The 66473-nt window shown below is 32.8% G+C and overlaps 3 protein-coding genes across 3 annotated transcripts; all 3 read right to left on the minus strand.

Moving 5' to 3' along the window:
- Positions 1-21435: 21435 nt before the first annotated feature.
- On the minus strand, positions 21436-24486 carry LOC130815991 (uncharacterized). The gene is made up of 2 exons (XM_057682557.1): positions 24132-24486; positions 21436-21989 (listed from the first exon to the last, which is right to left on the minus strand). Exons 1-2 carry the CDS (start codon positions 24414-24416, stop codon positions 21864-21866), a joined length of 411 nt encoding a protein of 136 aa, XP_057538540.1. The 5' UTR covers positions 24417-24486; the 3' UTR covers positions 21436-21863.
- A 1098-nt stretch (positions 24487-25584) lies between these two features.
- On the minus strand, positions 25585-29226 carry LOC130815986 (arogenate dehydrogenase 2, chloroplastic-like). Its single transcript, XM_057682551.1, has 2 exons — positions 28682-29226; positions 25585-26747 (listed from the first exon to the last, which is right to left on the minus strand). Exons 1-2 carry the CDS (start codon positions 29105-29107, stop codon positions 25977-25979), a joined length of 1197 nt encoding a protein of 398 aa, XP_057538534.1. The 5' UTR covers positions 29108-29226; the 3' UTR covers positions 25585-25976.
- A 13925-nt stretch (positions 29227-43151) lies between these two features.
- Positions 43152-50229, minus strand: LOC130815985 (pyrophosphate-energized vacuolar membrane proton pump). Its single transcript, XM_057682550.1, has 8 exons — positions 49767-50229; positions 46333-46907; positions 45736-46115; positions 45086-45172; positions 44673-45003; positions 44155-44565; positions 43827-43886; positions 43152-43742 (listed from the first exon to the last, which is right to left on the minus strand). The coding sequence occupies exons 1-8, from the start codon at positions 50008-50010 to the stop codon at positions 43536-43538; spliced, it is 2295 nt and encodes a 764-aa protein (XP_057538533.1). The 5' UTR covers positions 50011-50229; the 3' UTR covers positions 43152-43535.
- Positions 50230-66473: the final 16244 nt, after the last annotated feature.

Below are 66473 nucleotides of genomic sequence, written 5' to 3' on the forward strand. Positions count from 1 at the left end.
CTTGCTTTGTTTCTTACAATTATTCCATGCTCATCTAGTTTGTTCCGAAATACCCATTTCAAACCAATTACCTTCTTGTGTTTCGGTTTGGGTTCTAAATGCCATACTTTGTTCCTTTCAAATTCGTTCAATTCATCTTGCATGGCTACAACCCATTCCGAATCCCTTAGAGCTTCTTCGTGATTTTTGGGTTCAAGTGATGATAGGAACGCAAAATGTGCACAAAAATTTCTCATTTGAGATCGAGTTTGTGTTCCTTTATTCAAGTCACTTACAATCAAATCAACAGGATGGTATTTTTGATATCTCCAAGGTTTTGGCATAAAATCTCTTGTGGGAACAGTAGCATGTTCTGGTTCATCAGCTTGATTAACATTCTGTTCAGCTACTGGATTGTTCTGCTCATCTGTGGGAACAGCTGGATTGGGAACAGTCTGCTGTTCCTGATGTTCTGGCAGTTCCTGAACTTGATCAGTACTTTCTGCTTCTGCTGGAACCGGCTGTTCACCAGCTGTTTCTTGATCATGCACTTTCAATTCTTCATCATCTTCCTCTAGATTTGCAAGACCTATCTTAAAATTATTTGTATCCTGTTCACTTGACAAAAAGTTAGTTTCATCGAAAATTATGTGAACGGATTCTTCCACACCCATTGTTCTTTTGTTATAGACTCTATATGCCTTACTTTGAGATGAGTAGCCAAGAAATACTGCTTCATCACTTCTTTCATCAAATTTACCTATATTCCGTTTTCCATTAACATGTACAAAACATTTGCATCCAAACACACGAAAATAGGCAATATTTGGTTTAACACCTTTAAACAGTTCATAGGGTGTCTTAGAAGTGATTGGTCTTATCAATACTCTATTTAAAATATAACATGCAGTATTAACAGCCTCGGCCCAAAAATTTCTAGGTAAACCACTAGCAATTAACATAGTTCTAGCCATTTCTTCTAAAGTTCTATTTTTCCTTTCTACAACACCATTTTGTTGTGGTGTTCTAGGGGCGGAAAAATTGTGACTTATTCCATGTTCATTGCAATAACTCATAAAGCTTGAATTTTCAAATTCTTTACCATGATCTGACCTTATGTGAACAATTTGATTATTGGTAGATTTTTGTATTTTGTTAGCGAAAGAGACAAACTCATTAAAGGCTTCATCTTTACTAACTAGAAATAAAGTCCATGTAAATCTACTATAATCATCAATAATAACAAACACATATCTCTTGCCACTACGGCTTTGTATTCTCATAGGTCCACACAAATCCATGTGTAATAATTCAAGCGTTTTTGAGGTGGTCACAACATTCTTTGGTTTAAAAGATGACCTTACTTGTTTTCCTTTGGCACAAGGATCACATATTTCCTCTTTAAGGAATTTTATAGATGGTAGTCCTCTAACTAGGTCTTTAGATCTTAATGTATTAATCAATGAATAACTAGCATGACCTAGACGCTTATGCCAAAGAAGTGGGTCGTCTTCTATAACACTTAGACACGTTAGACTGTTTCTGGGAACAGTGTCCAGGTCCACTATATAAGTGTTCCCTTTTCTGATTCCCTCAAGAATGATGTCTCCTGTGTCGTTCCTAGAAATAATGCACTTTTCAGAAGTAAAGTTTACAGAGTTACCCTTATCACAAAATTGAGAAATGCTGAGTAAGTTGTGTTTCAAATTCTCGACTAAAAATACATTATCAATGGCGTGGGAACATGACCTTCCAACCTTTCCTTTGGCGATTATCTCACCCTTCATATTGTCACCGAAGGTTACTGTTCCCCCATCATAGGCTTCAAGTGAGAGAAATTTAGATTTGTCACCCGTCATATGCTTAGAACACCCACTGTCGAGATACCATGAGCTGTTCCCCCTCACTTGGACCTGTAAGATAATTAATTGTTAATTATAGGAACCCAGACTTTCTTGGGTTCCTTGTCGATCTTACATGAATCATATTTATCAATTTGAATGTTATCGACATAGTTTCTGTTAGAGACAGTATACTGTTCCCTTTTGGTGCACTGTTCCTTCAGATGGCCAGCTTTACCACAGAAGGTACAGTACCTGTCTCTAGGAAGATCAACGTAAGCTTTCTTACTTTTGTTATTCTTAAAATAATTTAGGCCTTGTGATCTCTTACTTTTAGCATCTAGAATCCATTTGGGAGTTATTTTGATTTTCCCTTTTTCTCTTGAATTTAATTCAAGATTATTATTGTTGTTACGGTTGGATTCCGGATTCAACTCTAAATGTTGAAAATCATTGCACAAATCCTTAGTAGATGCATTTATCAATTCTTTATTTAAGCCTAATAATTTGTATTGTGATAGCTCAATATTAAGAATAACATTTTCCTTCTTAAGTCTCTCCATATTTTCCTTTAGGATTATATTTTGGTCCAACAAACCGAAAAATCTGTTTTGGACATCATGTCTAAAGGTGTTTATGTATGAGACATGGTCTTTGCTTACTTTAAGTTCCTTTTCTAACCTGAGACACTTATCATTGCAATTTTCAAGTTTAGCTTGTGTCTCTTTTAACAACTCTTTTAATTTATTTTTACTTGGATTGAATGAATGGTCAGAAAATGAATTAGAAATATTTACCTGCTTCTCCTTGCCTTTATGTGTAGCCATGAGACATAGGTTAGCTGTCTCCTCTTCTTCGGGAACAATAGTTTCATTCTCACTTTCAGTTTCTCCCCATGCAGCAATCATGGCCTTACGAAAGTCAGTCTTGTTAAAATTTTCTTTGTTCAACGGTCTTCTTGAATCTCTTGTCTTTCCCTTGCCCTTTTCATTCTTCCATGTTGGGCAATCCTTGATGAAGTGCTCGGTACTTCCACATTTGTGGCATTCAAGATTTTTTGTTCTTCTTTCTTTGTTGTTTCTTTGATTTGCATACCTGCTGTTCCTGAAGAACTTCTTGAATTTTCGTACCAACAAAGCAGCCTCTTCTTCATCACATTCTGATTCGTCCTGTTCCCCCGCTGCCAGAGCCAGTCCCTTGTTCCTGGAACTGTCTGCTGTTCCCAAATGCAATTCATGCGTCATTAGGGAACCAGCCAGCTCCTCTAGATTAAACTTTGTAAAATCTTTGGACTCTTGTATAGCAGTAACCTTGGCCCTCCAGCGCTCATCTTGAGGAAGGCTCCTAAGAATCTTCCTTACTTGTTCATCAGTGGGAATTATTCTTCCAAGAGAGACAAGCTCGTTTGTTATGTTGGTGAACCTAGTGAACATCTCTTGGATACTTTCTCTTGGCTCCATAACAAATCTCTCGTATTTAGACATTAACAAATCAATTTTGGACCGTTTTACTTCACTTGTTCCCTCATGGGTAACAGCAAGCAGGTCCCAAATTTGCTTAGCGGATTTGCACCCCATAATTCTATTATGCTCGTTTGGTCCAAGACCACAATGAAGTAATTTTATAGCAAGAGCATTTAATTCCATTTTCTGAAAATCTTCTTTTTCATATTCGGTTATAGGTTTGGGAACAATTTCATTGTTGGAGTTAGTAGTGGTTACCTCAAAATCTCCGATTTCTATGACTCTCCAAACTTGATAATTTTCCGCTTTGATGAAGATCTCCATCCTATTTTTCCAATATGTATAGAATTTTCCATCGAACATTGGCGGTCTTTGAGTTGAATACCCTTCTTCCATTCGCTCGTTCATAATTGACATTTTTCGGGAACACCAGAATCTGCCCTCAGGGTTTCCTGATCTTCTGGGAACAGGGCTCTGATACCAATTGTTGATTCAATTAGGAACGGGAACAGCAACAAGAGGGGGGGTGAATTGTTGTTGTTGCAAGTTTAAGCGATTGTGCCCTGTTTTTTGCGGAATTATTCAAAATAAATAAAGCTTAAACTAAGAGCAAAATAATAAGAGAGACACACGATTTTACGTGGAAACCTTTTGGGCCTAAACAAAAGGAAAAACCACGACCACTTGGGATTTTCAAAAACTCCACTATGTTTAAGGCAATTAGTTACAATCACAATAAACACCTTGCTTCACTCGAAGCGTAACACCTAGGCCGACTCCTCTTCTCTCTAATTGCTTTACTCCAAGCAACAACCTTAGCTTCTCTACAAGCTAATCCTCTCTAGCTTCACTCAAAGCTATCTAATTTCCCCCTTAGACTCACCCGAGTCTAATTACATAAACACTCAAAAACCCTTACAAAAAGGATAGAAATTCTCTAAAATAAATCAAAGAGTTGCATCAAGAAAATATTATAAATTAATTGGCAACTTTAAGAACAAAATATTTCTTGTAAAATCCAACAAAAACGTATGAAAAATACTTAAGCACAAAACGTTGGATTACTTCTCTTCTCTTTAAAAACCGGAATTATCTTGCAATTTATAGAAAATAATATTCCTAAGAAAGTGGAATAATCCAATCCATCATCCCACTATCAAGAGATCATGGGAGTAATGTGGATTAAGCAAACACACGGTTATTTCCATAAGATTTGATTAAGTCAAATCACACGTGTACATAAACAATAACCGCTGTTCCCTTAATAACCGCTGTTCCCTAAAGTAGCAGTTTTTTCAGTAGTAATTCCTGTTCCCCAAATTAATGGCTGGAACTTCATGCTATATTTAGAAAACGGTTAATCTTAGTGGGAATGATTGCTTGCTTATTTTTAGGAATAAAGACCGGCTGAAAAGATTTGCTAAGACCAATTCAAAGTTAGTTAATTCTATTTTTAACAAATCCAGGATTTATTAAAAATAGATCCTAAAATAAAGGATCTTAAAGAATTAAAACGTGAATCCATTTTATTCAATAAAAACGATTTGCCAATTAACTTAAATAAATTTTTACTGCAACAATTTAATTTAAAATACATTAACTAAAAAAATAATAATTAAAATATGATAACCAGAATTTTTAGTCAACGTAGTCAACCTTCAGCTCAGGAACAGTGTGCTGTCTCCAGACTTCAGTTTAGCTAGAACATCCAACTTGGGAACAGTAGATCTGCTGTCTCCATTTTACATCCCAAGCGATATACTTCTCCTAACATCAATTGAAACCTTTTGACATGTACGTTTCCATAAGCTAAGGCATAGGTACTATCAACGATCATAATCATAATCGGATATCGACCTGCACAATCTCTAAAAACATGTTCGCTTAAATAAAGTGTAGTCATCATCAAAACTCAAGAGGTCCAACACCTTTTAAGTTATATTTACTTTAAAAAGGATTGAAACGAAAGATTTTAGTGGTTTCCTTGAAAAATCGTGTTGAACTTTAATCACTTTTTGTTACGATACATTTTCATACATGCTAGTGATGCCCCAATATAATACAAAGGTTATGTTTGATGATATGATTATGCTAAGCATGTTTTACCCATGTGGGAAATATTATGATTTGATTTTGCTAAGTCGCAAGTAAAGTATGTTTTGCTATGTTGCAAATAAAAGATGTTTATCATATGGACAAAGTTAATATTTTTGACTTTCAAATGCTATTGAAATTACAAGATATATATTATATACAAAAATATTTTAGCCTAAATAGCGGGTACATATGCCACAACAAATGTTGTATGCATGATTAAACAGCTCACCAATGCTGAGCGCGTATTGTTCACAAGACCATTGTGTTACATTTGCCGGACATGTCGCAGACGATAGACCGACTACCAAACGAGTCACAGGATGACTCACAGAGTACCCATGTAAACTTATGATATGAGTTTGAAATTGATTTGGATCCATTGAGATCTTATGATTTATGATGAAAAATGAAAATTAGAAATGACTATAGAGCCATTGAACTGGGTTTATATGATAATATGATTTATCAAATGAAAAATCATATTTCAAAATGAATTTACTCAAATAAAAAAAAGGTTTTAATAACTTGTTTGACGGACACTAGTGTGTTTTTTTGTATGTTTTTCCAATTGTTTTGTTTTTAGATTAAACCCCTATGGCACCTCGACGGAGAATGGATATGCGAGTGGAAGATGAACTCGATTTAGAGTATGACTCCCCTTTTGCTTAGATCTCTTTATTGCATTAGAGAGACTATTAGTTTAGTTGTTTAGGTTTAGACTATTTTAAGGATGTAATTTGAACTTTGGACTTATTTCGATTTGGTTGTAATTTTCCTATATTTTGGACAGTTAAGACTTCCGTTATATTGCTTTGGTTTGTTTCAAGTATTTTACTTGGATATTGGTTTGACCTTTAAGTAACCCCTTAATTGTGTTGGCAAAAGTTAGCTTCCGCTTGATAAATAATAAATTCTAGTTAGTGTTTGCCTTCATAATTCGAGGCGGTTACAGTTGGTATTAGAGCCAAGGCTTTGGAAGCTTGTCTAAAATATCAGGAAAATTAGAGAACAAGTTTAACTTAGAGAAGTTGAAGTTTGGAGTAACTAATGGAAGTAATTAGGAAATGAACTTAAAATTTAGGGATTATTGGTAAAGAAAGGATTTAAGTAGTAAGTCTAACTTAAATCAGATTATTAACTAAGTACCATTAGTAAACTAGAAGTCTTAAAGTTTTCTAGTAAGCAAGTGATGATCCAATTATGTGGCTAAGTAGCCTAAGCATGATGGTAAATTAAGTTGAGGAATCATCATTAAAAGCGTTGAAACTGCTAAACAAGTGATCCATGGGATGGAAATTGATGAAGTTATTAAGTCATTAAATCAATAAAGTTAAGAAAGTGTGTTATGCAAGTGCATATCTATTTGTCTTAAAGGCATAATTATTAATTAGTTATTACCTCTTGGCAGGAACTTAGAGGAAATTGAAGGAATGGATCCCCAAGCCTAATTGAATCTCCTAACCGAGCAACTCAGAGTCATCCAAGAGACGAATACTCAATTAGTCCAGCTCATAGCCAACCAACATGCTAGTGTGGATGACGAGACTAAGTTCTACAAAAGGCTTGCTACACACAGTGGTAAATTGTCCAGAAAATCTTAAGGTCAAGCTTGCGGCATTCTACTAGTTGGAAATGGGAAGATTTCTTGAAGAAACTAAGGGAAAGATTCTACCAGCAGCTCTATAGAGACAAAAAGAATCAGAATTTCTTTACTTGAGGCAGCATTCTCTTAGAGTTATCGAATATGCTAATAAGTTCTTAGAGTTGGCTCGATTTGCTCTAGATTATGTGCTTAATGAAAAGAAAAAGATGGATCGCTTCTACAATGGCGTCAACTTCAACTACCAAAAGTTGATGGGCCAATATGAGTCTTTTCAAGCTATGTATGAACATGCTGTGGAGAAAGAAATGGTCTGCAAGAGAGAGGAAGATGTGATTAAAAAGATATCTGGAGGACACCAGGGAGGTCAGAGCAAGAAGCCCAGAGCTGAGGGAAACTTCAAGGGAAATCAAAACCAAAACCCCAGAAACTTTCAAAACCAAAACCGCTTCAACAGAAACAAAAACCTACAAAACTTCAACCCGCTAAAAAGTCAATTGTGTGATAGATGCAAGAAATCGCACTCTAAGGGAGTTAACTGTGAGGGTAAGGATGTGTGTTTGAATTGTGGAAAACCAGGTCATTTGGCTCGAGATTGTTGGGGCAAGAACCGGGAAAACCTCGGGAATGGTGGAGCACGATACTTAGGGAACCAGCGTAACAACAAATCTTAGCTCCGCCTTGAATATAAAAGAGGCAATAGAGCCTCATCTTCTGGAGGCCAAGGGAACCAGCGCTCGGGACGAGGAAAATTCTTTCCCATTACTGCAGCGGGGGAGCCTAGCACCTTGATTCCTAAAACAGAAGGTAAAGTCATTTCTAGATTACTGTTAGTACTTGGTAAGTCCACTCGAGTCTTATTTGATTCTGGGGCCGATAAGTCTTATGTTTCTACATCATTTGTGAGAACCTTGAGATGTTCTGTTAATGTATGCCCTATAGTGCATAAAGTTGACTTACCCGATGGATCAACGTTATCATGTAATACAAAGTTGATTGATTGCCCATTAGTAATCCAGGGTAAGAAGTTCCATGTAGACCTGATTGTATTTGACATAGGAGGGTTTGATGTCATTCTGGGAATGGACTTGTAACACCCCGTAATTTATCGGATTTAAAAAATAAATAAATAAAATATAATAAAATAAAGTATAACAAAATAAAATAAATAAGTAATATTGAATTATCTTATTTTACATGGTTAATTATAAGAAACGAAGTAAGTTTAAATTTTAACGGTAACGAGTTTTATCACGTACGATGTTATCGCGTGACGTTTCTTTTCTAGTTTTAACAATAATATAATAATTACTTAATTAATTATTAATTAAAAAAAATTATAAAGAGGAATTTATAGGGGTGGCCGGTTGTGCATGGGAGGAGTTTTGTAACTCCTCTCATAAGTGGGATTTATAGCACAATTATGTCTTGTTTTTAATTTGCCCATTATTAATTCTTAAGTCTCATTGGATTTCATAATCACTCCAATTTGCTTCAGCAGCCACAAAAATTTCTAAAAAAAATTTTCTCCTTTGTTCCTTTTGTTTCGGCATTCTCAAGAAAAAAAAAACCTTTGTTGTTCAATCCAATCTTTTGTTCAAGGGGTAAGTTTAGTTGAATTGTTATTTATAAATTTTATTTATAATATTTCTAAGGTGAAATATATTTTATGTATGATGATATCCTATGACTTTTAGGAGGATTGAATATATTTTCTTTTATATATAATTTTCTCTACTAATCCTTTAATAAACTTCAATTTTGTTAAAAGGATTGAGTTACGTTTCCGATTTATATTCTTTAGCAAAGTTTAATTTGTTAAAAGAACTAAGTTAATATTGATATTTAAATAAATTTCTTTTATGATTTACATTTCTCTAACTAAATTACAATTTGTTAGTAGGAATTTAAATGGTATGGATCAAGTAGTGTAGTCATCTATGAAGTTATAAATCCTTTAGCAAAATTGGATTTGCTTGAGGGATTGTGTATTTATATATATATGTCTTGATTCAAGAAGGATGATTTTTGTTTTATGATTCTCTACAAAATTTTAATTTGTTAAGAGAATTAAGTATTTAATTTAATTATCATAATCTGTGGAGTTTTAAGTCTCTTGAAGATCTTATGGATGGGCCTATTCTTTTTATTTTGATGACTCTTATGCTTTGATGATGGGGTTTTTGTGTATGAATATATATAAAATAATAATAGCAACAATAATAATAATGTAATGAGAGTTCCGGACAGCAGCTGCTGTCTCGGTATTGGTGCCGATTCGGAAAACGTTAGTCGTTTTCGTTGTTGGTTTATGTATCCGATGTGTTTTAAAAAAAAAACTCGTTAAACGCTTAAAATAATTAAAATAGTAAATGGGTGTTAGAAATTATGAAAATTGGTACCCGAGGTAATTGATGCGTTCCGAGCGCAATGGCGAAGTCGGATTTTCATTTGAATTTTCTAATATGTCCGAAATGGCCCTTAAAGTTTCTGGTCAGAATTTGTAATTTGGAACTATTGGGATTTGGATGTAAAAAATTAAAATTATCTAGTTTTAGTGATATTTTGGCGTATGGAGTGGATTAAATGTATAAACATGTCCTAATACGTGATCGTTTTGTGTGTGTGTTATTTAGGACCTCGATTCAAAAGAGGGCGAAATTTCTGTCGTGCTTGAACTTTGTTGTTGCAGTGCTTAAAGGTACACGCTTAGACCATACTGTTTATATGGTTATGCAAGTAGTGTTGTTTCATTTCTAATCGAGGCATTGTAAATCACATAAGGATTAGACACCTCAAATAATATGAAATAATTAATTGGAAATTGAGAATTTATGTGTTTGTCACCCAAAGGTGTTGACGTTTGGTTATGTTACCCAAAGGGGTTAACGATTGGTTTGGATTATTATAATTATTGTTCCCATGACAGTTTTGGATCATTATGGTCACCATGGGGGTATGCATACTTTAGCCTTTGGCGACCCGAACAGGACGGGCAACATCTTAGGTCGGTGGTTGCCTTGGGATTAGCTCTCCCAAGTGTATTCCTCCAAAAATATTTGAATTTATACTTGAACGACCCGAACAGGACGGGCAACGTTACAAGTTGGAATTATCTAAAAGTGAATGGTTTATACTTGAACAACCCGAACAGGACGGGCAACGTTACAAGTTGGAATTATTGAATAATGAATAAATATTAGAGCCTATGCATGCTATGATAAACACAATGCTTGTACTCAACCAGTTTGATATATGTATGAAGTCTCGGACGTGTATTGGTTGTTCTTTGGAACCTGCTACATGTTGTCATACGACGTGCAGTAGGTTGACTGCAGGTGGGGGCTGGAGTGAGGACTAGACTTAGAACCCGTAAACATCAAGACTAAGTTATATTTTGTAATAAGTTTATGAGTCGAAATAACTCGGTTTATGTAACGAAAGATTATGACGATTTTCTTTTTATTTCGTACAACTTTTTAGCTAGTCTAGAGGCCGGTAGGCTCTCGAGTTGTATGTAAAGACTTCCGTTGACTTGTTTTCTTTGTTTGGCTTTGTTTTCTGCGTTGACCATATTCCTTTACCGTTGGAACGTTGACGATCCGAGTGAAAAATGAATTTTTAGTGTCCGTTTGTGAACCGGGATCATGTTTTCATATGATTTTCCGGGTCACTTAAACCGGGCCTTTACAGGACTGGTTAGGTAAACACCGGGCAGTGATTGAGTGCTATGAGAGGAATGTAAAGGTTGGGAAGCCCATACCTAATATTGAACCAGAGATGATTGAGAGGCTTACCACCTTTCCAAAGAGAGGTGGGGAAGCCCATGTATACTACATGAGCAAGTCAACATACAAGGAGGTCGACTTAAGCCAAATTTTGATAGTGCGAGAATTTTCTGATGTATTCCCCGATGATCTACCTGGGTTACCACCAAAGAGAGAGATTGATTTTCACATTGACCTAATTCCAGGGTCAAGCCCGATTTCAAAGGCACCATATAGAATGGCACCACTTGAGTTAGCTGAACTAAAAACCCAACTCGAGGAGTTACAAGATAAAGGGTTTATCAGACCAAGTGTATCACCATGGGGAGCTCTAGTGTTGTTTGTGAAGAAGAAAGATGGGTCTTTGAGGCTATGCATTGACTATCGGGAGCTGAACAAAACACCATCAAGAACAAGTACCCACTTCCTAGAATTGATGATTTATTTGACCAGTTGAAAGGAGCCAGAGTTTTCTCTAAAGTTGACCTGAGATCTGGATACCATCAGTTGAGGATAGCGGAGGAAGACATTCCTAAAACTGCTTTCCGCACCAGGTATAGGCACTATGAGTTTAGAGTGATGCTGTTTGGGTTAACCAATGCCCTTGCAGCATTCATGGACTTAATGAATCGAACATCCATGACTATCTTGATAAATTTGTTGTGGTTTTCGTTGATGCTATCTTGGTGTACTCTAAGACAGAGAAAGATCATGAGGAACACTTAAGATTGGTATTGACACGATTGAAGGAACGAAGCTTTTATGGGAAGTTGAGCAAGAGTGAATTCTGATTGGATCGAGTTGTCTTCCTAGGTCTTGTAATCTCAAAAGATGGCAAAACGGTGGACCCCGAGAAGATAAAGACTATCAATTATTGGCCAACACCGACTAGTGTAACTTAGGTAAGAAACTTTACGGGTTTGGCAGGTTATTACTGAAGATATGTTGATGGGTTTTCTAAGATCGCACTACCGATCACCAGTTTGGTTCAAAAGAATACCAAGTTTGTGTGGTACAAAAGTGCGAAGACGCTTCCGTAGAATTGAAGAAGAGGTTGACAACGGCTCCAGTGCTTGTATTGCCCGAGGATAGGAAAGAGTTCACGGTATACAGTGATGCATCTTCAGAGGGCTTGGGTTGTGTACTCATGCAAGAGGGGAAAGTGATTGCCTACGCATCGAGACAACTAAGGCCAAATGAGAAGAACTAGCCGGAGTCATATTTGCCTTAAAAATTTGGAGGCATTATCTCTACGGCACTACTTGCAAGATCTACACCGATCACAAGAGTTTGACTTATCTATTTACACAGAAGGAGCTTAATGAGGCAGAGAAGGTGGCTAGAATTGATGAAAGATTATGACCTCACTTTAGAGTATTTTCATTTTATGAGAAATAAAATAGGTTTTGGGCTAAAGTAGTATAAAAATATTTAATTGGGCTAAAGAGATAGCTATGAGCTTTATTAATGTTAAGACTACATTTAAATTTTTATTGAAACTTAAGATATTTCATACCATAACCCTAATTATTTAGTATAAATAACCGTATCTTATTTTCCATATCTTATGACGGTATCAAGAAAAATAAACCCAATTATAATGTCTTCCTGTTTCAAAAAATAATTAATAATTAAAAAAAGAATCGGATTAGGATTGAAGACCCAAAAGCAATGAAGATTAAATAAGAAAAACTTAATTTTAATAAAAAAAAGATTAAAAAAATAATCGATAAACAATATACTAAACTTGAAGAGTAGAAGAATTAATGATCACAGGTGAAGCTGAACATATTAGAAGAGGATTTAGGAAGAAAGGTTTTGCGTTGCTAGGCAATGCATGAGATTGGAAGAGCAATTAGGTTTAGGTGTGACATTCTCTCTCTTGAATGAATAACTAAGGAAGGAGAAGCGAGAAACGGTGCTGCGTTTTGCCCGGGAAAACCATGCGATCAAATATTGCCTCTTTATGGACCATCGCTTCGTATATGACTCCCCAAGAAGTAAAGGTTTCCTAACTATTTCAAATCATTACTCTCATAAATGTGTCCACAAAGAAAATTCCTAAAATCAAATCCCTTTTCGCCGTCAAATTGAGCTACTAATTGTAGAAGATATAGACAGAAGTTTTAGTTGTATAACAGAAGGTTTAGAAAAGCTGTTTTGTTATTCTTCATTGTATAGCATGCATGCACTACATTTTTATACATAAAGAAAGAGACAAAATTGGAAGGAGAAGATAGTACACAACTATAAACAGAAACAAGAATAAGTCTCCTTAATTGATGGAAGATAATTAAGGAGGTAAATGACTATAATTTAGGGAGATATTATCAAGGAGTGAAATGAAAGCTTTAAAGAGGTTCAATAATGAAAAACATAATGAAAATTAAAGCAAAAGCTGAATACAAGTGCTTATGAGGTATCTTGGATACTTCCCCCTCAAATGTAGTTTTATTAGATTGAAAGTCTACAATTACCATGTAATAAACCTCCTCTTATCTTGAGAACAATCTCTCAAGATAACATAATGCTAAAACAATGATGAACACTCTCAAGTTTCAATCAAAGTAATATCTTTCTCTTAAAGTGTGTTTGTGGTGATTTGTGTTCTATGAATGAGTATCCTATTTATATTGAGGAATATTACATTCTGGAACCCCTCTTAATTCACCATAAACATATATGTAACACCCACAATTAACATTACAATTAATATCCCTACTAACTATGACAATAACCATTATAATAAACAATCACCACATTATTGCTTAATTAAAACAGAAACTGCACAAAAAGAATCTGAGGTGGGCTACTTCACTGTTGCTCGTTCGAGCAGCCATTCTAGAACACACAAACTACTGCCTGTCGTTCTACTCGCTCGAGCCATCATCATGCTCATTCGAGTAGACCCTCCTGCCACCTACTGTTTGCTCTTTTCACATTCCTTGTTCGAGCACCCTACATTCCCATGCCTTGTCTAGTTCAAGGCATGGACCTTACACTCTTAGTGAAGCCATAAACGCCCCACATCGAGCACCTCAAGTAAAGTTCCAAACCTTAGTCCACTCACAATCGACACATCTTCACCATCCTCCTCCAATGTACATGATAAATGATAATATGATCAAAGTTAATGTTATTATCACGAATATTGGTACTTGCATTAACAAGGAGATTTTTCATCCTTATTAGTTCTTTGATTTTGTGATTGGGAATCTTCCATTAACACCCCACCTGCAAACTAATGGACACTAGTGGACATTAAGCTTGTCTTTGAGAAACTGGAAGCGAGCTGTACGAACAACTTTAGTGAAGATATCCCCACGTTGGTAATGTAATTGGATAAATTTGACAGTGAGGTCGCCAGCTTCAACTTGTTCTTTGACAAAATGAAAATCAATCTTTATGTGCTTTGATTTATCATTAAAAACTGAATTAGAAGTAATAAAAGTTGCACTCATATTGTTACAAAATAGATGAAGAGGTTTAGGAATTGCAACAAGAAGTTCACGCATAAGTTCTTGTAACCAGTTAAGTTCAGTAGTAGTAAATGCAATGGCTCTGTTCTCAGCTTCAGTGCTTGAACGAGCAACCACATTTTGTTTGTGGGATGACCAACTGATCAAGTTGTCACCATAAAATATAGCAAAGCCATGTTGTGAGTGAAATTCTAAGGTAGCACCTGCCATCTAACATTAGAAAAGGCAATAAGATGTTGATTTGGAGAGGACTTTAGATGAAGACCCATGTGTTGTATACCTTTAGGATAGCGAAGAACGCGCTTTACAGCATTCTAGTGTAAATCTGTTGGTGAATGCATAAACTAGCATACTCGATTAACTGCATAGGATTTCTGGTCGAGTTATAGTAGTAATGTGCAAATTTTATTTAACCGCAAGTGCACAGTGTACGTGTAGATGCAGGTCAAACACAAGGAAGTTAAGACAAGGAACTTGCTAATTTCTATTAATTATATTGCTCAAAGAGAAAAAGTTTTGGTTGGTTGTTTTCTAACAAACTACAAATGCAATAAGAAATATGGATCAAACTATCTGATGAAGAGATCTAGAGTGTCGGGAATCCCATAAAGTCATGTATGATAAAATTTTCAATAGTGTCTATGAAATGTCGGATTAATTATGTGGTTAAACATGATCTTGTTAATCTCAAACTCTCGCTCTGTTGATTAATTATTAGATTTAGACCCTACTAATTCAATTCTCAAACGCTAGTTTTATTGAACGAATTAATAAGAATTGAACTAAAATTTACCCTAAAGCAAAGTTGATTCCAATCTCACACGCTAGTTCTATTAACTAGTTCAACAAAGCATATTCAATTTAGGGTTATTGGCTCAATTTAACTACTTTAATCCTAATTTCATAGACACTTTTAATAATCAAATCATACTTGAATTGTAGGTTCAAACCCTAACCCTAGAAAATGGATCCACTCACTATTCATGGTGGAAACAATGAACACAAACCCTAGAATGAAACTAAGCATGATAATGGATGATAATAATGAAATTTACAAGGAAAATCAATAATTAAACTAATGAGACACACAATTAAAGATCCAAGAGACAAAATAGCAAGAACAATTTATTAAATGACAATTTCTAAGAAAACAATTAAAGTATGACTAGAAAACATTAAAGTAATACAAATTTGATAAAGAAAGATTAAACTAATAATGAGAAAGTAAAACAAAGACAAGAAATTAAAAGCTTACAAGAATTAAAGCGGTGTTTAAATGGAGAAAAATGAAGGAGGAAGGAGGAAGAAGAAGAGGTTTTCAATCTCCCACCTTTTGCTCCCTAAAGGAGACTTAACTTAATTGTTCCTTATTACCCACTAAATAAACCCTAAGAAGTTAACTAATATAAAGATAAAATAAAATAATAAAAAAGTAGAGTAATTGGAAAAGGTTGCATGGAAATCCAGAAGCTAGAGCCGACTCGGCGGCCACTTCCACGACCAAGAAGCCGAGTCAGCGTTTTACGCTGACAATTTCAGCAAACTTCAAACAATAGTCATTTCTTGCTCGATTATCGGAATTAGGCATATAATATACCGTTAAAAAGCTCTTGAAGTGTAGTTTCCAATGTCACAAACTTTGAATTAATGAGATCTTCCTATCAAAAGTTATGACCAATAGAGTAGACATGTATCAAATTTCACCTTAAAACATTTGTATTATAAACACTCTTTTGCTCATTTTCTTTGTAGAACATCTTCACCCGATCTAAAATCTCCTTAGTGAACTCTGTCATCATTAAAACCATAAGAATTATGCTTAAAACAATCAAAACCACTCATAATCAACATGAATAACCAAAAGGAGTAATGTAGCATAAATCTTCAAAATAAGCACGAAATTACTAACAAAGACCATCATTAAGGAGTATAAAATGATATAAAATAAGTGCAAATAATTGCACTTATCAACTAGCATATTGCAAAGCACCAACGATACTGCGGTATAAGCTAGCATCATCTATAGGATCACCAAGTGGTAGTAGGCGAGGATCGGGTTCAACAGGTGAGGAAATAGGATTAGCATCAGTCATTTTTGCACGATGAAGAACATCACCAATATATTTTTTCCGAGTAAGATAAAGAGAATTGTGGTGTCGGCAGACTTTAATTCCGAGGAAGAAATGTAAGCCACCGAGGTCTTTAAGAGAAAAAGCTTGATTAAGTTTATAAATGAGGGAGGAGATATAATCATTAGAATTTTCTATAATAATTAAGTCATCTACATATACTAAATTGTAAGCAGTGATATTATTGAATGATACACAAAAAGAGAGGAACCTGAATGGTAAGATTGAAAACCATGTTCGAAAAGGAAGAGTTTTAGTTTGGTTAACCAAGCACGTGGCGCTTGTTTAAGGCCACATATAGAGCTTTATGAAGTTTACAAATATGGTTTGACCTAGTTGAATCAACAATTCCCTGGGTTGTTTCATGTAGACGATTTCATTGAGAGAGCCATGAAGAAAAGCATTATTACTTCACGTAGAGACAATTTTTGAGATAAGGCAATAGTAGGGACTTGACGAATCGTGGTTGGTTTAACTATAGGGCTGAATGTATCAAAATAATCAACGCCCTTTTTTGATTAATCCTTTTGCAACAAGGAGCGCTTTGTAACGTTCAATGGAACCATCAACTTTAAGTTTGACCCTGTAAACCCACTTACAACCAACAATATTAGTATTTGGGGGAGGGGAAACAAGAGACCATGTCCCATTATTTATTAAAGCTAAGTATTCAGCTTGTATACCTTTGTTCCAATGATCATGTTTAGTGGCATGAGAATAATGACGAGGTTCATAAAAAGGGGACTTAGAATTGGGACGAGATGCTTTGGTGGTAACAAGAGCCTCTGGTTTTAGAGAGATAGTACGAGCACGAGTGGTCATGGAGTGAGTAGAAGTGGTGCAGGGTCTGAAATATGATGGTTGAGAAGATAAGAGTAGGAGAAGAATTAGTCTATGATAGTATTGGATCAGCAGGAGGAGAGTTACTACTTTTAGGTGGGTAATAAGGAGATTGTGTTGAAAATATGGATGGGGAGGAGGACTCATTATTGCTGGTTTCAAATTGAGAATGAGGAGATTGTTGAGAAGATATGGATGGGGAGATGGTATGACGAGACAAAGAAGTGTCAGAAAGTATAATATTAGTTGGAGCAGGGAATGAAATTTGTGTAGATTTGGAATTTGAGAGAGAAGTTTGTTTGATGTGCGAGTGAAACAGAAATTGATATTCATCAAAGATGACATGCGTAGCAATATCCGAGATGTAGGAGCATGATAATAACAATATCCTTTGTGTTTTGAGCTATACCCAAGAAAAAGACATGGAAGGGAGGGAAATTCTAGTTTGTGAGTGTTCCATGGGCGAAGGTATGGAAAGAAAAGGCAACCAAAAGTTTTTAGAAAGTTGTAGTCTGGTACTTTGTTGTATAAGGTTTGATAAGGAGATTTGTGATCTAGAATTGGAGTTATGGTGCGATTTGAGAGATAGACACTTGTATGGAAGGCTTGTTCCCAAAAAATCATGGGAGGAGAGGCTTGAGCAAGTAGAGTTAGGCCTTTTTCAACTATTATTCGGTTTCTGCGTTCGAAAGCGCCATTTGTTCCTGAGTATGTGAGAAAGAGACATGATGTATATTCCAAGATATTCAATGAGTTTTGAGATATTACAGTATTCACCTCCCCAATCAGTTTGTAGTTGTTTTATTTTGGTATTGAATTGAGTTTCAACTAGATTTTTAAAACATTGAAATATAGAGTACACTTGAGATTTTTGTGAAATAAAATAAATCCATGTAAATTTAGAGTGATCATCCAAGAATAAAACAGAATATCGACCATTTATTGATATAACATGACTAGTCCGAACATCAGAATAAATTAACTCAAAAGGCTTTGAACTAGAAGAATGAAGAGCAGGAATAGGGTGCTATGGCTCTTGCCTAATTGACAAGGCTCGCAGACATTGGGAAAATGTTTGGAAGAAATAGGGAGATTGAATTTTTGAATTAATTGCTTGAGAACAGCTAAGTGGGGATGTGCTAGTCTCTTATGCCATGCTTCCAAAGAGGTACGTTCTCTAAGATAGACTTGGGGTGGTATGAAGTTATTATGTTTTGTTGGATAAGAGACATCAAGGCCATTAATGATAGACTAGTTTAGATCAAGAGCAGATACAACATGACCACATTCTATTAAACTGTCAGCCATATTGTGTTTCCTTTCAATGTACTCGAACATAGATAGAAAGCCTTTTTTGAAGGGTGTGGAGTTGGTTTGTGAGATGGTTATATTCAGCCATGGTTTGAGTTGAAAATATTTTTCAATTGCAACCCATGTGGATTGAGAAGTGGTTGTACGGGCAGTATGTCGAAGCACTCGTTCACCTAAATGAGCTTTAATCCAAATGAGTATAATAAGATCTTTCTTTTTCCAAGATTCATAAACAGGATTAGAAATTGGAGAGGGGTTCGAGTTTTCCGTAGTAGGGGCAGGAAGTATTTGAAGAGGAGGAGGATTATCAGTGGTGACAAAGTAATTATCATTATCTAGATTAATGGAAATATTAGGGAAGGAGGTGGAGGTGTTGTTGAAAATGTTGGACACTGTAGGATCGAATGCGTCCGCAGTGAGCCTAGGAAAATTCATAAAAGTAACTTTGATGAACTGATTGAATTTCAATGATTATCATGACAATGTTTAATTGAAATAAAACCAATGCAAAAGAACACAAAGATTTAAGGAGGTTCACCCAATGATGACTATGTTCTTCATGGTGTGTAGTGTCTTGTTTATATTATAATTGAGAAATACAACTCTTACAATGAAGTATTACAACTGATGTAAGATAATGCAATGGCTATGTGTTTAGGCTTGCGGTTTGTGTTTGATGATGTTTGGATGAACAAATGAGCTCTCTATTTATAGGGGAGATCACACTAATCAACATTTAATACATTAAAGTTATGAATTAATAACATTGAAACAGCTCCAAGGACTTGAAGAGTCAAAAACAGCATCCTAGGAATGTCAGAAGGTCTGCTCGACCAAATAGAGGCTCGCTCAATCGAGAGACCTGGTTGAGCGGGCTACAGGTAGCTACTGGATACATTTTGTTTGTTGGCTCGACACACCCAGGAGCTCGCTCGGTCGAGCAGCCTGGTCGAGCGACCTTTAGTGGGCATTCTGAAATCTTTACTCGACTAAGCATAGTAGAGCATCTTTAATCAAACATTTACACTTTTTATTAAGTCCCATAACTCTCATAATTAAGTCATATTTCATCACCTTCATAACTTTATGAATTAACCAAGTTTTTAAACTCCATCATAAACCTCCACATTAAGTCACACACTTAACAATCACATTAACACACTCATAGGATTCCATCTCAAAAGATCACATATAAATGGACACTTAAATTATGCACTCAAGTCATACTTAAATAAAGAACCCCAGATTGCAAGTCATTTAAATAACCAAGTTAAAGTTAATGAGAAGGGAGTCCGCAATCAAATTAAGAAATGAGGATAGTGGCAACAATGAATGTAGGAAACCATGCACGACTTAATATCAACCAATTCCATCTTATGACGAAAACAACACATGAAACACGACAACTCGGTAATAATTTAAAGGTTAAGGTACAATGATTAGGTGCTAATTTCTTTGATAAATTATGATCTTGTGATTAGCCACATTATCACTAGGGCTAAATAAAATTTAGTCTAAACCGCAAATCAAAACGGACAAAATAATAATTTTAGTATTTTGTCTTGTCAACACTCTAAACAATCTAGTCCAATTCTTTTTTTTTTTAAATTCCAGTTCACAGTTTGATTCTGATTTTTTATTTTTCAAACTGAACCAAGCCGCAAACCGTACTATGATTATAAATGATAACTTTTTTAAAATAAAAGAATAGGTCGCTACTTAGTTATTACGAAATGTTATTTTTTATAGTAATATATAATTGAATGATGTTGATGCGATTAGATTATTACATATTATTATATTTCGTGACTGTAGATGCGAAATATTTGCATAAACATACAAATTAATTTGAAAAATATAAGAATATAAAACCTATACCAGACAAGACTAGAACGTTGTAGAACGATTTGGTCCGGTCCGATCTGATGATTTAAACGGTTTAATCCGGTCTAGAATTTTTTTGATTTGGTCTGGTTTTAGTGTCAGACCGCAACCCTTATCACCATCACCTGGTCCAAAAGGGCTTTAAAAAGGTAATTTTCTACCTTACTATTTATTTTCCTTTTAAAAAATTTTTAGAATATTTTTTCTTTTAATAATTGATTTAAAGTTTCTACTACAGTAATTTTCCTTTCATATCGTATCATACCATATGTTTATAAATAGTTCCCATTTAGTGATAGTGTTTGAGAATAACAATAGCAAATAATCCATACTCGTATCCCTCCTAAGAAAAGGCAGGAGGAATATGGTTAAAGAGACCTCTAAATAACAAAACCCTACAAAAGAAGGTATGAATGATAATGATAATGTGTATTATATGTTACTTGCAGTGTTCAACACAAACTTAATTGAGGCTGAACTACTAAAATAAATAAGTAAATAGATAAATCATAAATAAATACATGAGTAGTGATAAAATGAATATAAAAAGGATAGGGTGAAAGAAAAGTGAGTGTAGAGAAACGAAAAAAGAACATATTAAAAAAGTGAGTGTAGGGAAACGAAAAGGAATATATCAAAAACTCCAAAATACGTATGTGATGTCTCCTAATACTTCTTTCACTTCAAAAATGTCTAATTGGCTTTGTTTCTTTCTAGTCGGGTCTTTGCCACGATTAAATTTAGATTCAAGACCTTATATTTGATAAACTAAAGGTTTTTATACTGAATAAACGTCAATTTTTGATATTAGTTATTATAACTAATTCCTTTTGTACTAATCACTTTAGTAAATTGAACTTTGAAATAAAAGGATAAGGAATTCTTTTTAGTGAAAATCAAGAAGAAATAAAGCAAAGAAAAAAGTACATTATATTAATGAAACAATCTTTGACACCTTGAGAAAAACCTCTAAAGCACAAAGTTACGTTTCATGAATTAATGGAAATACACTCTAATACAAAGAAGAAACTCTATTAACAATCAACCCTAGTTGCTTTCTATGTATTAGGTTCCCACATACATTCCAATCTAATTTAGGGTCCTTTTATAACCATATACAAGTTAGAATAACTGTAACCCAAAGGTTCAAGACTTGTCCACCAAGCAAGCTTAAAAGAAATTCCCCTATTTTAGCATAAACCAGGGCACTCAGACGAGCACCATGTATCTAACAAGCATCATATGTGCTCGAACGAGTACTATATATGCTCGAATCAGCACTATATCCAGATCATTTGATGACTTCTTTGTGTGATGTGCTTTGTTCAATGCACCTTTCTTCCTTCCTCTTGCCTCGTTCAAAACATGAACGAAAACCCTCCTTTTGTAACTTCTTGCCTTGTTCAAGGCACTCTCTATGCATCACATTGATCACATCATGAAGTTATCCAAACCTCAGCTCCTTATACTTCCTTATCGGGATGAGCATAACTGGATATACGATCCAAAACATGCAGTCGGATCGGATATCCAAAAACTGGCATATCTGGTGTCTGACATTCGATTTGATCCGACTTCGGTATCCGAAATATCCGATACCTATGAGCATAAGTTGAAAATTTTCAATCGAGTATATGATATCAAACATCTGAATTAGTCAAAATGATTTTCTTGAAAAATATAATTTTTATTCTCATAAATATTGGATTATCTAAATTTACTTATAATATGCGGAAAACCAATATTCGATAACTGACTATTTGAAATAATTTTGAATATTCAATTATTCAAAAAATGTCGGATTATCGAATATCCAAATCTCAAAATTTTGACATCCGAATTTTCGAATCAGATATCTGATTCGAATTATAATTTCAAATCAAATATCCAATATTCAAATTAAATATCCTAATATTCGAATCGAATATTGAATCGAATCATCGAGTTTTAGATCAGATAGTTTATTTTGCTCAAGCTACTTCACAGATTAATTATGGATAATGAATAATACAATGAATTATTTCGAACAATTTTTCTTATTGTAAAATGCTTTTCTAAAAAAAACAATACTTTTGATCACTAAATTATAAAAATTCTTGAATTCTAAATGATTCCTCTCGTGGTAATAATTATTTCTCATTATTTATCTCATTAAAATGTCTTTTTTCTAAAATATCTATTGAAACAAGTAAATTTGAACACTAACAATTTTCAAGGTCACAACACATCATTAGCTTGTTCTTGGACTAGTGTATGCCGTTAACGCGATTATATTTCTGGATTTGCGATAGTATTAGGACGACATGTTAAATAAGTGGTTTGAGTGGAGTTTAGGTCGGTCATATTTGATTTAATGGGTCATAGATTTTGTCTTATACCTACAACAACATAGCTAAAAAGTACTAGGTAATTTTTTCATTCAAGTTAAATAAAAAACTTCTTAACCAATTTTTAAATCACCCGACTCGAAGTTAACCTAAAATAAAAAAGACCTAATTCGTAGTGTAATTGAACTTAATTTGATTTGCATTATAATTGACTTGGACCTGAACTATATCACCCTATTTTAAACCCAAACTGGAATTGCATGAACCTATTCGAAATCGATTCGTAGTATAATCATTGTGGTGTTTAGTCGATATAGATCAGAACTCGTTTTGACCTGTTATTGAACCGACATAAATCAAGTCATGAGACTATCCAACAAAATACGTAATAAACTAATCTAAAATTCGGCCAAAAAATCGAATTTCCAGCCCTAACTAGTTTATTCAATAAGGCGACTTTAAATAAATAGTAAACTCTAACTCAACATAATAAATTATAATTTAATCTAATTTAATTTAAAATCTATACTTCAAATAAACAACGTGAGCCCAAGAACTAAAAATAATTACAGTCTACATTGATGTAAATTATAATACTAAGTTCCAAATTAGCAGCCATCTTTATAATTATTTTTTTACCAAATCAAGGTGACCTAACAATATTAGGTCCACCATTTTAACACATAATACTAATTATATTATTAAACTTAATCCATCTTTAAACAATTCCACATTCACATTACACCTTCTCAGATGTTGCTTCCATCACCCTTCAACGAATTCACTTATTTTTAAGCTCTTAATTTTTCTAGTTTTCTTGTAGAGTCGGCTATAATATTACAAATTAATAATGTAAAAATACAAATTACAATTGAAAATTTATATTTTTTTCTTTGTTGATGGCTAAATAAAATTTACAAAATATACTAAATATAAACTTGAAGATTATTTTTATAACGATAACCGTCACCCAGAAACTTAATACTTGTTGTAGACGTGTAATATTTTTCCCCTCAAAGGTACTTAATATAAACCTGCTGATATGCTCTATTTAAAGTAGGTAGGGGATCGTGGGATAGCAACGTGGATCGCAAAGGAGCATAATACTCAGAGCATAGACCCAGCAAAAATTGTTGAAGACGATCCCCGTCACGCCTCTCTGCGTGTTGCCTCCCAACATTACAAGTACACTTCCCACATTTACAAGAAATTAGGGGTTCTAGGCGATCAAGTTCATCCCACAAACTGATAATCTACTATAATAAACCGCAACCGTCATAGTTTTTGATTGTTCACATCTATTAATATCAGATTTTAGTTGTTGAATTCTAGGGCCATTAACAAGACAAAAACGCTCATGTAAATCATCCCACAATTTCTTAGCATCATCATAATGAGAAAGCATAGATTTTACCTCGGGATCGATTGTGTTCATCAGCCAAGAAACTAACATACACTGAATTGTGACCCAATCATCCTTCGTACATGGCGGTGCAAAGGAGGTGATACTACCATCAAGAAAACCAAACTTCCGGCGAGAACACAAAGCAATTCGCACAGCATGAGACCAATCATGGAAATTATTCAATTTGAGACGCTGTGAGGTAATGAAATCCCCGGGCCGATCTTGCGGTCCAAGGTAGAAAGGAGAATTTGTTTCAATTTTTGTGGGTGGCGGTGGAGGAGGTGTGTCCTCCATTGTTGAACTTTTGCCCAGAAAAAAAATAATGCTCCGATACCAAGAAAAGAATAGTCTGTGTCTCTTGCCATTCAATTTGAGCAATACATGTATATACAAAGCAAATTCCTAGAGTTACCTTTATTAGGCTACTAGAACTAGGAAATAATATAAAAAGATAATATCAAATATTCCCAAAAAAACATCTATCAAAAATATATCCTCAATAAAGGTACTTGAGTTTTTGATTTGGAAATACACAATGAGATACAAACAACACAACACACCCTTAGTACTTAGAGTATGTCACTTAACAACAAGTGTTTGATGAATTATAAGCTTTGGATGTTCTACAAAAGTTAATTATTCTCTTAAAAGAACACAAGTGAAAGAGAAAGAGTAAGAATGAGAATTCAGAAAATTGGGTGTAGTGAACATCCTTCTCCAAGCCCCTATTTATACTACTCCAAGTATAGCTAAGGGTCATAGTCACCCATTGATGACCAATATTAATGGCCTCCAATCAATACCAATAACAAGGTATGTATGAGCGTTATTCCTCCCAATTACTCCTTTGTAACTCCAGAAATAATATGAAATAAGTAAGGAAATCCAATGCAATTAACTCAAAAAAAACGTAACAAAATCAATTTTCCAAAACCTAAAGCTGAAATGGCTTTAGGCCCAAATCCAAGAAAGTTGAGTTGGCTTTTCTTGCTCACTCGGTTTTTCAATTTTTCTTTTGTCCTATCTTTTAAACTCCATTTAAATTTTGTATTTAATACATATCGTCCCACTATTATTTATAATACTTGGTAATTAAATACTTAATATTATTATACACTAAATATTAACATACAACCCCTTACAAGTCCCATCTATTATTAGTTTGTGTAAAGGTGCATTAACAACAAAAAATCATTTTTCTAGTTCTATAGGCGGCCTCTAGTATTATCAACAAAAAGTACACTTTAGTCCAATCATGAGTAGGTGGAGCATTGTAGTTGCATCAATACCTAAAATCCTCATTTAATGCTTTGTCCTTTTAAGAGGTAATTTGGACTCAAATTGAGACACATAAACCTTTAAATTTGATTGAGTTTGTCTACAAACTCAAATATTGGGCAGTAAATAAGCACTAACGGATACATTTATAATAGATTTTGAAAATGTAAATCAAATTAGATTAATTTAGGAAACTTCTATATTTTGTCATTTACAAGCTTGGTTACTTAATAATACCTCTTAACTAAAACACAAATACATTATTACTATTACAGAATTGCTACAAATTATCAGATTACAATGGATTTTTAACAATTCAAAAAGATATAAAAACAATGAACAAAACCAATTCTTAACCCCAATACCATAATAAATACATATTGCTCGTCATATTTTTGTTATTGTTATTTAGTTGTTTTTTTATTATTATTTCGAGGTAAGGACAATCTCTTATAGGCAATAGGTTGAAGTTTTCTTCTGGTAGTTCTAGTGAGAATCGAACTCATATTATAATGGTGTCAAAGAAAACTTTTCACCACTAGAACAACTTATAGTTCTGATTTGTAGTTGAATTTCTTAACACTGTGTAGATAACCTACTTCCATTAACAGCTACAAATTCCTGCTCAGTAACATCAGCAGAAGGAACAATCTGAGGAAGGTTTTCTGAAGGAGAAGGAAGCAATAATCTGTCCATTTTTTCACCCTTAATTGGATCATTATTAGTCTCTAACATCAATTGTTTTCTAACAAGATCATGCAAATGCCCAGAAAGTTGTTTTTTCACCATTTCAAATGCCCAATCCATTCTATCCAATTGTTCCATTGCATTCTTATTGTATAAAAATAACCCATAAAATAGTTCAAAGCTATCCCTTGCTGTATTATCCACCAAATTCAATAAACTTTCATACCCTTTTGTGTTTATTGGTGTGTTTTCTAAGCCCAACTTCTCCAAAACCCGGCCCATCATGTGGGTTATGAATTGGGACCCGGCCGCGTGCTTGTCGTGTTCAGCACATGTCATCTCAACCATCCGACACCCGGCATCCCTAAATATGGTTAGGAACGTCTCGACTCTATGAGTTCGGGTTGGATCAGATCCAACCCGGACTTTGTCGAAAACAAATGGGAGTCCACCCCACCCATTTTTGCCCGAATCAGGACCAAACATTGGGTGGGTGCAAAGGATGTCGAAGTCCTTTGGAAGAACTTGGAGGAAGAGAGAGCGAGGAAACTCTTTCACCGAAAGGACATCCACAAAGAGAGTCGATCGTCGGAGGCGGTGGAGGGGCAGCGAGCGAAGGACCTTCTCAGTAGATAAGATCGAAGTGCATAGAAGTATCACCTGAAATAAAAATTGAAAAGTAAAAATATGATATGGTCATTAGTCAAGTATTTCAAATAAAGTTTGAAATGAAAAATTGGATGAAAATAAAAAACAATGATAGAAAAAATTGACATAATTGAATTTAACAATGAAATTAAACTTTTTATAAATTAATTTGTCTTTTGCTTAAAAAAAAGTGTAGTCAAATAAAAAAAAGGTCTAAATTAACACAATTAAGCCCTTTTCACCAACCATAGTTAGGAAAGATTGAAAAAAATAAGATAAATAAACAATTTAATTCCGAATATAAGATTCGGGAAAACTTATGTCCCAAAATAAGCTTCCGTACATCCAAGCCTAGCCTCGGGTAAGTCGCTGTTAGTAACAGCGAATGAGGAGAAAAAAAAAATTAAAAGGCCCTAAGTCGCTGTTACTAACAGCGACTTATAAAAAAATATATATATATATATTTTTTTTTAATTTTAATAGTACTGAACTTGAAGTAGCTGTATTTTTTTTGTTTTTGGAGCAGCTTGTTTTTTAACCTTCAAACAATTATTTAATAGCAGATGAACTAACTATATAAACTTGTTATTGTTTGATTAATCTTCCGATGTGGGATTGTTTTCTGGAACACATCAAAATAAATGAAACCAAAAATTAGCTCATGAATAGAGCACCGATGTGGGACTAAGTTATTGAAGAGGAAGACATCCACCATCGGTGCTCTATTCATGAGCTAATTTTTGGTTTCATTTATTTTGATGTGTTCCAGAAAACAATCCCACATCGGAAGATTAATCAAACAATAACAAGTTTATATAGTTAGTTCATCTGCTATTAAATAATTGTTTGAAGGTTAAAAAACAAGCTGCTCTAAAAACAAAAAAATACAGCTACTTTAAATTCAGTACTATTAAAATTTTTAAAAAAAATATTTTTTTTTTTATAAGTCGCTGTTAGTAACAGCGACTTAAGGGGTTGACTGGTCAACTCCTTAAGTCGCTGTTACTAACAGCGACTTAGGGCCTTTTAATTTTTTTTTTTCTCCTCATTCGCTGTTACTAACAGCGACTTACCCGAGGCTAGGCTTGGATGTACGGAAGCTTATTTTGGGACATAAGTTTTCCCGAATCTTATATTCGGAATTAAATTGTTTATTTATCTTATTTTTTTCGATCTTTCCCATAGTTAGTACATCTAATATGTAAGTCTTGGGCCCTTAATATCAAGTTGTCTCTTTAGTCTTTACTCAGTCTTTGAAAAAGAGAAAAAGGCCATTTCCATACCTTTTTCAAATTTAAAATCTCCACAATATATAACAAGTAATGATTACCTTAGGTCTTAACTTTAATTATAATAGTAATATCCTCTTAAATATACAATATTTGTTAAATAATCTGATTACTTATAATTATTACATAATCTAGTAATAAGCTATAATACATAAAAGAATCTTGGTTAAAGTACGGCCAAAGCTAATAGGGAGTATAAAAACAACTAGAATAATATTAAATACATGGCAAGATAAGTATTTATGAAAAAGTAAAAGTTAAACTAGAAATATTAAAGCTATTTAGAGATAAATTTTTGATGGGAGAAAAAAAGACAAAGAAGACAAATATTTGAAGAGGATGAACTATATGAATTAAATATATTCTATTCATTTCAACCTACTAAACCCACGTAAGAAAAGGCACCACTCACAAGCTAGCATATCATTTATTAAATTATTATTAAGAAACATATAGAATTATATATAAATTATATACAAACATATTACGGATATACCCACCCACCAACCACATCACTTCAAAAAATATTAATAGCTACATATTAATATATTTTCTAAAGAAATTGTTTATGGTAAATAATTATTTCACTAAAAATAATTAATAAAATCTTCAATTACGTTTCTTTTATACTTTTGTAATATCATTTTAATTACTAACCTCGGGATGCTCCTCGCAAAGGTCATCGGGGTCGCTGAAATATTCGACGCTGATATCCTTAGCAGCACGGGAGTAGTCGGAACGTGAGTAAGCCAACACACGATGTCCTTGCTTAACAATCGTCTTAGCTAAGAATTGACCGAAGTTTCCAAACCCAATGATTGCAATTTTAAGCTTAGCATCTCTTACGTTAGCAGGATCAAGAATATGTTCGTTACTTGCACGGGCCAACACGGCCGTGCCACATGACACGGCCGTGTTGGAATTAGTAGTACGATTGTATCGAACATGAAGGGTTTTTCGAGTGTTGCGACGAGATAGAGAGAAGAGCGAAGGTGGAGAAAGAGAGTTCGGACATTGATGAGTACGATTATTGGTGGGACCCACGGAGGAGGTGGTGGTTGTTGAGGAGGAAATAGATAGCATGTTTTTTTCAAGTTTGGGAAGAGAGAAAACGTATGGTTGCTAAGAATAGATGTTGGCAACGAGTTTGTGAGAAGTGGAAATGTGGATTTTATAGACGAGGGGATTGGAGAATGATTATAATGGGCGAATGGAGATTGGTGAGATAGTTAGCTTCTTTTTATTTTATTTTTTTTATTTATTTGTTTTCTTTTTCGGTTGTTTTGGACTTTTTCTTTGAACTTGATAAGTTGAATAGGTTGGTTAAATGGGTCCCACTAGTGATGAAACATTAATCTCATTTTATTTTCAGATTTTTGACATAATATTTTAGCTATTAATACATTAAGAATTAATGAAAAAAATCTTGATATTAATAATTTTTGAATTGATACAAATAAAATAAGATATTGTACTTTATAAATTAACAATAAAATATAAATTAAGATATATTACTGAATAGTGAGAAAAAAAAATGACAAGTAGAAAGAATAGGAGGCACTATATAGTTTGTTTCAGATTAGAAGGAATTGAACTTCTACAAAGCATTAAAGTTAGACTCGGGAAAATTTGATTCCAACCCGAAAATTGATTCAAAACACGACCGAAAAAACTAGGTCGCAACCCAAATTGAGTCAAAAACGGTTGTTTGATTCCAGATCGGGTTGAATGCGTTGGGTTCTGCAGCTGTTTAAAAAGTGTTATAAACCAGGAAAAAATTAAATGATAACCCGTAGGGTCAATCCGAATCCGCCCGAAACTCGAAGTGTCCAACCTAAAACTAACCCGATCCAAAACTGACTGATTTAAAAATGACCCGCCCGAAACTAATCCGACCCAAAATCCAAACGATAGACCGTTTTCCCAGGTCTAATTAAATATTGATCTTAAAAACATAAATATAGTTAGATGAATAAGATGGTAGGAGTATTAAAGTTTCAAATGAACAAGCTAGGAAGAAATGATTAAACTTAACAGAAATTATTTTTAATGATTTAAGATGAACTAAACAAGTTTCTAAGTCTTATAAGTTGCATTTGGTATTAATGTATAAGTTCTGCTCACTTGTTCCACATTATAAAGCAATAGTAACGTATGAGTTCAGTTCAATTGAATTTATTACTTATAAGTACAGTACAAATTCCTACAATTAGTAATTGTATCTATTTAGTTTAAATTCTTGATTCTTTTTATTATAAGTTAGGTTTGAATTAGGTTAATAGGTCAAGTCAGCTTTTGTCATTCTTATAAAAAACTCATACCAAATACTGCTAATTTTTAATTATTTATCCAATTTTCAGAACAAGGACATGGTTAATACTTAATATAACGAAAATATATTGTTGAAATCCTTCAAATTTAAGATTATATATAAACGTCATCTTTTTTCATGTCTTTAAAAGTTGTTCGCTCTTAATATGTAAAATGGTTTCGTGTTTGTATGAAATTGTTGTGAGGACAGTGAAAGCGTTCATCTAAAAACAATCAAGACAATAAAATAAATAAACATCAACAAGAAAACACTCCAAGAACTAATGTTGTTTACTGTTAATGTGATAGCTACGCATCCACCCAGAGCCTTCTCCGACATTTCAAAGGCCCTGAGCAAAATATAAATTATGGGCTTGTAAAACTAAAATTATGTTCTTTTACATTTTGGTATTTGTAAATTTATTTATTAATATATATTAAAATATTTCTAAATTTTATAATTTTATGGAACCAATCTCTTTCTAATATTCATTGCTTTACTTTTTAATATGTCCATCAGTTAATGGGAAACAATAATCATCATCATCCCGTTAAATTAATTGTAATTGTTAATTTTTCTATTCTCAATCCTCTTGAATACTTGGTATTCATCTGACTAATATATTCTAGAAAAAAAAAAATATAACGCCCCCTATAAATTGAGGTCCTGAGAAATAGCTCATGAAGCTCCTTCAATTTAGCCGGCCCTGCGTCCACCACAAAGCGAGAACAAATTAGTGAAAGGAGACTAGAAACTCTCAATTTCTTCTCCTTATCCTAAAACCTATAGGGGTTGTTTATGCTATATAAAAAACCACATTTACAAAGAATAATTAGGGTTAGAAAAACAAATAACAAAACCGTCGTTTTTTATTTTACTTAGTCACTACAAGTTTCAACCGAGACCAGGCAAATCTCGACCGAGACTCCATGAATTCGCCCGAGACTAACATGAAACTCGTTCGAGACGCAACACCACAAAAATAACTGATTTGAACATAATTTTTTGACCGAATTGAGATAGTCTCGCCCGAGACTATATAATCTCCACGAAGATTAACAGAGTCTCACCTGAGACTACAAGACTCAAAACTTTCAATCTTCCACAGCATAAGTTTCGAACAAGATTAATATCAATCTTAATCTAGACTTGCTAAAACTTGATGAAAAACCATCTCAATCACTCAATATGATTCATACCATTTTCAAATTTAATTCGACACAATTCAAGTTATCAAACATCAAATAAGTAAAACATACGCCTATTATTTATTAATCTTTGACAAGTTTAGATTCAAAAGCTTGATTATAAATAAGGGAAGAATCATATTCTCTCCCATTTATTTTAGGTGTCTCATTTACTTTTAGGAAAATATTCATCTATTACTATTAAATTACATTTTATTATTAATCTATAAGTTAAAATATAGTCATGTGGGTTTTTATTTGATTCGTTTTAATGTAAAGTTTATTAATATTATCTTTTATAATTTTTAATTATACATAATTAAATATATAAAGGATTGAATAAGTGTATTGAATAGAATATATAAAGTAAATGAGACACTTAAAATAAATTAAAAGGAGTATAGTTTGAGTTTTCAAAAAATTAAAGACCTTTGTTGCCGATATTTATGATTGATGAAGACATGTCCCGTAATGTTAATGTGTTGAAGATATGTGTTCGTACGCTATTGATTTTTGTCATGACTTCAAGACTTTAGCAAACTCTTAATTACCCGCTCACTCCTACTTCTTACACGTTTCACCTTTACCTTACCGGCTAATTTAGTGAGTGTTGAAAATCCTTTATTAGTATTTTAAGTTTTATTATTAATAATTAAATTTTATCTCAGTTGGAGTAGTTAATATTTTTTTAGTTGACTCTTTAAAAAAATTGTGACACAAAAATTAAGATTTGAATATTATGTTTATTATTTCACTATTGATTTTCATTTAGGCTACTATGTCCTATATACATACAAAGAGAAAGGTCTAAATAGAATAAAATGTAATGATTAAGGTATATTAGGTTTTAATTTGAAAAATAAAAATAATTAAATGATAATCAAGTGTTTAAATAAAAATTTATTATATATAATAATAAAATTTTCTAATGATATAATAATTTTAAAATTTAAACAGTATTTCTTGTCTCATAAGTTAATAAGTTGACATAATTATAAATATTAATAATTAACATGTCATATTAATATCAAATTTAACCAATTTTGACCAAAAATATTAGAATCCAAGTTTGGGAACCCATAGATATTATTTTCTTTTAGGTATGTTCTTATTTAATTTGTTTTAGTTGAATTCAATATGGGAATCAGTCTTTTAAATTAATTTCTTCGAATTCAATATATTTTAATATTAGAATAATATGATCTTAAATTCTTCTTTATAGAGATGATGATCCTTATAACTAAAGCAGCAATATTCAAGCAAGTTGACACTAAATGTACAACTAATTTATGAGAATGTGCATCTCAATAAAATATAATAAAACAAATAAAATAATAAATAAAATTATAAGAATGCAATTATAGCAAGTGTGTCATAGAAAGAGAAACGAGAATTAACTTCAAAGTGGGCTGGCGCAGTGACAGTCAGTGGTTTAAAGCAATGTGATCTAGTCAACCTTTGTAAAGCCGGCCACTTCAAACTAGTACTCCCTCCTAAGTTATTGGATTGCCCACAATTGACTTAAATATTAAGAAATTAATATAAATTATTATATTTTGTGTGTAAAATTAACGGTGAAAGAAGATAGTGATATTGAATAAGAATTAAAAAAGTTAAAAAAAATACAATTTAAAATAAATTATTGCAAAGTTAAAGAGACAGACTAAAATGAAAAATATAGAAATCTTTGACCATTTATTAATATTACTATCTTCATCTCAGATAACAACATTTTTTCTCATAATATATTGTCATTAAATATTAAGTTACGGTGATTCCTAATCAATTTGATACACTGGGCTGTTTCTTTCACTTTTATGACAATATTTTATTCTCACTTAGGGATGGCAATTCAGTTCAACGCCCCTAATCCGATTGGATTAGATAAATTTAATCTGATTCAAGTCCGAGAAAAATACTATCAGACTCCAACTCTTATTATATAGTCCGAGTCCAATTTGGAGACGGACCGGAGTTGGGCCGCATAAAATATTCGATACTCCAACCGGACTACGACTCCAACTTAACCTAACTCTGACTCGACCCGACTCCGACTCGACTCAACACCACATCCGACTCCAAATTGAATATAATTATAATACTCAAAGTTTTAAATGAAATGTCTGGTTTCATAATTAAATATTAAAAAAGAGATACGATGAATTATAGCCAAGGTTGTAAAAGCGTAAATTCAACCCAAATCGAAAACAACTCTCATGATAGGATCGTAGAATCGAATAAATCAAGAATTTAGCAAAAGTAAAAAGTTGTAATTGCTTATGTATATTCTTTAACCAATTTTATTGTAAAAGAACACTTAAAATTCATTTAATATTTTTTTAAAAATTTATTATTCAAAAATTACATATTTTTATGGGTAACATTTTGATTATTTAATTATTTATTTATTATTGTAAAATTACCTAAGATCCCGTTGACTTTCAGTTCCTGTTGACCTTGACTTCTATTTGACTTTAACTTCTAGTCAAGGGGTTTATATGACTTTACCTCCCTATTTTATCCATCAAGTAACTCCTTTCATAAACCCTAATTGCTGGTCAACCCCACTTTCTTCCACTACCTTTCATGTCATCTATAATTTTCCTAAAAAAACCACCTACTACTCTTCCATCACTCTACATAATGTCCCATGATTCCTTTATCAAACTATTATAAATACCTCATATGGAAGTTATTTAACCCCTAAGCTTTTATTTATCTATCATTACTCTGCAAAAATTCACATCTAACTTACCTAATTACATATTCCTACCATCTCCAAACCTCTAGATAATCATTAATATTGCATTCATTATATTATGATTCCTTGATTTCTGTCTCTACAACTGACTTGAGAGTCGGAGGGGCTTTTCGGGAGATTGCCCCCCGGACAAGGCTAATGTGTTGTGGTGCAGGAATTACAGTTACATCTACGAAAGCATTACGTCATACTCCAAGATCATTGACAATTGACTTCCATGACGCTTCACCTTCAGGTGTAATTAAATCTTTTTTATATCTAGTTTCATTACCGAAACAATTTGGCGTCGTTTGTGGGGATGTGCTATAAATAATTAACTCGAACCAAAATCCATAGCTCTCAAGAAGAATCCTACAAAATCGTCACCGTGCACAGTACAAATACAGATACCTCAGCGATTCAGGCGAACGATCAAGCTGTGACTCGTCGAGATCTGGACATGATGGCACCCAACCTCACTAACGCCTTCACTTAGCAAATGCACGCCATTATAAGCGGCAATAATGCTGCCCACCAACAGCAAGTATTGGCCGACATGGCGAATTAAATCAAGAATCTCAAAGAAAGGATTGAGCTAAGTGAACATGTCTCAACTCCCCAAAAGTCCAATGATGAAGACACAAATTCTCGTTCCAGCAAGAGAAATAAGAAGAGGAGGAAAAGATCAAAACTATGTGAAAGTCTGAGTAAGAGTAAATCGGAAGAACAGGGTGAGTCTAACTTCGAAAGTCAAGATGAAAGAAAACATTTGGAGGATAAAAGGCTAATACAATCAGACTATGTCCAATCATTTATGGACACAAAGTGGGATGAGAGGAAGGTTACGCAGCTTACTGGATCTAGTAGCTCTATAAGCCCCATCGAAACTCCGCAGGATGATTTTAGCCGAGGAGGCCCCAGCGAGGCATCTATGTTGCTGAAGTCCCAAATATCCGCTGAAGTTCTTGCTACACCCAATCCGGCAAAGATCAAGGTTCCAAACATGATTGTCTTTGATGGAACTAAATGCCTAGAAGAACATATAATGGCAAATAAAAATTTGATGCTGCGGTACGCCACTAATCCCGCATAATTATGTAAGTTCTTCCCCACCACACTTACTGGTCTTGCTTTGACTTGGTACACTTCGCTACCAATCGGGAGCATTCACACCTTTGCCCAACTGGAGGACAAGTTCATAAGCCATTTCGCGGCATCAAAAAGACAAGAGAAGTCCAACTTCAATTTGCTGAGTATCGCACAACAGGAAGTGGAGTCTGTCTCCACATACCTTCAAAAGTTTCAAGAGATTTTTCTATAAGTGACAGATTTGGAAGAATCAATCGCCCTAAACGCCTTAATAAACAGAATGTGCACTCCCAAGTTGAAATTCCAGCTAGGTGAGAGTCAAGTGAAGACATATGTGGAGGCCATGAGACAATGCCAAAGCTTTGTAATCACCTCTGAAATATGTCAGGGACATGATTCCAAGAGGCAGAAGCATGATAAACGGAATCATGGGCAAAATCATTCAAAAAAAGCCCACAGAGACGAGTATTCGTCAAGAAGAGAAAGGGGTTATCCACCTCGTCATCAAGGTTCTCCTTCCGAGATGGTGCCTCCGAGATCAAGACATATCTATTATCGAAGAAGAACCCCGGACAAGGAACTAACGAGATGAGGGAAATGATCCCCGGTTTAACAGAAACAGAAGCATCATCTATGCTATCAGAGATAAGCTTTCAGTACCACCGCCTACTACAACCCCTTCCGATCGTCGTAATTACAACTTGTGGTGCGACTATCACAAGGAACATGGACATACTCTGACACAATGCATAGAACTAAAACGCATTTTGTATCAACTTACCGAGGAAGGGAAACTGGGAAGGTTCTTGAATCGGAAGGAGTATGGCTCTCGCAGTGACAATGAGAGTAAGCCATACCGTTTGAGGCATAAATCTCCTAGAGATGAAGAAAGAAAGGACAACTCCAATTATACCCACGCCATCATCAATATGATAACAGGTGATTTCTCTACAGACCACCCAACTCTCAAAGCCACGAAAGATAGTTTCCATACTTTGCATAAGGGGGACCCAAAATCAACTACGAGAGGCCCCATGATTAAGTTTGATGCCACTATTGCCCAACCTTCACATCCACCTCATCTTGATCCATTGGTAGTAACTATCAAGATAGGCCAAATGAAAGTTATGCGAGTGCTCGTTGATAGTGGAAGCATAACTGATCTCATCACCATGAATTCCCTTAATCAAATGAAATTTGAGGAAAAAAATATCTACTTAGTATTGACAGACCCCTCATTGGCCTTGGAGGTAACCGAAATTTACACCTTGGAACAATCATACTTCCAGTCTGTAGTTGCAAAACAATGCCGATTCGCTTCACCGTGGTCGACCTTAATTTTTCCTATAATGCTATTATTGGAATTCCACTCATCAAAAAGTTAAAGCCGATTATCTCTCCACATCAACTCTTTGCTACAATTTGAGCAGGATGATGAAAAGGTGCGAATCTTGAAGGGAGATCAGAAGGCAGCTCGTCAATGCCTTATCAATACATTAAAGCATGACGGTGCTCCTAGAGTATATCAGAAGATTCAAAAATGAAAGTTGCAACGTTCATGGAAGGGGCCATATAAGTATTATCAGGACCATTAGAAACATCATTAGGCGGACCTAGTTCCGCATTTTCATTCAATCATCAATTATAAGGGATCATTATGATTTTCGAATTGCTTATGTTTTAGTCAAATATCAACATCATCATGATGCTTCAGTTTTTGATTAATTGTTTGTTTATTTACTAAGTATTGAAATCATTATTTTCTGAATTATCTATGCCTTCAAATGTTCGTATCATCATGAATCATAATACTTCCATTTTCAGTTATAGTTTGATTTGATTTCTGTATCATCATGATACTTTGCATTCTGGGTTGGAAATCTCGTTAAATCTGATTTTCAAAGGAAATTCAAATCTTTATCATAAGCTCCGGGTGATTGACAGCTGGGCAAAGCGAACCTATGTTCGATCTAAATATTCATCAATTCTTTCGAAGGATTCATTTAGTATGATTTCTTATCAAGAAGTTTTAGGTGATTGATTGCTGGGCCAAATCATCATCCAAGCTCAAATGCTGGATCATCATATATGGCTCTAAAGCTGCATCATAAGTAACTTAAAGGCAAAATATTTATAATTCATAGGGCTTCCACCAAGTATGGGCCTACCGAGGTATGATCGTTTTCTAGCATAATGACTGATACTCTCATTATATTAAATGTTCTCTTCTATCACTCTACATGCTTGGGGCTAACGTTATGGGATCAAATAAACTCATAATCCTTATTATCACCCATTTTAGTTGGGTCATTGATAAGTTAGAACCCATTTTAATCTATATTGTGAAGGGATGAAAAAAAAATGCCAAGTATTTTTTTAGACTTTCGTGACTTCATTAGTTCGTGTTATATGTAAGTCGGACCCTTTGTTTTAACCTTAAAAGGGAAAATGGGGTTAATTTGGTTAACTGTTAAATTCACCCGCCTCATAGAAGACTCAGTCCAGGAATTAATGACCTATGTTATTTGAGATTTGAATGTGTCATTATACATCCTTTTTGAAGCCCTACAAAAGTCGGACTCTTTTAGTTCCCCAAGGTTGGAATGATGGTCAATTTATTTAAGTGTGGATGATAAGTCGTATCATTGTGAGAATCTTGTAGATCATAAAGTCGGACTCAATATTGAGTTAAACTTCCCATTGAAGCTTATTTTTGTCTAAGTATTGAAGAAAGTTCGAGACATGATGTTGTCCGTCTCATAGTAAAGTCGGACTCTCCTTTTAGCTAAAAAGATTGATTGGGGCTAAAAAATCTAAGTGATGATCATTTTTTATATATTCCTAGTCCACCTTTTATACAAAAGTCGAACCCTATTTTTGGCATTCAAGATGAAAAATATGAAATATTTACTAAGTATGGAGTAACGTCCAAGTCATCATCATGTCCGCACTATTGAAAAGTCAGACCCATCTTTGAAGATTTAATTTGAAAATATCAAAAATTATTCTAAGTATTGGGTTTGCCGTGTCATCTCTTGGCGAGACATCGAAAATTCAGACCCTTAAATGGGGTTGGCCAATTTGAATATCATAAATTATGGCCGAGTAATTTACAAGAACCGAGTTATCTGTTAATTGGTTGTCGTGACATTGAGAATTCAGATGCGATGAAGCAATTTGTGTCTCGAATAGCCGAATTACTTTGTCTGGTGTTGTCATACAATTCATACTAGTCATGAGCCATTTGATCATTGTGGGAGTTGTCTGTGTTATTAAAAAAGTCGGACTCCCAAGGGGTTCCAATAACTTTGCAAAATAGTTAAGTATGGAAGAAACTTTGAATCTCAATTTGTCCGCCTCATCAATAAGTCGGACCCCATCTCTAATCTAAGGATTAGAGTAAAGCTTAATATGTTTAAGTATAAGAAACAACCAAGACATGTGAATGTCGCGGCATAAGAAAATCGTCCATGTTAGGGCTTACTAATTTTAGTCCTAATTGTCCATATTATTGAATATGTGGACCAATTGCATTCAATCTGCGTCATAGAAAAAATCGTTCGGGTCTTCAAAGAAGTCAGACCCCCAAAGATGAGGTTCATCAAGTTAGAAGGAAATTATTTAAAGTACCATAAAATTTTTATAACATTTGTAGTCCATGGCATATGATGAAAAAATCCGAGATATATATTAAAAAAAAAAAAGAGAAAGGAAAATTGAGAAAAATTCGCATCATGACAAAATCGGACTCAATTTATGGCATCAAAAAACAAAGTCCAAAAAATTTTCTAAGTTAATATGTACATCCGTATCATGGAGTAATTGGTGGTGAAATCATCATCATATGAAGAAGGTCAGACCCTTTTTATGACCTAAATAAAAATGATACAAAATAATTCAAAGTGTTTAACATACTTTCAGATTACTAAGTTCTGCACAATTAAGATTATATTGTAAATTCTTACCACTGTCGAAGCATTAATTCATGGCCATTAAATAATCGTTTTTTCAAGTGTCCTACTTGTGGATATTTGTTGCTCCAGCAAGTTGAGTGTGAAGTTTAGACATTATTTAATGCGTGACATACTTGTGGATATTTGTTGCGAAGCAAGGATCTCTATGTGCAAAGAAAACACCGTTTGATTTTCTTTCAAGGATTGAAAGATCATAGGCCAGCAGATTTATTATTGTTTAATTGGATCTATGACGAAGACATTTGTTTGGATATAATTGGAGTTTTCCCCTTTGCTAGCACATGTGTCTCTTTTTGGGCTCATAGTGCTTTTTTAGCTCATGCAGGGTAAAGGAAGAAGAAGAAATATATATTAGTGTGAGGAAAATGGATACAAGTTTATATCATTTGCTTTCTCTACATTTGGGGAGTTAGGAGGTAAAGTGCATGATATGCTTTCATGGGTTGCTTTGTTTTCTTTGAGCAACTCTAGCGGTATAAATTTTCGGACATATATTTTTCATAGATTAGCTTTTTGTATTCAAAAAGGTGTGGGAGCTCATCTGATTGCTCGACTCTCTATCAACTTTTTTGTAAGTTTCTTTTATTACATAATGTTCTGAACAATTTCACCTATTGTACATTTGCTGTGGAAAATCCCTACTATTAAATATTTCTAAAAATTCAACCTTTGTATGATTTTTGCTGATACATTTTAATCGGCTACTATAGGCACATACCACTAAAGAGAAGTGGGGGTAGACCAACAAAGAAGTATAAGAAGGAAGAAAGAGTAAGTGTAGCTGTAACACCTCAGCCCATCGGATTGCAGGTGACTACCCATAGAGGCTGAAGACTGACCTCACAAACCAACACAAGTCTTTTCAGCGCACTTTGGGCTCACCTATGCGCACCCAGGAAAACTTCTCAGTAGGTTGCTCATTCTAAGATTGCTCCCCACCAAGCATGCTTAACTATGAAGTTCTTGTTGATATGAGTAGTTTATAAATTCTTTTTAAAGCTAAATTTGGGGTATCACACTCACCTTCACTTAAGAATACAACGGCTTGTTGGACTATAGTTTCAAGATCTTTTTCCCACTAGGTGCACTGAACACATGATCAGTCATGGTCGCAGGGTGCTTTGATACCACTTGTAGTACCCTGGTCCATCGAACTGCGGGTAACTAACCATGGAGAGACTGGCCCCACAAACAAACACAAGTCCTTATAAGGCACTTTGTCTTCACTCATACGCACCCAGGAGTACTTCCCAATAGGTCACCCATTTTATGATTGCTCCCCACTAAGCATGCTTAACTGTGGAGCTCTTAGCAAATGAGCTCCTTAGAAAAGAAGATGCACCTTATTGATATGAGTAGTCCATCTATTCTTAAGCTAAATTCGGGGTGTTACATTAGCGCCTAATAGGTACCTAGTGAAGCCAGTTAAAATGTGGCAATGAATGCTGTCAGAGATGTTCATTCGGGTTATTGGGTCAATTACAAGTCAATTGTTTCGAGTCGATTAAAAATCGAGTTTTGTGTCCACAATGATTTTTACATTATTTTAAATTCATTTTGAAGTCGAGTTAAGTCGGATTCGGTTTTAGGGTCGGGTAAATATTTGGCCATCGAGTCTGTTATGAACATGTTTAGGTGGTGTCAACAAATAATGTTCAAAGATTGGATTGTCTATAAATAATCAATAGTATGGGTACAATAGATGGTCAATTGGTAAGATGAATCACAATAACTTTTTCTAATGCTTGTAATCTGTGCATTCAAGTTTGTTGTTGTAATGCTCGAAAAAGGTCTTTAAAGATAGAGAAACCTACAACTTACAATAGAATAAATAGAATACGTACAAATAACTAAAAATAAAGATAAAAGTAAAGAAGGAGGTAAAGAGCAATAATCAAAGGCAACGAACAATAACAAACGATGGGTCAAAGGGACGGGTTAGTAATCTAAGACGCGGATAAGAAGCCGCCAACTGCCCCTATCCCTGGTCAGGTCCTTGGAGAGGTGAAGTTCATGTAGGTCACTTCTAATATGTTTCTCCCATGTTCTCCTAGGTCTTCCTCGACTTGTCTTGCCTTCCACTATGATGCACTTGATCCTTCTTACTGGGGCGTCATGGGCTTTCTCTGCACATGCCCAAACCATCTCAACCTGTTCTCCCGCATCTGCAGAGAGAGGTGCAACCCTTAACTTCTCCTTGAACTCTTGATTTCTTATCCTATCCATCATAGTATTACCACACATCCGCCTCAACATACGCATTTCTGTTACTTCCATCCTGTTAGAAAACCTTCTTTACGGGCCAACATTTTGTCCCATACAACAACACCGGTCTAATTGCAACGCGGTAAAATTTACCTTTTAATCTCCTCGGTAACTTTTTATCACAAGGCACCCCGGTCGCTGCTTGCCACTTAAGCCAACCCGTTTGTATCCGATTAGTAACATCTCCATCAATCTTCCCATTACTCTGAATCACCGATCCCAAATATTTGAACTTGGACGTACATGCAACAACTTCTCCCCCTATGGTCACCTCTGACTCCCCTATCGATTCTGTCCCATTGAAATTGCATCACAAGTTTTCTGTCTTCATACGACTTATACTCAACCCCTCACCCTCCAAGGATTCCCTCCACTCTTCCGATTTACTATTAGCCTCCTCCTTAGTTTCTGCGACCAAAACTATATCGTTAGCGAAAAGCATGCACCATGGTACAGTTTTCCCAGATGGATTTTAGAGATTTCCTCCATAATGACCTTAAAAATGAAAGAACTTAGTGTTGATCTCTGATGCAGTCCCACTTTAATTGGGAAAGACTCTGTCATACGCACCGAAGTATGTATGTTAGTCGACACTTTGTCATACATGTCTTGTATTACCTCAATGTACCTTTGTGAAATACCTCTATTCTTGAGGCTATCCCAAACGATGCTTCGTGGTATGCTATCGTACGCTTTCTCCAGGTCAATGAACACCAAATGCAAATCCTTCTTCCGCTCCCTATACTTTTTCATCAGTCTCCTCAAAAGATGAATTGCCTCGGTGGTTGATCTTCCCAGCATGAATCCAAATTGGTTATCTCTAATTACCGTCACTCGTCTAATTCTTTTCTCAATCACTCTTTCCCACAATTTCATAGTGTGGCTTAAAAGTTTGATCCTCTATAGTTCCCACATACTTGTGCATCACCCTTGTTTTAAACAATGGGATAAGCGTGCTAACCCTCCATTCTTTTGGCATCTTACTAGAACTCAAGATGACATTAAAGAGGTTAATAAGCCAATGAATTCCCTCCTCTCCTAAACCCCTTCATATATTAAGTGAAATGCCATCAGGTCCAACTGCCTTTGATCCCTCTATAAATTTGTTATTCAAATAATTTATATTCTGTTGAAATCGTCCAAAGAAACACTAGTTTTTATTACACTTGTTTTTTCATTATGCAAGATAAGAGACATGTTATATTTATATTTTTATGGAAAAATTGGATTTAATAACTTAACTTCTAATCAAAATTAGTTTATTAGATCAAAAATTCAACACTTACATCCACGCGATGAACCTTAAAGTTATATTCATCCAATAGGCTTTTTAAATGGCAACCCAAACATCAAGTAATTTTTTAATTTAAAATAAAAAAAAACATTTCCTTTGTTTGACAAGACAATTGATTATAAATAACACAATAATAAAGAAATTAGTTAGAGAATTTGTCAATTTTTTGGTTAATTAACCCAAATAAGTCATTAATTAGTGGATTTGGTTAATTAAGCTCCAGTTCTTGGCAGTGGCAAATCAATAATGCATGTTCACACGACATAGTTGAGAACAAAAGTCCTTTTGACAAAAATAGAATGGCGAATGCATACAATTCCTAAAAGAAAAATCAATAAAGCCTAAGAAGATTTGCAAAATGATTAAATGTTTACTGATCCATTCTTGAAATGAAAAATGGAAAGAATAATGTTTGAGCATATAACTACTTTCACACAAGACTGGCTCGAATTATCGTCATCAGCAGCCTCCAACTCCTCGATAGTCGATACATTAGAGGGTTTAGAGTGTGTCTTGCTAACGCAATTTCCCACAGCCTTGTAGGACGTTCAAAAATTGTAAGATAAAATTTAGAACTACTCAATTTTTAGGCCATAAAACGGGGAGAAAATACCGTGTATTCCTCCTGTTGCCTGTATACGTCAAACATCTTTAGAAGATCTTGAATAGCAACCCACCATGGGTAGCGAAGAAGGGGGCGAATACTAATGACTCTACGGCCATAAGCTTGATAAGGATGTTGAGTGAAGGTCCGGATGTGTCCTTGAGAGGGTCACCAACAGTGTCACCGATCACGGCTGCCTTGTGTGCATCCGATCCCTTGGGCCCGAGTTGCCTTGCATGTTCTGAAACACCGGCCTGCAACAAATAATAAGGTCCTTAATACAATACTACTATGATTACACTTCAAACATCTGCATCGGGATTATCTTAATACGATACCTCAATGTACTTCTTAGCATTGTCCCAAGCGCCACCAGTGTTGGATGCAGAGATAGCAATCTACAATTCATGCGGAACGACGAGGATTTAGAATTTTCATCAAGAATTTGAAGATTATTTACAAGAAAATAAATAATGTTTGATCAATCATTTAATAGATAGTACTCCCTTTGTTCCTTAATAAAGTTCTCACAAAGAATGTTCACATGAATTAAGAAAAATATAAATCTTTTAGATAGTAGATATATTATTTTATTGAATAATAAATTTGATGGTGGATTGGTCTCAGAAAAATGGGTTCAAACACATGATAAGGAGAAATTGTTACCTGTACACCAGACACAAGAGAACCAGCGAGAACACCGGAAAGAGTTTCAACACCGAACAAGGTTCCAACGATCAATGGTGTGAGCATGACAAGAGCACCTGGAGGGATCATCTCCTTGATGGAAGCATCGGTAGAGATCTTGACACAGGTTGCGTAGTCGGGCTTGGTGGTACCTTCCATCAAGCCAGGGATGGTGTTGAATTGCCTGCGGACCTCTTCGACCATCTTCAAAGCTGCACTTCCCACGCTCTTCATTGTCATGGCGGAGAACCAGTAAGGAAGCATGGCTCCTACTAGGAGACCAATGAAGACTTTGGGAGTCAAGACATCAACGGTTGAGATAGCTGCACGGCTCACAAAAGCACCAAAGAGAGCAAGAGAGACAAGAGCTGCGGAACCAATAGCAAATCCCTGAAAAGGAAAAATTTATTGTTTCGGTAAGGGATAAAGCAAACTTGACACACCGGAATTGCTAAAGCCTTAGCCAAACCAATGAACAAACAGCCAAAGCATACTACCTTCCCGATAGCAGCGGTTGTGTTTCCAGCAGCATCAAGGGCATCAGTTCTCTCACGGATACGGTGGCTCATACCAGCCATCTCGGCAATACCTCCAGCATTATCACTGATGGGTCCATAGGCATCAATAGCCAATCCGGTAGCAATGGTGCTGAGCATACCAAGAGCAGCCATGGCAATACCATACATAGCCGCAAAGCTAAAACTGACAAATATGCTTATAGCAATGGCGAAGATAGGAATGATAACTGATTTGTAGCCCAAGGCCAGGCCAAAAATAACGTTTGTGGCAGCCCCAGTTCGGCAAGAATCAGCAACGTCTTGTACAGGACTAGAAGTAAATACGACAGTCATCATTTGACAAGAATTGTAACAGGTAGGCATTGAAAAATGATAGGTGTTGAGAGAGTTACCTGTATGCATTGCTTGTGTAGTATTCAGTCACAAATCCAATGATAAGCCCAGCCCACAAGCCAACAGCAACACATAAGAACAATTGCCTGATATTCAAGGAGAAACAGTTAGTAACTGTGTAATGGATAGGAACAGTCCATAGATAAACCATTAGAATATACGATTCTAAAGACAAATGTAAAAGAGAATGTATTATTGTGATTATCCGTCACCTTCGCTCACCCAAACCCTATTTTCGAGCAGGATATTGGGTTGATCATGATGAAGATGATTGTATTATTGTGATCAAGAACTAAAATGATAGCAACACAAGCTTTCAAGAGGCTTGCACTGCTAAGATATGAGCATAAAACCCACTAATACTTGTTTTCCCTTCCCTATACGAACTCACTAATACTAAAATACCCAATATACCTCTATATCCCTTATAAGGCATACAGACACCCGATTAATCAAGTGATAGCACACCCATATGATCCAGAGAAGTGGTCACCTTTTCTAATATAGAAATGATTTAAAACACATCCTCCTACCCACTTTATAGAAGGATAATGCCCTTCTCTATAGGAAAATCTAATTGAAAGAATGAAACCTGAAAGCTAAAATAAGCAAAAACACAATTAAGAAGAAGATGAGAAAGCTGCTTTACCAGTTCTTCACATCCTTCTGAGTTCCAAAGTCAAAAATGGTAAAGGAAGAAGGAAGGGCAACCCATGAAATAATAGCAACTCCAATAGTCATAAGAGCAGTGGAGATGACCAGTTGCTTCTTGAGTGCTGGCTCAATCTCTTTCACAGCCTTAATCTCAAAGAAGTCGGTAGCAAATAAAGTTGTGATCAAGCAAACAAGAATACCAACAGAGCTAACCAACAGCGGGTACAACATTGCCGTAAAATCATGGTTGATTCCGAATGAAGAAATAGATGCAACAACAAGTGCAGCACAAGAGGACTCAGCGTAGGATCCAAAAAGATCAGAACCCATGCCAGCAATATCTCCAACATTGTCACCTACATTGTCAGCAATGACCTAGAGAAGGAAAATAAACAACCTTGTAAATTTCTTGATTTGGCCAATTATATAAAGATGTCCCAAAATAATATGCCACTTTATAGATTAGTATGTTCAGCATTAAGATTTCTCAAATTCAAAAACAAATACTTAAAAGTGACCCAAATCAAATGCGACTTAATATTCAAATCAAAAACGATGACGTTTCGAACAGTCCACAGGTAAGAAAGCTTACAGCTGGATTCCTGGGGTCATCCTCTGGGATGTTCCTTTCAACTTTGCCGACAAGATCAGCTCCGACATCAGCAGCTTTTGTGTAAATACCGCCACCAACTCTACCGAAAAGAGCCATCGAAGATCCTCCAAGACCATAACCAGTGATAGCCTCGAAAAGACCTTCCCAATCCTCACCATAGTAGAGCTTGAAGAGGAGGACGGCAATGTAAAGCACCAAAAGACCATTTGCAGCAAGAAGAAAGCCCATGACAGCTCCAGACCTGAACGCTACAATAAAAGCTTTTCCAACACCCTTTCTAGCCTCTAGAGTCGTTCGTGCATTTGCATAAGTAGCAATCTTCATTCCAAGGAAGCCAGAGGCCAAAGAGGTGACAGCGCCAAGCAAGAAGGATACTGTACTGAAGACAGCCGTAGCAAGAGCAGGCTTGCAGGTCTTGGTTTTGTCATAGGTGCACTCCTGGCTACTTGTGCTGAAGCCCTCCACGGATCCAAGGAAAAGGAATATCAACATGGCAAAAGCAACCATGAAGATACCAACATACTGATACTCGGTGAAAAGAAAGGAGGTTGCTCCTGTAAGCGTCATACACAAAAATATAAGTATACAAAATAGGGAAAAATTTAAGGAAGAAAGTGTAACAAAATATGGATAACACAATGAAGTATGAAGGTCTAACGCATAGTTTTACATCAGCCTAAGTTCAGTTCAGCAACCCTATAAAAAAGATATTTCACATACACAAGCAATTCGATGCAAAATCTATGATGCAAAACATAATTAATCAGTGAAATCTTTAGTTCATACATTTTACTAATCTCCAGTAACTTTTTCCACTTTAGTTTTATAGGAACCTCACAAAGTTTCAAGTGCAAAGATGTATGGCTATTACAATCTCTAGGAGTAATGAGCACTCGAACATTAAACAGCTTTGTACTTTGCATAGTATAAATTAGGCGTCACTTATACAAATGTCCAAGTTGTTGAAAAGATTTCTTAACCATTCTTTCCCACCAAAACACACAACACGAAAGAGGAAGAGAACCAAAGAGAGTCCATCGGTAGGCCCAGCACATGAAACACCCACCAGCCACCATCCATAACCAGACACCAATGTCTAATATCCATCAATCCAAGAAAAATAAAACTCCCAAAAAATATAAAAATGAAACAAGATAACAAAGTATGCAAGCCGGCAGGCACTAATCATAATTAAGTGTGAAGAATGATTTAAAGATTCAACTAATCCATAATGGGAGACAGTATAAACAAATAATAAAAAATGAATAGTACAAGACAGACCATTATACAATCCCCATTGTCCCCCAAGTTCAGTAATATCAATCAGGAAAAGATCACAGGCAGATGTTATGGAATATTTTAGTCTTAAGGGCTATGCACCAGTTCACAACTTGCACTAATGTACTAGATAATAAAATCCTAATTGCAAAAGCAAGATACCAAAATAGAGCAAATGTGCATATTTTAGTATCAACAGAAAGTAACAAAAAGCCTTGATTTGTAAGTCTGCACACCATGTGCAAAACCTTAATAATATAACTAAATATTAGATCTAAATGAGAACTCCTGGGACTTCACAAAAATTATCTAGTATCACTCATCTTACAAGACAGTAATCTCTCATAGTGATACTATCCCACATTTGTGGGCATCGAGCCCATAATTAGCATACCATTATCACTTCAAGTCTTGTTAAATGGCCTAATCATGATAATTACAATATAACTACACAAACAATTACAGCACAACAACCTAGCAACTTTGTAATATTTTATAAAAACCAAACCGGTGAAACTTAATTCGCTAGTTAACTCGCCTTTTGAATTTGCGATTCGCTAAGAATGGTTTAAAAATAGCCTAAAACCAATCATAATTCACCTTTTCCGATTCGCGATTCACGAGGTGATTAACAATCATGTGACACTGAAACAAATAAGCTGGATTTAACACAATTTAATAAACAATCATATATGAAAATACTACATATACTAGAAAATACCCCCTAACAAAAAGGCAAGTTCTAAACTATACTCAAATTAAAGTATGATAGAAGATACATAAGCAAAAGTACAAAGTAAATCAAGTTCATCAAATCAAAAGCAAAGACAAAGGTCCACCTACATTGAAGGAATTAGATGTGAGATGAAACTTTTTCAAATTGATGTACAGTGTTCCACCGTTTTTACCCAATAAAATCATAAATATTGTTTCACCATTTGCAATCAAGTACTCCTAAAGATAAAGATGGTATCTTTTTGACTCACATCACTTTGCTGAGATAAAAAGTAAATAAATGACAGTAACACATTTGGAAGCAAAATGCATGAAACTATGACAAAACTTCTCCCTCTTATCAAATAAAAACTTATCAAATTACCAAAGTAAGCTCAAAATGTGTTTGGTAACAATAAATAAACAGCAATAAACCTAAATTATAGACTATAATATAACATGGCAAGCATAGGGAAATAACAGGGCTGCATTCATATAGGCTGCATAGTAAAGGTTTTTATAAATTCAAATTGATATTTCTCGTGTTGTAAAGGTGTGAAAAACCGCACTTTTGAGCTATTTCTAAGGATATCTCGTGTTCTGGACTGATATTTGGCCATACTGATAACTTCATCACCCTCAAAGCAACAATTTATCATACTTTACAAACAGAGGCAAGTCTAGGTGAATCATAAGAATGACACCAATACATTATGGTTCAAAAACAACATTATATTACAGATTAATAGTGTGATTTATCTGACTTAGCAACAGAAATCAATCAGACTCTAAATCACAAGCAGAGCAAGATAAATCAAAATCACAAATGCAATCAATAAGATTGACTCATAAGTTCATATGAAGTACTACAAAAGACAACCTTACATATTTTCCAAATATATGTACTCATTATCAAAATTTAGGGTCAATTTACAATTTCCATTTTGAATTTAGAGAATTTTACATCACTATCCTGAAAAATTCAAATGTTTGACAAAATAATTTCAGGGGATAAAACTCCCAAATTAGATTTTATTTTACACTTTAAAATGAGAATTAAGATTATAATTCAAAAATGCCATATTTATGAACCCACAAAAACTCAAGTAGTCTAAATCATATCATATATTAAATTTCTCAAATCCTTCAAAAATCACCCAACTTGCACCTCCTAAACTTGCCTACCATTTCTCAAATCACGGAAAAATCAAACCGTAAAAGACAAAAACTTTACATACCAGTTCATTACTAAATTTCCAATTAAAATTCCTCCACACATTTTTTTAAAAATCAAATCAAGATTTTGACAACCCACAATTTATCCAATCTGAATCACACAAAAATCAGATCAAAAACTCATAAAATCGAATCAAATTGAAAAATACGATTAGGACCCAGAAAAAAGATTAAATCCTTTTCACCTTCAGAAATGGCATTTTGAATTTCAGCACATTTGGAAACAACACTATGGTCATTTAAACCTTCTTCTTCTTCAATCAAACTCTCAGAATAGCCATTTTTATTGTTACCACTTGGCCCAGAATCATGGGAAAGTTTAACCTGAGAAACCAAATACCATTGGATAAGAGAGAAAACAATTCCAATTATAGCACAAACGGGAATCAAAATCTCAGTTCCAAGATCTGGAAGAAGGGGTGAACCCATTTCTATAAAAAAAATTGGGAATGAAGAAGATAAGGGAAGAGGGAGAGAATAGCAAAGGGTTATGAGAATAGGAAGTGAAGAGAAGAGAGGAAGAATCTCAGATGTATGGATATTGTTTTATAGGGTTGATATTTTAGCCCGTCAAACAGATTAAGTTGGGTCGGGTTCGGGTTTGGGTCATATATAAATTCTTGATTCAAACCCGTTTTATTTAATTAATTGGGTCGAAAATCACAATATTGACCTGACCTGCAACAGATCAGGCTGACCTGATTTTGACCACTTATTTAGTTAAGGTTTTTAACGTTGATTAAATCTAATTCTTTAGGCTTTAATTTTAAATTTATGTTCTTTTGTTGTTTATTTTGTATTTACTATGAAAAATAAGAAAATATTAATTGAACTAAGTTTAGCTTATACTTATTGATTTAACTCGAAATTAACACATTTAATTAAATGGATTATATAGTTTATTTTCAGGTTTAAAATTTTGACCTGAACCTAACCCATTTAATAAACAAATCAGGTCGAGTTGATCCATTTAATTAATTGAGTCAAAAGTCTCAACTCAAATCCACTTATTTCGGGTTAGATTCAAGTCGGATAAACTTTTGCCGGCCTAGTTGATATTGAGGCAAGGTCACCAAAAACCTTGGGAAGAATGATTTTTTGTGCCTTTAAATTATTGTTCTTATTTTTTACTCGCCCCACAAAGTTTTGCACAATAATAATACAAAAAAAAAAATATATTTCCACCATTTTCATATCTTCTTCTTAAATCATTTAAAAAAATATCTTCTTCTTAAATACTTTAATTTATGAATTTTAATACTTTCCTATTTATCTTAAGTGTCTCATTTACTTTATCCACTTTATAGAATGCACTTATTCAATCCTTAATATATCTAATTATGCATAATTAAAAATTATAAAAAGTTGATATTAATAAACTTCATATTAAAACGAATCAAATAAAATTCCGCATGACTATATTTTAACTTATAGATTAACCATAAAATACAAGTTAAAAGTGATAGATGAATATTGTTCCAAAAGTAAATGTATTCATGTGAAATCTTGGAAGATTCGTCGCAATATATATACTTTCTAAATATCAACTTTTTAGAAATTTTAAAAAACTCACAATTTTAATTATTGACTTTTAAGTTTGCATTGGGATCCACGAAAAAAGAAAATGAGAAAAGCAAATGGAAACAGAGGGATTTGTTATCTTTGAATTAAAATATTAATAAAAAATAAGTGTAAAAGTTAATGAAGTAAGGGGTATGAAAAAGGTGGAGACAAAATAAACATTCATATAATTTTTGTTTGCCAAAAAATTGTAATTTGAGTAATTATACTTGTATTTAAAAATGAACATTAGTTGTATATTTATATTTATTCTCAACGAATCCAGTAAAGATTTATTTATTAATATTAATTTCAAAAAAAAAAAAGAATTCAAAATAAGTGGTACCACATTAAATAGAAAATAGAAATTGTTTACAAATATAATGAGACAGAAATAATAATCTTAGAGTGTCTCGTCTGAAAATATCTTCACATATCAGTTAATATTTTCATTCAAGTTTATTATTTTAATTAATCAAAAATTTTTCATTGAGATGTAGGAAGTATTAAATCTAAAAAATGGTTATTAAAAATTGTTAAATTTAGCTAAAAGTTATAAGAACAAGATTTTCGAGACTTTGGTCTCACTTTAAACATTTTGTAGTTGTACTATTTATTGACTTTTTTAAATAGTAGTATTAGGTGATAATAAATATTGTAAAGAAAAAAACATACTTTAAGATGAGGGTGCTATTAGTGTTAAAATGATATATTAGGAGTAATATAATACATTTTGTGAAATAATTAATATTAGAACTCATTTTCATGAATGATTTGTCTAAATGGAATTGAAAAAAAAAATATATTATGGTGCTCACTTAAAAATGTTTTCCAATATGGTGTTCATGTCACTAAGCTATTTTAATTTTGGTTTGGAGTCTTCAAAGCTTATTGTGAACCAAAAGAATAGTAGATCTAAGTAGAATTAAAAAATAAAATAATACATGCTCTAGTCCTCACTAAAATTTATTTTCTAAAATAGTTTTTTTATAGAGAAAAGAAATTTTACCAAATTTATCTGAATCTGATTTGAAAGCTTCAAACAAAAAATTTGACCGACAAAATAATTGGTATATACATCATATAACATGTGATATATAGAATCAATTATGATACAATGATATAGATACAAAATCGCAATAAAGAACTAAAAGTCAGCTTTCTCCTTTAAATATGTCTATAAATATCATTTAATTAAATGGGTTAGGGGACATTAGAAAAAAAATTAGGATTGCATGGTTGAAATATTTAGAACGATGTTAGGCAGTTCACTTATTTATCTACTTTATTAAAAAAAGTTGTTCCCAATAAAAACGAGGAAAATCTAACAAAAATATCAATTATAACTTATCTACTTTATGAGAAGGGTGCACCAATTGTAAGGATAATTTTGAGTTTACCGATACTAAGAATTTTTTTGAATTGACTAGACAGAGTTAAAATTGTTATTAACAAATCTTTCTAAAAATAAATCAACGTCAAACAATAATTTTATATCCAAATTTTTATTAAAGTTTTTCTTCTTTAGTTATTATTGATAGTTTACTCATATTGATCCAAGTGTCCAATGCATCAAGTATTTGTAGCTAATTATAGGAATATCAAGAGAAGCGATTTTTACTTTTTTCGTCGCAAATTCAAGATAATTTCAAATATTATTCAATTCCTAGATAAATATTCCAATAAGTGTTTTAGCTTACATTGAGGTTTGAAAGTTCTAAACAAAAAATAAATTATTAGAAAATTCTTTTTAATGAGCACCAAAATAGAAATTTTTTTCCTTCATTCCATTTTCATTCTATCATTTATTACCTAGTAACAAACAAAAACTTATTGATAATTGTATTGATTGTAATGATTAGAAATTTCAATCATTTAAATTTAATTTGATGATTGATTGTTAATTTATCATGGTGCATTCAAGTTTGGGGTTTCAATCATTTAAATTTAATAGTGTTTGTTAATGATACTTTTTATGGGTTATGATAATAGATATGTTTATGATATGATATTTTGAATTTAGAATATATATATATATATAAAGTTGATATAAATAATTTCTCATATTTTATTTTTAGCTTCAATACAAAGTTTTCGGGACTATTTATTTAGCAATAATAATTTAATTGAGAAATAGAAAAGATACATCCCAGCATCTTCTAATCCAACTATCTTCGCCAAGAATTAATTTATATATTTGGGAAATTTCATGTGGTAATCTTGAATTATCGATTTTTTATGTAGTAGACAAATATTTTTTTAATCCATGTGGTGATCTTAAACTTTCAAATTTTCCAGATATAGTCAAAAAGGAAGTGTTTTTGTTAACTTTACGATATTTTTTTCATTGGCTTTTTTTTCAAAAAATAGATGTCGTGATCACACTAATTTGCAACATATTTCGTAATGTAGTTGAAATAAGTACTTAATTTAACCAAAATTTTAACGTTTTGTTTATTATGGAAAAATTAGAAGCTCAGGTTCACCACATAAATTTATTGTCTACCATGTAAAAAAGCTAAAAACTTAAGACCACTCCATGAGATTTCCGATATATATTTTATTTCTTTCCTATAAGGATTCTTAACCTATTTTGAATTTAAAAGGTAAAGAGCCTCGGTCATGATTCATGAAAACAATGAAAGACTAAGTTTGTGAGTTGTTGTCATGTCATGTTTGAGAAAGTTGAACTAATATGAATTTGAATGAGTCTAGTCATTACTCATAAATGATAGAAAAATTACTCCAAATAGCTTGCGTTTTTCTCTAAAACAAACGTTTATGATGTCTTGAAATGTGATTAGAATATTATGATCTTTTTATTTAAAAAAAAGAACAACATGGTTGGATTGGATCACTGCCAGCTAAGCGAAATGGTGTTGTATGACTATAATAATTATAGAGAAGATCTAATGAAAGTCCTTAAAATGATGTAAAATTCAAAATCCTGAAAAATATTATTTTTATGGATCTATTAGGCTTTTTTAAGGGTACATAGTTTATATATATGGAAGAATAAAAAATTCCTTTGAGAGAACATTTTTAATTGGACCGGCCTATTATATATTTTTTAAAATATTATAAATAGGCATTAAAGATACGGTAAGTGAGCATTAAGAATATTATAAGTAGACATTAAAAATACGATAAGTAAACATTAATTTTTAATGAGTTGAACTTAAGATACGTCTCTCAAAAAGACGGTTTCTCAAGAGACTAGCTGTTGAAGGATACCGTTTATTGAGTTTCAACTTTTTCGAATATATTAACAAAAATGCTATTGACAATACATACTTTGAAGATTGAATATGTATCCTCATTTTAAAGTTGCAAGTATTCATTAATATACCATTAAAATAAGTACTCCAAAAGAATATATATATATATATATATATATATATATATATATATATATATATATATATATATATATATATATATATATATATATATTTGTCCTCAAGAGTTAATCGATTGATCAATTGCTCTTAGTTTATTGACGTTAAAGCTATCAAAATGGATGGGTGAGTGAGTTTCCCATCGAGTGATTTTAAATCGATTCATCTTTAACTTCAGTCAATTGACATAATTGATCATGTTTTTTTTTCTAAAAAAAAGCATTTATCATAAAAATTTGTCCGAAAATAAAATATACTTCATTGTGTCAAAACAATCCGGTAAAATTTACAATCGAATTGAACCAATGATTTTCGTTTTTTTAAGTCTGATCTTCGTCAAACTACAGTGAAAATTTTTAAGTTACGACTCCAATTTTAGTCTGGATTTTAAGTTTATTATAGATTTGATTAAAAAATTACAGATTTAATCGAGCCAATTTATTTTAAATTAGTTTGGGAAAGGTTGCCAGCAAGGCACTAAATATCTACACGGTTTTGTGACGTGTAATTATGATTTAGAAATTGAATGGCGCCAAAAATATGGGCGTAATTTGGGTGAGAAAATTACGAATCAAATTACATAAGCAACCACTAAACTAAACCCATTGTCATTCCAAGTGTACGCTGATTTTTTTGTTTAGATGGAACACATAAGAAAACGTGGGTCGAGCAAATAAAGAACGATTTGAGTGAGTTGAACCTCTCTGCGGATCTGATTAGTAATAAAAATAGTTGGAGACGTCAAATTCATATCTTAGACTACTACTCAGTTTCGCTAGTTGCCTTCATGATCTAGTGTCTAGTTGCTTCTTACCCACTCCGTTTTTGTTTCTTTTTTTCTCTCATCGTGACATTTATTTTATCTATCTTTTATCTTTTATTTGTATTTTATTGTTATGTTATTTTATGTAGACCTAGTTTTTCTCTGCAAGTAGGTGTTATCTCGAGAAAACATTGCCACTCATATCTTCTTATACAGGGTTTCTTCTGTTTGGGGTAAAATCGATCGCTTTCCTCTAATTCTCCCTGTGAAGGAAGTACGGGGATAGATTGTCCGTCAACTTTTCTCACCCAGACCCTACTCTCGAGCGGGATTTTGAGGATGATGATGTTTTTTGGTTAAAATTACATATTGCAAAAGTGAGTTCTTTTACAGAAATACATAAATAAAATACTAAGAGGATATTTCTTAAATATGATGTTGCTTTTAGGCTCAATTTTACTATACAACTTAATTCAAAAAAATATTTTATATATAGAGAATATTATCAAAATTATTATAAAAAAAAAATTAGTAAGGGTTTATTTTTTAATACTATTATTTTCAATTTGACTAAATTTAAGTCGATTCAATTTTATTTGATTTAGATCATAACTTTTATTCTCGTGTTTTACTATTCATTCAGTTTAATCCAATTCATTATATTCAATTATTTTCAATCATAGAGAATAAGGTCTAAGTTTGAATCAAACTTACGAGTATTGATCACGTCAATAAGGTTATTTAAGTTTTTTCTTTTTTTGGGATTATAGGACTCCAAAATTTTGTTCATTAGTTGATATTCTCCGAGACTCTGAACTCTAAATTCGCCACTAAATATATACAATTCTCGCCAAGAGGAAGCTGAGTTCGATCTACACTAATTTTTTCTCTTTCTCTTAGTCTGCCGTATACCCATAAAAGGAGTTATGCATACCATGTTAACATATTTCCGTTCAAGCTAGTTGATATTTACAAGTTATTTTTCCTTCAACACATAAACGTTCCTAAATTGTAATTCTACCAAATTAGGTATAGTGAAATTTAGGTTGGAATTCAAATAAAGGAGAATGTAGCGTATCCTTTTTATACTACTTATATTAATTTAAGGTCTATAACAAGAATATTAATTTGCTGACATGTACTACAAATTTACACTCAATGGATAAGACGAACTAAACTATGAATCTTAAATTTGCACTTTCATATTTAATTCATACAAAGTTTAATTCTCCCTTATCCATTGAATGTATTAATGTGGAACTATTAAAATTTTGTCCGATTCAAAATTATCTTTGGTCCATCGTACGTTGGTGAGTCAAAATTTAAAATCACCCGACTAAAAGAGTACTTGAAAGTATGGGGTCAAAGCTGATTGAAATCTAAACACGATCATTTTGAATCGTTTTCAGTTTTACATAATTATTTTCACCCGACTAAAAATCACCCATCATATTTCAAATTATTTTGATATTTTGAGTAAATATTTCGTTATTATAGCCTTTAAGTAGGCATATTGGTCTGTTTTAAAGAAAGTATTTTCTTTAAAATAAAATTACATTTATACATATATATATATATATATATATATATATATATATATATATATGGGGAGAGATCCATTAAGAAGGGGTTGAAAATGAAAAGGGTAAGAAGGACTATACACTATTGATTTCACTAAAATAAAAAAAAAATCTATGGTCACGATTGAGGTAAAAACTCATAATTGTAAAAGTAACTATGTTACACAGAAAGGTAACTATAAAATAATTTTTAAAATGTTTTTAATTTATAGCATAGTATCCTCTTTTGTATATATAGTAACCAAACAAAAATTTTTCTCATTTTATATATATATATATATATATATATATATATATATATATATATATATATATATATAAATCTTTGTTCCATTAGATGGATTCGAATTAGATCTAAACTCGACAAATTAAGACGATCAAAAGTGACCGAGCCAGTCACCCAGCAACCTTACCACCCGAGTGTTTCAACAGGTCACTTTCAATGTAATTGTTGTAAAGTATAGAAGACATTAAGATAATATGCTATACGAAGAACGTAAAAATTCATACCAAATACCTTCTTTTTGTGTCAAAAAGAAAATAAAAGAAAATTATAATATTGCCAAGAAAATGACATAAACTCTTACTATGATCAAGTTTACACATAATAGAAGTAATTAGCTTGCACTTTGCAATGAAGAGGAATTTAATGCTTTTATTTAGTTGATAGGTTTGACAAAGATATGATAATTTCGAATTCTCAAAGCTTAATTACTTGACATTAATAAATTAAACTCCTATGTTTTTACTCTAACAATTTTAATATCATCATAGTTTTTTTATAACTCCTAACTAGCTCCTATGGTTTATCTAACTTGGATGAAAAGTTTTATGTACCTTTCAAAACCATATTAGTATCAGGTTTTGTCAGATTAGTTGGAGCAATTACAATTTTTCACCGGTAAGGTTTTATGTTCTATTTTCACATAATTCTTCTTTTTCTCAGCATACCCTCTAAGAAAAAAACTATACTTCTATGATTTAGTAGAAACGTTCAATCAAGTATTTAGGTTTTGGGATTTAACTCAAACAACATTATCTTTCATATCGGAATAATTTTTTTTAACTAAACAAAATTTGTTTTAATTGAATTGAACATAGTTTTACGATCTTACAATTAAATAGTTTACTTTTTCATATTCCCATTGAATTTTGCACTCTTGTTGATGCACTAACTTAAGCGTAAGATGTGAAATTATGGATAATGAAAAATTACAAAAGTTGATGTTAATAAAATATAGAAAAAAATTGCATGTAACAGATCCAACTTTGGTAAAAAAAAATGAAAAAAACTTCAACGGATTAACTTCAAGTATTGTGTGCGCCGTGATGAGCTTTGAAATTACTTTCATCCGGCAGACTTTTTTACCGGTTACCTATTAAACGACTTTTTTTCCATATGTTTAATTAGGAAGAATTAACCAGAACAATTCAACTTTTATTGATTTTCATACAATAATCCCAAATTTTGATTAAGCATTAATAGTCTCAGTTTTACGGTTACTTTCCTAGGAACATAGTTACCCAAATGGTAAATGGTTTTTGCAGATAAATTCTACATAAAAGGAAAAAAAATAAAAAATCAAAATTACTAAAAATTAAAAGTTTAAATAAAAAAAATCTTACTTGAATTCTCTTAAAAAAAATTTTTATGTTTTAATTATTTTATAATTTAATTTTGTAATAACTTTTTTATTTTTTTTATCCAAAATGACTTGTTATGTAGGTAAGAGGTTACATTAGCAATTCTTAGCAAGCACCCCTATAGTTTGGATTATTCATGTTTAATCAAATTAAAAGGTTGAATTATTCTGGGTAATTTTTCTTTTAAGTCAAAAGATTATTATAAAAAATGGATATTCTACATGGTAGCCACGAATCTTAAAACGTTAGATTAATGCCTATAAAACGTTAGATTATATATTGTACTTTTGGAATTTAAGTTGTCGTAACATTAATGCCTATAAAATGTTAGATTAATGCCTATAAAATGTTAGATTATACATTAAGTTGTGAATTTCGTTTTTACCCTTGTTTTCTTTCTTTAAAATAAAGTAACCTTCTTTCCTTAAAATTCCACAAAATAGCATTGTAATTTTGGAAATTAAGTGGCCGTAACATTAATGCCCAAAAAATGTTAGATTATACGTTAAGTTGTGAAATTCCAAAAGTACAATGCTATTTTGTGGAATTTTTTAAAAAATTTGCTCCCACTAGCTTTTCGCAAAAGTTTGTTGCTACCATGTAGAGTAGCCAAGAAAGGCCAGTGGTAGCGAATCTTAAAAAGTTCCATAAAATAGCATTGTACTTTTGGAATTTAAGTTGTCGTAACATTAATGTCTATAAAATGTTAGATTATACATTAAGTTGTGAATTTCGTTTTTACCCTTGTCTTCTTTCTTTAAAATACGGTAACCTTCTTTCCTTATAATTCCACAAAATAGCTTTGTAATTTTGAAATTTAAGTGGCTGTAATGTAACATTAATGCACAAAATAGATTATACGTTAAGTTGTGAAATTCCAAAAGTACAATGCTATTTTGTGGAATTTTTTAAAATTTGCTCCCACTAGCCTTCCGCAAAAGTTTGTTGCTACCATGTAGAGTAGCCACGAAAGGCCAGTGGTAGCGAATCTTAAAAAGTTCCACAAAATAGCATTGTACTTTTGGAATTTAAGTTGTCGTAACATTAATGCCTATGAAACGTTAGATTATACATTAAGTTGTGAATTTCGTTTTTACCCTTGTCTTCTTTCTTTAAAATACAATAACCTTCTTTCCTTAAAATTCCACAAAATAGCTTTGTAATTTTGAAATTTAAGTGGCAGTAACATTAATGCCCAAAAAACGTTAGATTATACGTTAAGTTGTGAAATTCCAAAAGTACAATGCTATTTTGTGGAATTTTTTTAAAAATTTGCTCCCATTAGCCTTCCGAAAAAGTTTGTTACTACCATGTAGAGTAGCCACGAAAGGCCAGTGGTAGCAAATCTAAAAAAGTTCCACAAAATAGCATTGTACTTTTGGAATTTAAGTTGTCGTAACATTAATGCCTATAAAACGTTAGATTATACATTAAGTTGTGAATTTCGTTTTTACCCTTGTCTTCTTTCTTTAAAATACAGTAACCTTCTTTCATTAAAATATATTAACCTTCTTTTCTTAAAATTCCACAAAATAGCTTTGTAATTTTGAAATTTAAGTGGCCGTAACATTAATGCCCAAAAAAGGTTAGATTATACGTTAAGTTGTGAAATTCCAAAAGTACAATGCTATTTTGTGGAATTTTTTTTAAAAAAATTTGCTACCACTAGCCTTTCGCAAAAGTTTGTTGCTACCATGTAGAGTATGCTTTATAAAAAATTAGAATCCCTTTCCCTCCCAAGCCATCTTTGTTTTTTTATTTCTTATTTAATTTAAATTTATATGCTTATTTATTTTAAATTAAATTTTGTTTTATATTTTAAATTTATTTTTAAGTTACTTATTTAAAAAGAAAAAGTTGTTATAATTGGTAACAATAATGTTAATTACCTTTTCGATTTGCGTGTGGGAAAATTAGTGTATGAATCCTCATTTCAATCAAAATTTCAAATTACGTGCCCTATAAGAGTGATTGGAATTTCTCTTCATCAAAAAAGAATTCTTAGAAAACAATGTTATATCTTCTCGATTTACATTGAGATGATTAGTGTATGAGTCATAACAATCGGATTTGCAAACTAGTCGACTCATAAGGATAATTACAACATTCGTTTTTGTAAAAAATTAGTTTAGGAGTTTTCATATTGACATATGAATACTCATTTTGATTGAATTATCAAAATAAAAGTCTCATAAGAATGATCATATTGTTCTTTTTTTCAAATTACATTTAAATTACTAGCCTCGGTAAAAAGTAAAAGCGACATAATTAAATATTTTCTCGCTTTGCTTGTAAAAAGAATTTGGCGTATTAATACTCAATTTATATTATCAAACTACGTGCCCTATAAGGATGACACAACGACTGTTTTTCGAAAAAGATTTCTAATACCTCTAAAAACGTTGTTAAATATCATCACTACAGTTTGTGTGTATGAAAAATCAGCGTATGAGTATTCATTTCGATCGGATTTTCAACCTAAGCGCCTCATTAGGGTGATTGTAATGTCTATTTTTTTTTTAAAAAAACATTGTTTGCACGAGTAAAAAAATTTAAGTTAATTAGGCTAAATTAAAAATAAAATTTAAGTTAATAACTATGATTTCAAATAGCATAATAAACATTCTTATACATGGGGAGGAACCAAGAAAAGTACTAATAAAGGATAATATTCTATTAAAATTTATTATTAATTGAAATAAATATTTATTAATGTAGCTTGAAATCATAAAAAGGAGTGTAATATATAAGATCAGGGGAAGAGTACTATATGAATCAATTAATTTTTTAGGTTTTAAAAATGTAAATATATAAGACTCTTTAAGTAAAATATGTTAAATTAATGGTTATTTTTGTCCATGAAGTTGTCCTATAATAGAAAGATTCATAATGGAAGAAACATTTGTGAAATTCCTTTTGAGAAAAATAAAATTGGGAAAAACAAATAAAAATGGAGAGAGTATTAAAATAAATTAAAATAATTAAATATTATATTAAATAAATCAAAGTAGATACTCCATCCGTTCTTTTTATTTGTCCATTTTAAGTTTTTCCACTTTATGAAATAAAAATTTAAGTTAGATTTTTGAAGTATATATCGAGGATAAAATATATTCATATAAATTCTTGTTAGATTCGTCTTGATACAAAGTTTTTAATATTTAATTTTTAAAATATTTATTATGCGTACTTAGAGATATTGAGACTTAAAATTTGACTTGAAATGCGTGCAAAAATTAAAATGGACAAACAAAAAGGAACGAAGAAATAAATTAAATTGAATTAAAATAAAATATAAATAATAAATTTTCAAATTAAATTAAAAATTTTGCTATGTGTAAGGCCATGTGTACGACCATATGTACCGCTACTTCAAAGCAATGGCCATGTGTACAACTATGTCAACAAGTGACCTAATGTTCATGTCACCAACATATAAAAGTCTATTGGATGAAAATTAACTTTAAAGTTGGTGACTACAAACACAATGCTTAAAGTTGGACTTGATAACCAATTCATCATCAAAGTTGGACCAATTACATACAATTTTTCCAAAAATTTATATTGAGATGAATGAAACAAGTTTTACTAATTATATTTTAACGTATAAATTATGAATAAATAGAATTTTAACCCAAATTGGAGTCATGATTCACAAAAAGGATTTTAATTCAGTAAAAAATAGCAATGCTAAGAAGTGAAAAAATTAATCAAGTATTTTTCAATAAAATATTTATTTGGATTAGTAAAATACGTTTTGTTCATTAAAAAAATTTATCCCAGTATAGTTTGGGTAGACCAAAAGGTTTTATTTATTTTACTTAATGATAACGTACAAGAAACATTATATATGATAATTTTAAGGCTAAGGAAATACCAATATAAGCTGCTAGTCTCTTGAGAGACCGTATCTTTAAGAGACGTCTTTTAGGCCCAATCCATTAAAATTTAATGTCTACTTACACTATTCTTAATGCCTGCTTACCTTATCTTTAATACCTACTCACAATATCTTAAATGTCTACTTACATTATTTGTGCCTACTTACAATATTTTAAAAAATATATATTGGGACGATCCAATTGGAAATGATCTACGAGACCGTCTCTCACAAGAAGTTGTGTAATATAAGATATGTATGATGAAGTCAAGATTAGCATTCAATCACCCAATAGGTTAACTAAGGCCTTATTGGTAGAAATGAATTTGCATCAGGGATTGACCTTAAGCCCTTTTAGCCCTTTTTTATTTACTAAATACTTGATGAGTTGCCCAATTTTATTCGTAAAAGTGTTCGTTGGTGGATGGTATTCGCTGACAATATTGTACTCAAAGGGAATACATGAAGAAGTCACTGTGAGGCTAAAGAAATGAAAGCTGACTCTTGATTGAAAAAGATTGTGAGTACGTCACTTTAAAATATAATTCTTATGATGTAACTTTAGTGGGGAAGAACAAGTAAGAGAACATAAAATGACCATATGAGAGGATGTTGTACACAAATGAGCAAGTTCAAATATTTAGGATAAGTTTTTAAAGTAATTGGAGATTAATGAAGATAAAAATGCACTATATACAAAGTTGGATGACTTAAAATGGAGAGCATCCACTAAAATGTTGTGTGATGTGAGCTTTCTGTCTAGATTAAAACGTAAATTCTACTGAGTTGTAGTGTGACCTGCTTTGTTATATTGGACATATACTTGAGTATAATATGAAAGTAGTAGAGATGCAAACGTTAAGATGAAAGTGTGGAAACACTAGGATAGATAATATGAGAAACCAAGTATTAAAAGAGAGAGGCTAAAGTTGAATCTATTTTTGCAACTTTGTGTTAAAGTAGATTGAGAAAGTTTGGACATGTGTAAAGAAAGACCACCGACACACCTGTGAGAAGCTCAAAACACATTACGAATGATGGAAAGAGAAATCGTGTTATGCTTAAGAAATCGCACGAGGAGTAAATTAGGAATGACACGACCGTGTTGCACCTATTTGGGGACTTGACTAGAGAAAAAACTAGCTGGAGACATAAAATTCGTGTCCGAAACCATATGTAGTTATCTTTGCCTTATTTATTGTTTGTAACTTGTTGTTTCTATTTGTTTATGCTATTAGCCTTTATACTTGGACTTGACTTGTCTTTCTCACTACTTGTCTTGTTTTGTCTTTAGTTTTTTTGCAAGTCATTCTCAGGCCAAGAATCTCAACCCTCCACAAGCCATGACGATGATGACATATAATTCGTCTTAATTTTGTTAAATTTAAATGATTAACTTATTCTTATCAAAATTCACTTATTTTTTAAAACAAATTTTTTACCACTAAATAAAATCAACATGTTTTTTATTTCTTTCGCATTAGAAATTTTTAATATATTAAATGTACTTTTTCTAAATATATTGATTAAAAGCTATGTAGATATGAGATTCGTATCGTATTGTATCTTGTTGCTGTGAGATGTGCTTAAGCTGGTCATACATGGCGGGCGGGTCGCCTTGGCAAGCACAAACAACAACGAGTAGTATCGTGGCGGATCAACCATCTTCAAACAATAGTCCCTAAAAACAAGACAACATAAGTTGTGCCATGTCATGCCGACATCTCATATGTTGGCCATGACACACCATAAGCACACGGGCTATGCATGCCATGTCATGTCGTGTTGTTAAACACAACACAAACATCAAAATTAAATCCCTAAAAGTAGTTATAAATTGGTTGGCCCGGTGTATCGTGCTATCGAGCCCATGCTATATAAACAGTGTCGTTTCTGAGAATTATTGGGTCTTAAATAATTTTTTAAATAAGGGCCTACATTAACTAAAATCTAAAATGAAATTCTCATATATCTATCACATAAAAATTACTTTTTTGTTACAATAACTAATGGGAAAACATAGTCAAAGGTATAAGTAAGTTGTAATAAAAAAATTAAATGCAACAAAATGGATTTCATAAAAAGTGAATTCAACCGAAAAAATCAAATGAATTATAGTGTACAATCACATTTTAAGGTATACTTTTCTAGTACTCTTAACATTGTGTCACTGACAAAAATTGAAATATATTCTTTTCTTATTTTTACAATTAATTAATGACTATATGGTTTTGATTTATTAACCTAATAAAATTTCACAAAACAAAAATTGATGATTTGAGCCTAATTAAATTGATTAATAGTGACACTATTTTATGACAAATTGTTTATTAAGACTGTTTTATTGTGAGACAGTTTAATATGAGCTGGTCTAATATCTAGTTTTAAAAATACTGAAAAAAGTTTTTTTCATTTACTTAATTAATTTCTTTTCAAAAAAAAACATCTATTGAGCTGGTATATAAACACGTCTCATATAATATACGCTATTAGAAATGAGTATGATTAATATTGGGCCGTAAAAGGCACTAAAAAATAAAAAGTGTCTTATCTCTTTTAAAATTATGGAAAAAAAATAAGATGATTATCACATTAAGTGCACAATTAGATAATATGCACCGAAAATGTGAATAAGAGCTCAACAAAGCATCCAATCAACTTAATCTTAGCTAAGACTAATCACATCACTACTACTTTTAACTTTTCTTCAGTTTTTACTTTTTACTCATGCCTTTTTATGTGCAATTTTAAAGTCTTTATAAGGGCATTTTTGTCAATTTAAATGTAAAATTATTAAAAAAGAAATTTGATTGCTTTCTTCAACCTCCATCTTTCTTCCTCTTTAAAAATGGCTTCTTCATCCACACCGAAAAATATTAACCGCTATACACCGATTGAGTTTAGTAAAATGGACCCCATTACAACGCGGGCCCTAGGCAGCGACACTCCTCGCCTACCCAGGGCCGGCCCTGTATTTAAGTTATGTATCATTTCGTGCCATGCCATTTATTAAAAAAGTGAATGTAGCCTTGTGGTAGTTGGTGGGGTGCGTCCTAGTTGGTTGTATCGGGCCATGATGAGCAAGTCATCTTCATGCATAAGCAAAGTTAAATGAACATTTTTGAACATATTATTCATCAATTAGTAATACTTTACATATTATTCGATAATATAAGAAAAAACATAATTATGTAGAATGTTATTTTTAATTATATAACTAAATATATTAAGAATCAAAATAATATATTTAATTGCGTGAAAATAAAAAATATAACAACTCAATTAATCCCGGTGAAGTATATTGCTTCCTTACCAACTTTTGTTTTCCTTTTAGTTTTAATAAGTTTAATCGTAATTAATTTAGTTTTGCTTATGACTTTCATTATCATACCTTTTTACTCTATAAGTAGAGTTTAATTCAACTCGATATTAATAAGCTTAGTTTAGTTTCAATCCATTCTTTTATGTTCCAATGACATTCCCTTTTAAAGAAAATTTATTAATACTATGTTTGGTAACGATGATTTTATTTGAAAATTTAGAATTGACTAAAATTTATTGTTTAGCAAATTAAAAATTTTCAAATTTGAATTTGAATTAAATTCCACCATTATTTTTTGAGTAGTTAAAGTTGAGAATTTGAGAATGACAACCCAAATCATGTCATTCTCAAATTCTTCATTTATGATATCATAATTGAAATCTATAATTTGAAATGAAATAGTTGTTTACAAACACTACATAAAAGCATTTAAATTCCAAATATAATAGTCTCGACTATTGTAATTAATTTCTCATCTGTTTAGTGGACCATCCACCACTACTATTAGTTTGTATTTATTTGTTATCTATAAGTTAAAATATAGTAAGTTAAAATATAGTCAAATAGAATCTCGTTTGATTCGTCTAAATGTAATATTATCAATATTAGCTTTTATTTTAGGAAAAATTACATGTAGTAAATCGAACTTTGAAAAAAAATAGTTCAACAGGTCGAACTCAAGTATTGTGTTCGCTAGGATGAACTTTAATTTGAACTTAGTTTTCACCCAACAAATTTTTACTTG

This window comes from Amaranthus tricolor, chromosome 6, assembly GCF_026212465.1.
Source record: "Amaranthus tricolor cultivar Red isolate AtriRed21 chromosome 6, ASM2621246v1, whole genome shotgun sequence".
Taxonomy (NCBI): domain Eukaryota; kingdom Viridiplantae; phylum Streptophyta; class Magnoliopsida; order Caryophyllales; family Amaranthaceae; genus Amaranthus; species Amaranthus tricolor.

What these genes read in the sequence shown, in the direction of transcription:
- LOC130815986 (XM_057682551.1), bottom strand. Translation starts at nt 29,107, where the DNA reads ATGCTATCTATTTCCTCCTCAACAACCACCACCTCCTCCGTGGGTCCC. An exon ending in TTTGCGAGGAGCATCCCGAG is followed by an intron (nt 26,748 to 28,681) that starts GTTAGTAATTAA and finishes TTTTTATTTCAG; the next exon opens with GTGATACTTCTATGCACTTC.
- LOC130815985 (XM_057682550.1), bottom strand. Translation starts at nt 50,010, where the DNA reads ATGGGTTCACCCCTTCTTCCAGATCTTGGAACTGAGATTTTGATTCCC. An exon ending in CTCTTGTGTCTGGTGTACAG is followed by an intron (nt 43,887 to 44,154) that starts GTAACAATTTCT and finishes CATGAATTGTAG; the next exon opens with ATTGCTATCTCTGCATCCAA. An exon ending in ATGCTAAGAAGTACATTGAG is followed by an intron (nt 43,743 to 43,826) that starts GTATCGTATTAA and finishes TATTTGTTGCAG; the next exon opens with GCCGGTGTTTCAGAACATGC.
- LOC130815991 (XM_057682557.1), bottom strand. Translation starts at nt 24,416, where the DNA reads ATGGAGGACACACCTCCTCCACCGCCACCCACAAAAATTGAAACAAAT. An exon ending in TGAACACAATCGATCCCGAG is followed by an intron (nt 21,990 to 24,131) that starts GTAAAATCTATG and finishes TTATGCTCATAG; the next exon opens with GTATCGGATATTTCGGATAC.